General features: G+C 43.2%; 2 protein-coding genes across 8 annotated transcripts in view; one reads left to right on the forward strand and one right to left on the reverse strand.

Moving 5' to 3' along the window:
- Window positions 1-2,610: 2,610 nt before the first annotated feature.
- Window positions 2,611-47,287, reverse strand: LOC100025187 (tyrosine-protein kinase ZAP-70). 2 transcript variants are annotated; one of them, XM_007489452.3, is made up of 14 exons: window positions 46,963-47,287; window positions 44,988-45,065; window positions 19,288-19,712; window positions 18,905-19,065; window positions 15,532-15,670; window positions 15,209-15,296; window positions 14,981-15,021; window positions 14,627-14,672; window positions 13,331-13,529; window positions 12,221-12,427; window positions 10,123-10,315; window positions 9,532-9,672; window positions 8,548-8,660; window positions 2,611-3,181 (listed from the first exon to the last, which is right to left on the reverse strand). In XM_007489452.3, the coding sequence occupies exons 3-14, from the start codon at window positions 19,687-19,689 to the stop codon at window positions 3,058-3,060; spliced, it is 1,854 nt and encodes a 617-aa protein (XP_007489514.1). In that variant the 5' UTR covers window positions 19,690-19,712; window positions 44,988-45,065; window positions 46,963-47,287; the 3' UTR covers window positions 2,611-3,057. The 2 variants fall into 2 exon arrangements, with proteins under 2 accessions (XP_007489514.1, XP_007489513.1); XM_007489451.3 differs by lacking the exon at window positions 46,963-47,287 and adding an exon at window positions 45,981-46,253.
- Window positions 47,288-62,884: 15,597 nt separating this feature from the next.
- Window positions 62,885-71,804, forward strand: part of ADAMTS10 (ADAM metallopeptidase with thrombospondin type 1 motif 10) — a 38,625-nt gene continuing 29,705 nt past the window's right edge. For 2 of the 6 annotated variants that reach the window (XM_056822036.1, XM_056822038.1), the window contains exon 1: window positions 62,889-63,179. The gene's annotated coding sequence lies outside the window, so the exon portion shown is untranslated. Of the gene's footprint in view, window positions 63,180-71,804 lie in introns of all 6 variants that reach the window. The other 4 variants (XM_056822035.1, XM_056822037.1, XM_056822039.1 and 1 more) reach the window with 3 other exon arrangements.

Below are 71,804 nucleotides of genomic sequence, written 5' to 3' on the forward strand. Positions count from 1 at the left end.
TATTACACTCACTTACAACCTCCAGGTTCTTATTTTCTATAGAGTTTATTAATATTACTTGAATAAAGAAAGCAAATAGAGATTAAAGCCTATTTTTCTAATTTAAGTCTCTGACCATGTATTGCTTCTCCCTCATGGCTCTCAGCCAGCCTCCCACATAGATGCCATCCAGGGAATAGAGAACATGTGAGCCCTGTACCCCTTCCTTCATCCTTCCTTCATGCCTGCACATATCACCTGTGCATTCATGTAAGGTCCATCACGCAGCACCAGCATCCAGGATGCGGGATGCAGACTGTGGGATGCAGGAGTAAGTCAATGGCTGGGGGTGGGGGGGATCTCTTTACACACTCAGAAGACAACACCTCCCAATTTTCTATATGTATATGTGGAACACCACATATACTGGCTAATGGTCAGTTTTCTGAATTGCTTCTCTCTTTTTTCTTTATTCTTAGGTATATGAGATGGCTCTCAGGGGATGCTCTTGGAGGGAAGGGCTATCTTTGTAGAAGATGTCATAACAAAAAGGTATTGATACAATTTCTTTACGAGCTTCCTACCCTTCCCATTGTGCCATGTTGGGAGAGAATAATTTCATTTTGCTGGGTCATTTGGCACCTTCTTTCTCAGGAAGGGTCCAGAAGCTTTTTTCTGGTAGAGTATGCTGTGTCCTGCCCTACAAGTAGCTATGTGTTCCATTCTTTGCACAGGAAGGTTCCTGAAGAGTCTAGGGTAAAGACCTGGTCTAGTCTCAAAATCATAGTTAAGGAGACTATATCACTGCTTGCCTTTGATCCATTGAGTAGTGGTTATAGAAATCAGTAGCTAATGTGGGTTGGGGAAGGGGACTTTCTGTGTGGAAAACCTTTGGCCTTTTTTAATAGCATCTGCAATGGTCTACTCTTTATATAGTTGGGATCTACAGACCATTCTTTTTGAAATATAGCAAGCATATATATATATAGGACTACATTTCCCATGAGGTCTTGGCCCCAGAGAATGATCATTCATTGGAAAAGCTCTAAGATTCCATTTTCTATAATGGTGCACCTGAGGGTAATAGTGCCAGGGTTAGTGCTCATGTGGAAAGAGAAGGGAGGGAACATTTGACACTGTAAGGGGTAGCATTCGGATATAAAGAATCTTAAAAGTAACTTGGAATTCCATGGAACAAGGAAGAAGACATCCAAACTGAAACAGGGTTGTAGAAATTAACTGATGATTACAGAATAGACGTGAGCTTTACCAGGAGAGAAGTTTCCCATCTCTTGCTTCTGTAATAAAAAAGACCTCATATCTGTTCTCTCCTTTGGAATAGGAAGTTTGGTGTGACATTTCCCAACCACTCAAAGAGGAAAATGAGATGGGGAATATTCCCGCATTCGGGAATATGATTGTTTCCCTGTTATTTGCTTTCATGTTGGCCCATTGATCCCACCCAATCTATGGACCTCTCAGACTTGGATTAAAATCATCAGGATGGAATCATCTGGCTCAGCTTACCCCCACCCAGTTTGAGATTGGAAACTTCTAAAATTAACTCCTGTCTAGATATTCAGTTAGTCATCAAAACAGATTCAAGCAAAGAATAGCATTAAATAAAACATTTAATTAGGACAGGAACAGTAAATAGGGAATCTATATCATGTGCATTCCAGAATGAGTAAAATCTTATTCCTTTACTGTATTGAGTAATTTGGGAAATAAGTCCCTTAAAACACACCACCCTAGTCAGTAAAGTAAATACAAAGTCTTGTGGTGGCTGAATTGAGAAGCTGGGTCCTCCCTTTTGCTATGCATGTGTCTTTGAAGTTGTAATTCTTGGCTTCAATGTCTTCTCTGCTTGCTCTGTGGGACATGAGGAAAATTCCAGGATTCCCAAGTCCCTAGATGCCATCTGTTCTGAAGGCCCCTTAGGTCTCTCCACTTGGCCACTTACCCCATCATTCCAATCCCCATCTATGCAATCAGCCTCATGGGAAAGAGAATCCAAGGCATTCTGAGACTACTCGGTTATAATTCTATTCAGTCATGCCTATCACGTCAGCCAAGAAGTTGTATCCTCGTGATGACTAATTTAAGTGTGCTGGTATTAGTAAGTCTCTAAGGGAAAAGGGGTTAAGAAGAAAAAAAGAGGAATATCCCTAAGACTGTACCCAAGTCCTCAGAAGGTGGCAGTAATGGCCTACGAGTGGTTCATTCCCCCACCAGTTAGATCCCTAGTGATTAATAATCCCCAATGACCATCATACCCTGTGAACAGACCCAGTAATGGATACTCCCTACACTGATTCACCTAATTATTTAAATGCCTGACTTTCAGCATGGTGATGGATGACTCCAATAACTAATGATTCTAATGGCCTACACTCTCAGTGACAAACATTCCCATTGGCCAACATCTTCAATGACCATTAATAAGTGACCCACATGTCTAATGATTGGTACTTCCATTGATTAATGCCTTCACCTCCAATCTCTCCAATAGGAAGGAGGCTCCCCTCCTTCGTATTCCAGATCCCCTGCAGTAAACAATTCTTTGCTTTCTTCTGTTTAAGCCCTCGACCTCAACTGGTACACAAGGTCTCAGAGAAATTCAAAACAGAGAACAGAGAAACAGCTGATTTTATTTCACTGACATGAAGCTTCTGCCTGACTCTCCTTGGACCTTCAGCCTGGGTTTGGCTGGCCCCTCACAGACCACCGCACCCTACCAAGTCCCATGCTTCCAGTAGGGAGGAGCCCAAGTCCTTCAAGGAAGAAGGCAGAGATAGAGAGCCAGTTCTTCCTTCTAAGATCCTGCAAGCCCTGTGCACCCAGGGAAGGGACAGGGAAAAATGCCTAGCTTCCCTGCACAACATTCACCCCAGGGTCTGGAGTTCTCAGTCCCCAGGTTGTAGGGAGGAGGTGAGAATGGGAAAGAGTTTCAGGCATCTGGGGAGAAGACAGTGGTCTTGCTGGTAAGGGAGAAGCAGGGGATCAAATTTCCCAGAGAAGAATCAAGGGGCAAAGACAGGATCTGAGAAGGACTGGTAAGATGCAGAGAAGGGATCCTCAGGCACTGGCCACCTCTTGTGTTTGAGGGGCTTCTGGGACATCTTCAGCCTTACTGGCCAGACTATAATAGTAGGTTCTAATACGCTGTTCCACATCTGAGAAGCCTGGACGATTCTCCCACCTGTAGGCAGGAGGGACATAATCATTAAGCCAGTTCCGGGAATGAACTTTTCCTCTCCCACCTCCCCCAACCTCCACCCCAGTTGTCATGTTCTTTGAACACACATCTTGCTCTACCCCCCCCCCCCCCACTCAAAGAAAGCACTCAAGTGTTTAAGAGAGACCAATTCTGGATCCAAATAAGGAAAATCTTCTCAGTAATAATGCTGGCACCAAAGCAGAAAGGGCTTCTCTTCACTGACCACTTCAAATGGAACTAGTTTCAAATGGAACCAATTTGAATTGGTTTCCTTTGAAATCATGTGTATTTTGTTTTATGCACTAAACAAAGCAACCAAGCAGAGATCCACAGAAAGACTTCATCAGATCAACAGCCAAAGGACACAAATTAAGGAGAAGATAGATTTTGCATGACCACTTGTTGGGTGCCAATCATGCAGAGTGACTTCATGCTCCAGGTGGGGATTGGATTTGGCATGTTTTAGACTCACAGATTCAGAGGTGAAATGGCCCCTACAACCCATTTTATAGACAGGAAAAGCAGGCAGGTTAAAAGTGACTTGCCCAAGGTCACGCAACTAGTGGCAGAGCTGGGGACTCCAAATACAACCCCCATCCTACAGTACAATGCTGTTTCCCTTCTAAGATCCGTTCCACTGCTAAAGATATATATAATTACTTAAGACCCCACCACCAACACACACCTTCTTTCTCTCAGTCCCCTCCACCAAGGCTTTGAGAAAAGAATTTTCTTTGTTTTTTTTTATTATTAAAACCCTTACCTTCTGTCTTGGAGGCAATACTATGTATTGGCTCCAAGGCAGAAGACTGGTAAGGGCTAGGCAATGGGGGTCAAGTGACTTGCCCAGGGTCACACAGCTGGGAAGTGTCTGAGGCCAGATTTGAACCTAGGACCTCCCATCTCTAGGCCTAGCCCTCAGTCCACTGAGCTACCCAGCTGCCTCCTCTTTGGGGTTTTTTTAAACCTTACCTTCTATCTTAGAATCAATTCTAAGTATTGGTTCCAAAACAGAAGAGTAATACTGGCTAGTGTAAAAATTAAAATTAATAGATTATAACTTCAAATATTAATATTTTATAGGATTTATTAATAATCACTCGAAGTAACAAAATAAAACCAGGTGCCCATGGCTAATCAACCTGTTCAAACAGCCCACTCCACCAAAGTCTCCAATAGTAAGCAAAGGGGACTAGCCATGGAAGACCATTCAATTTATCTCCTGTCTATATCAGCACATAACGACAGGAAGTCAGTGGGCTAATGGGAAATGTAGTTCAAAGATTTCCAATTACACACTAGACAATTGTGTTAAATGACTTGCCCAGGGTCACATAGCTAAGAAATATCTGAGGCAGGGAAGGATTTTCTAAAGAATGAGGACAGAAGGTGGCCTTGCAGTCCCAGATCTCAAACTATACTATAAAGCAGTGGTCATCAAAACAATGTGGTACTGGCTAAGAGAAAGGAGGATCGGTGGAATAGACTTGGAGTAAGTGACCTCAGCAAGATAGTGTATGATAAACCCAAAGACCCCAGTTTTGGGGACAAAATTCTACTATTTGACAAAAACTGCTGGGAAAATTGGAAGACAGTATGAGAGAGACTGGGTTTGGATCAACATCTCATACCCTACACAAGATAAACTCAGAATGGGTGAATAACTTGAATATAAAGAAGGAAACTATAAGTAAATTAGGTGAATACAGAATAGTATATTTATCAGATCTTTGGGAAAGGAAAAATTTTAAGACCAAGCAAGAGTTAGAAAAAATTACAAAATGTAAAATAAATAATTTTGATTACATTAAATTAAAAATGTTTTGTACAAATAGAACCAATGCAACCAAAATTAGAAGGGAAGTAACAAATTGGGAAAAAATCTTCATAACAAAAACCTCTGATAAAGGTCTAATTACTCAAATTTATAAAGAGTTAAATCAATTGTACAAAAAAATCAAGTCATCCCCCAACTGATAAATAGGCAAGGGACATGAATAGGTAATATTCAAATAAAGAAATCAAAACTATTAATAAGCACATGAAAAAGTGTTCTAAATCTCTTACATTCAGAGAAATGCAAATCAAAACAACTCTGAGATACCACCTCACACCTACCAGATTGGCTAACATGGCAGCAAAGGAAAGTAGTGAATGTTGGAGGGGATGTGGCAAAGTTAGGACATTAATTCATTGCTGGTAGAGTTGTGAATTGATTCAACCATTCTGGAGGGCAATTTGGAACTATGTCCAAGGGGCACTAAAAGACTGCATGCCCTTTGATCCAGCCATAGCACTGCTGGGTTTGTACCCCAAAGAGATAATAAGGAAAAAGACTTGTACAAGAATATTCATAGCTGTGCTCTTTGTGGTGGCCAAAAATTGGAAAATGAGGGCATGTCCTTTAATTGGGGAATGGCTGAACAAATTGTGGTATATGTTGGTGATGGAATACTATTGCACCCAAAGGAATAATGAACTGGAGGAATTCCATGTGAACTGGAAGAACCTCCAGGAATTGATGCAAAGTGAGAGGAGCAGAACCAGGAGAACTTTGTACACAGAGTGATATACTGTGGTACTAGCGAATGTAATGGTCTTCTCTATTAGTAGCAATGCAATGATCCAGAACAATTCAGAGGGATTTATGAGAAAAAAACAGTATCTGCATTCAGAAGAAAAACTGTGGGAGCAGAAACACAGAAGAAAAACAACTGCTTGATCACATGGGTCGATGGGGATATGATTGGGGATGAAGACTCTAAACAATCACCCTGGTGCAAACATCAATAATATGGAAATAGGTTTTGATCAAGGACACATGTAAAACCCAGTGGAATTGCACGTCAGCTATGGGAGGGGGTGGGGGGAGAGTTAGGGAAAGAATACAATTCTTGTAACCATGGAAAAATATTCTAAATTGACTAATGAAATAAAATAAATAAATAAACAAAAAAATAAAGAATGAGGACATCATCATTATCAAAATAATAATCACTTGCATTCCATAGTACTCAGAGGTAGTGATCACAAATGCCTTAATAAGTCACACAATGCACATCATCTTACAGATGGGGAAACTGAGGCTCACAGAGACAAGTGAATGAGTACCTAGAACATTATGAACCTGGATCAGGCTTTGACACTATCACTCTCCCTTTTCTCCTAGATATTCTCACCTCTTCAAGCTTTCATGACACTGCTCTCTCTGGGTCCTCCTATTGGACACTATTTTTCAGTCTCCTTTGCTGATTATTCATTCAGGTCAAGACCACTAAAGCATTGGTGTCCTTTTATGCTCTAACCTGGGCTCTTTCTATTCTCCCTCTATATTATGATAATAAAAAAGTTAGCATTTATATAATGTTTTAAAGTTTGCAGTGGGCTTTACAAATACCATTTCATGTGGTCTGTATGACAGTTTTGAGAGAAAGGTGCTGTTATCATCTTGATTTTGTATGAGAGAACTAAGGTAAACAGAGGTTAAGGATCGCAAAGCTAAATGTCTGAGGCAGGACTTGAACTCTGGTCTTACTGATTCCAGGTTCGGCTCTCTATCCACTCTATCCACCTAGCATTGCTTCTACCCTTTCAGAGCTAAATTAGTGATCTTAGTAGCTCCTATGGGTTTAGTTATCATCTCTATGCAAATGATTCCCAGATCTATTGTATCCAGCCAGAAACTCATCTTCACGAGTTCAAATCTGGCCTCAGACATTTACTTGCCGTGTGATTCTAGAAGAGGCATTTAACCCTGTTTGCCTCAGTTCCTCATATACAGCTGGAGAAAGAAATAGCAAACCATTCCAGTATCTTTGCCAAGAAAACCCCAAAAGGGGTGACAAGTCAGACACAACTGAAAATGACTGAACAACAAAAAAACCTTTTGTCTAAATTCCAATCCTATATTGCCATCTGCCCTTTGGGCATCTCAAAATCAAAGTATCCAAAACAAAATTCATTATCTTTCCTCTAAACCCTCCTTTCTTCCCAACTTTCCTATTGCTGTTAAAAGAACCACCATCTTTCCAGTCACCCAGGCCCATAAATTCAGTCTTCTTCAATTTCTCATCCCTACCTATATCTACAATCTCTTGGCACATCTTCTTATCTCTCCCTTTAGAATATTTCCCAACCACTACTCTGGTATAATCTATCATCAACTCAGTCCTTGTCCAAGTTTTTCCCTAGTCCAAACCATCTTTTAAAAAAAAATCCTTACTTTCTGTTCTAGTAAAAACTCTAGGACAAAAAGGCAAGGGCTAAGGTAAATGAGGTTAACTGACTTGCCCAAGGTCACACAATTAGGAAGTATCTGAGGGCAGATTTGAACCCAAGTCTTCCCAACTCCTGGCCTGCCTCTCTATCCACTCTGTCAGCCAACTGCCCCTCCAATCTACCTTTGACTTAATTGCCCAAATGATTTCCCAAAATTAAAGGTCTGGCCACATCATCCCACCTCCCTTCTCCCATAAACCCAGTGGCTCCCTATCCCTTCAAAATCAAATATAAAACCCTCTTTTAAAGTCCTTCACAACCTGGCCACTTCCTACCAACCATTCCAATCTTCTTATATCTCACTTATTCTACTATCAGTGACGCACACCTTCTTGCTGTTCCTCATCTAGAGCCCGCCATCTTCCACTCTGAATCTTTTGGTCTGACTGTCCCCCATGCATGCAATGATTCCCTGCTTCATCTCTGACTCCTCCATTTCCTGGCTTTCTCCAAGTTCAAATCCCACTTTCTACAGGAGGTTCCCCCAATACCTTCCCTCGATGATTACCTTTTACAGGTATCCCTTCCCTATTGCAGTTTCAATATATTGCAGAAATTAAATGGGAATTGGGGGGGGGGGCTTTGCAAAAGCCACAGATGATATGCAAAAGGCAGCAGACAAAACGGAAAAGGTATAGAAACTATATAGCCTGTGACGAATACTTAATCCAAATTTACCCTAAGGAACTGTAGACACACTATAAAAGAAAAAGAAAAAATCCAGAGTTCTTTTCTTTTCTGGTACAAAGAAAGGGCCAAACACCGATTTTTTACAGATTTTCCTGATCACAGGGACATCATACCCCTAACCCCCATGATGTGGAAGGGATGCCTATATTTATTTCATACATATATATATATGCATCTATTTGCACGTATATATTATTATATAATCATTGGCATATTGTCTCCCTCCTGAGAACGTGAGATCCTTGAGAACTGAAGGCAGGAATAGGTAGTCTTTTTGCCTTTCTCTGTATCCCCAGCACATTGTAACCAATGAATAAATGCAAGATGACTGCCAGTTGGTCAGAGAAGGACTGAGTCGGGGCAGTGAGGTGGGCACTCACTTGTATATCCAGCAGTCTTTCATGAGTATATACATGTCTGATGGGCACTCAGGAGGGCAGTCCATCCGATTACCTTCTTCGATGAATTTAATGACCTCAGGACCTTTCATTTTCTGTTCCAGGACCAGAGGAAGTCAAGAATGAAGCAGAGGAGGAGATTAATGGTGGGGTTGGATGGGGATGAGCAGAGGAGTCTTGGCTGCCCAGAACCTGCCTCCTCCTCTATCACTCTCCTTAGCTTCCTCATGGTTTTCTCTCTTCCCTTCATCCCTGTTTTCTACCCCAACCCATAGTTCCCTTGTTGCACTGTGCCTTTCCTGACCATCCTCCTCCCAGCTCCATTGCTCCATGGAATCACAGGTTTAGCTTTTAGCATCATCTAATCTAATCCTTACGAGAAAAGAGAGGGGGAGATTGAGAGTCATAAATCTAGAGCATAAATCTAGAGAAAGGAGGTCCTGGGTTCAAACCTGACCCCAGATACTTCCTGGCTGTATGACCCTGGGCAAGTCACTAAACTATTGATTCTAAGATGGGAAGTAAGAATTTAAAATAATTAAATCTAGAGTTGGAAGGGATTTTGATGGTCATTTAGCCCCCTCCTCATTTTTTTAAACCTCCACCTTCTGTCTTAGAATGAACACTAAGTATTGGTTCCAAGGCACAAGAGTGGTAAGGGCTAGGCAATGGAGGTTAAGGGACTTGCCCAGGGTCACACAGCTAGGAAATGTCTATGGCTACATTTGAACCCAGGACCTTCCATCTCTAGAACTGGCTCTCTATCCCCTAAGTTATCTAGCTGAACCCACCCCCGTTTTATAGGCAAGGACACCGAGGCCCAAGTAGAAGTGACAAGATCACAAAGAACTAGGTCCTCTAATTTCTAATGCAGTGCTCCTTTGAATACATCTTGGTTTCACTTGCTGCAAGTTTCACTTGCTGGTTTCACCTGGCTCCTCTGAGAGCCCCCTGCCCTGACCCTACCTTGTAGGGCTTCTGGCCATAGGTAAAGGCTTCCCACATGGTGACTCCATAGCTCCACACATCACTTCGGCTGGAGAATTTTCGGAAGTTGATGCACTCTGGGGCATACCATTTAAGCGGCCATTTTCCTGCAGAACGAGCCTTGGGACATAGGAGATACCATGATGTACTTCTCCCTTCCCTGTCCCCTGGGGCTGGGAGCTAAGCCTAGGCATCGCTAGTCACTGGATTTGACCTACCCAGACCAGTCTCCAGGTTAGAGATTCTTTGGGAAGCTGTCGGGGACCTTGATGTGACACAATACCCAGCCTAGCCCAAGAGGTCCCCTCCCCCCAGAATTTCTTGCCCCAGCCCAAATCTTCTTTCTCTGAACCTCCTGCCAATCTCTACCCATTTCTTATGCCCACCCCCACCCTCCCAAGTTTATCACCCTGATCCTTTCCTAGCTCCTCCTCCTCTACTCTATGCCTCCCCCTAGGCTTGCCCAGTTCCTATCCCCTCAGACCTCTTACCCTGGGCCTCTCCTATTCCCCCTGGGTACTCCCCCATTCATTCCCCAAGCTCTGCCCCTGGGACAAGTATAGCACTTACTGTGTAGTAGCTGTCATCAGCTCCCAGGGCTTTGGATAAACCAAAGTCACTGATCTTAGCATAGTGCTGGTTGACCAGAAGGACATTTCGGGCAGCCAGGTCACGATGCACAAAATTTTTTTCTTCTAGGTACTTCATACCCATGGCCACTTGGTGCAGCAGCTCTACTACGTTGCTCACAGGGATCTCCCCCCTGGAGGACAAGAGTTGGGGGGATGATAGGGAGACAGGCATAGCCACCAGCCACCTCTCCTCCCCTGGAGAACAAGGGTTAGGGGGATGATAGGGAGACAGGAATAGCCACTAGCTCACAGGGATCTCCCCCTGGAGGACAAGAGTTGGGGGATGATAGGGAGACAGGCATAGCCACCAGCCACCTCTCCTCCCCTGGAGAACAAGGGTTAGGGGGATGATAGGGAGACAGGCATAGCCACCAGCCACCTCTCCTCCCCTGGAGAACAAGGGTTAGGGGGATGATAGGGAGACAGGAATAGCCACTAGCTCACAGGGACCTCCCCCTGGAGGACAAGAGTTGGGGGATGATAGGGAAACAGGCCTAGGCACCAGCTGCCTCTCCTCCCCTGGCCCTTTGTTCTCCTAGGCTCTGGGCACTGAGCAGGAGCAGAAGGGAACAGTCTAAATGTATATAACTTAGATCGTATGTGTGAAATTATTGGGGATGGAGAGGTGGGGGGGGGGAGAAATGCTGGCCACATCTAAAGGGAGGAGCTCAATAAGAAACTAGTTATCCACTATAATGATGGACTCTGCACCAGCATGAGCCCCAGCGCTTGACCTGTCATTGAGCTGCCCCATAAAACTGTGTGGCTGATCAGAGTTAACAACATTAGGCTACTAGGAGGAGGAACGTGCCAGTGTATGGAATGCAAGCGGAAGGGTAGGGGTGTCCAAGGTAGCAAGGGCATGCATATGACTCTGGGTGTGTGTTTGCATATGAGCATAATATGTACATATACACATGCTTATATGTAGGTCTCTTCATGCCAACATTTGTACTGATGCATGGAAGCAAGCAAATGTGAGTGGTGTTGTGCTGTTCTATTCTCGTTCAATTTGTTCCAAGGAATATTTAGTAAATACCTGCTCCACCCAAGGCAGAAGCATATCTGGAAAATGCTACAATATATCCATACCAGTGGTCCTGTGTGGGTTATGACTCTGGTGTAAACTATGTGTATATGTATATGTAATGGGAGATCATTCCATCTTCTCAAAGAACTAGGCACCTATTGGCCAGTCCCCTGCATGTATATATGTACATGTTTATATACAGACATATTATACACACTTAGAAATGTGTACGTGAGTGTAAGAGGCAGTGTTTTGGAGTAGATAGAACAACTGGGTTCAAATCCCTCATAAGATCTGTATGACCCAGGCAAATGTCTTCATTTCTCAAGACCTCAGTTTCCTTATCCGTCAAATGGGAAGTCAAACTAAGACTAGCTACTCTCTATTTTTTTTTCTCAAATGATGCCTTCTCTAGTGCAGGGAAGGAAGGGAGATACATGGGAACTTTAATGTAACAAATAATCAAATAAAAAAGGAAGGAAGAGAAAAAGAAAGAAAGAAGGAAAGAAAGAAAGAAAGAAGGAAAAAAGAAAGAAAGAAAGAAAGAAAGAAAGAAAGAAAGAAAAGAAAGAAAGAAAGAAAGAAAGAAAGAAAGAAAGAAAGAAAGAAAGAAAGAAAGAAAGAAAGAAAGAAAGAAGAAGAAAGAAAGAAAGAAAGAAAGAAAGAAAGAAAGAAAGAAAGAAAGAAAGAAAGAAAGAAAGAAGGAAGGAAGGAAGGAAGGAAGGAAGGAAGGAAGGAAGGAAGGAAGGAAGGAAGGAAGGAAGGAAGGAAGGAAGGAAGGAAGGAAGGAAGGAAGGAAGGTGAGAGAGGGAGAAAGGGAGGGAGGCAAGAACGAACAAATGAATGAACGAACAAAAGAAGGAAGGAATGAAAGAATAGTTTGCTAGGGAAATGGGAATGATTTTTATTACAAGTGTGAGCACCAGAAGTATATTCATAGGAGAGAGTTTGGTATGTATGTGTACTATACACACACTCCTAACCCCACTTCCCTATCCCTGTTTACCTCTTAGAGGACAGGAACTTGTTTAAGGGTCCTCCAGTGGCCATCTCCATGACCAGCATAAGAGCCTCAGCCTTGCACACGCCAATGATCCGTACAATGTAAGGGTTGTCCAGCTGGTGCATGATATGGGCCTCCTTCATCATCTCTTCTTTCTCTGCCTTCTCATTGGTGCTCTTAAGTACCTTAATGGCCACATCAATCTGCTTCCTGCCAAGGACACATAGAGAATGCTCTGGTCCTGTCACTTGCCAGACTTCCATCAGACTCCATCCTCCCTCTCCAGCCTCTACCAGTTAGGGCCCTCAAATAGAACAAATTCTAGTTCAATCTTCTCATTGTATAAATAAGGGAACTGAAACCCAGAAAAGGGGAAGAGATTTTCCCAAGGTCACATCAATCAAGGGCAGAACCAGCAGACTTCAAGTCTCTTGGTTCTCATGCACTCATCACATATTTGGATTGCCTACCCTTCATGACCCAACATGGTGTAATGGAAAGAAGAGAATGGGAGGGAAGGAAATGAGCATTTATTAAGCATCTACTATGTGCTAGACACTGTAGTAAGTACTTAAATATTATTTCATTACTTCCTCACAACAACCCTAGCAGGTTGGTGCTATCTATTATTATCCCCATTTTAGAGCTGAGAAAACTGAGGTAGAGACTTCAGGTCCAGTGCTTTATCCACTGCACCACCTAAAAGCCCCTCAAGAGTGCTGGCTCTGGCATTGGAAGATCTAAGTTCAAATACTAGCTTTTTTACTTACTGCCAATGTGATCTTGGATAAGTCACTTGAGTTACATGGGCCTCAGTTTTCTACAAAACTGTATCATGAGAAGACTGGCCTATCAAATGGCCTTCGAGGTTCCTTCTAGCTCTTGATTTATAACCCTATAGAGGCAGCTAGGTGATACAGTGGATAAAGAGCCAAGCCTCATCTTCCTGAGTTCTTGGACACTTACAAGCTGTGTGACCCTAGGCAAGCCACTTAGACCTGTTTGCCTCAGTTTCCTCATCTGTAAAATGAGCTGGAGAAGGGAGTTTATAATCAACAACAACAAAAATTTTAACCCCATGATCCAACAACCCTACCCTGGGCCTCTTCTTACTTTCTCATCTTGTAGACTCCCTTGCGGACACAGCCAAAGTTGCCTGAGCCCAGCTCCACTTCATCTATTATCAGATTCTCTCTCTTCAGGAAGAGTTTCTTATCCTTGAGCTCTTCAGGGTCACTATAGGGGCTCTCATACACACTGGTGTCCATGGGAAGGACTCGAGACTTTTCACCTTGATTGTTGACCAGGCGCGCTGCCCACACAAGGAAGAGAAGAGAAGGGATGCTCCTCAGTGCCCCGGGCTCAGGAGGCCAACCCCCTTACCCATCCAATGTTGCCATGACATGCATAGATTTGGCATGTACCAATCAGTTGTTGCTGGGATGACCAGTACTGTGCCTCTGGCCCCTCTGGGGGATTCTGACAACTCAGCTACTCTCTTGGGACACTTTAAGACCTGTGCCTCTGGCCTCAGACACTTCCTGGCTGTGTGACCCTGGACAAGTTACTTAACTACAATTACCTAGCCCTTACCACTCTTCTGACTTAGAATTGATTTGAAGGGGGCAGCTAGGTGATTCTGTGGATTGAGAGCCAGATCTAGAGATAAAAGGTCCTGGGTTCAAATGTGACCCCCAAAACTTCCTATCTGGGTGACCCTGGGCAAGTCACCCCCATTATCCACTCTTCTGCCTTGGAAGCAATAATTAGTATTGTTTTCTAAGATAGAAGTTAGTTAGTTTTTTAATTGATACTAAGACAAGATACTTTCCAAACTGGAAGGGACCTCCAAAGGTTCTAGAGGTTTGGGGTTCTTCACCTGAGCTCTATAAACTTGCTCTATTAATATTCTGGTAAATGCATTTCAATACAATTGGTTTCCTTTGTAATTTTAGGTATTTTGGTCTTTGCGTTTAAAAATATGATTCATTGGCTCCACCAGACTGATGACCTAAGAGGTCCAGAATACACATTCATTAAAGAACCCCTGACCTAATCCACAATGAAATTGAGCAGGAATTCCACACTCCCACCTACAACATCTGTAACAAGGGCTCAACTAGCCTTGGCTTGGAGACCAATAGGGATGATGAACTCACCACCTGACATGGCAGCCTTTTCCACTTTGGGTATGATTGTTTGGACACTTTTCCTTTTAAGGAGGCTAAACTTGATGCTCTGTAACTTCCCCATGCTCCAGCCCCCTCCCATGCCTGTCAGGACAATTCTAGCCTCTCTTCCAGAGGGCAACCCTTCATTCTGCTTCTGGAAGACGGTTCCCCAAAGCTCTCTTCCAAGGGGTCTGCAGACAGTACAAATTCCTTGCTTTTCTCTGGGCCCACCACTCACCTGGCTCAGGGGTGTATCCATCAGAGTTGAAGGTATCATTTCTTCTCTGAGAACCAAAGGGACATAAGGTTGGCCACCCAGGGAGTATCATCCAACAAGTAACTTCCTATTGCCTCGGGAGATCCCCAGTTCTTCCTGGGGAGCTTGAACTTGGCGTCCTATACCTATGAATGCCCTTCCCCAGGCCCACCCACCCATCCCAGTTCCCTAAAGGACCCAGACCCTGGACAGTTCAGGAGCAGCAGGATGCTGGGAGGACAGACTGGGGTTCTGGCTCGAGTCCGAGGACACCCATCCCCAAATAAATGTCAGGGACCAAATCCCTGCCTCCCCAACCCCAGGGTCCAGACTCACAGGCATGGAGGGATGAACAGGAAGTGTGGGAGCTGCAGTCACTGGAAAAAGAGTTGGGTTGGGACAAAGAGGGCCAATGAAGTGCCTTGGAGAGACCAAAGAGATGTCCTGCCTCCTCTGATCCAGCCCTCAGCTCATAATGGGTGCCGTACCCCACACCCTAGCCCAGCTCTGAGCCCTCACCCCACTCCTAGCTCCAAGGCCAGCCCCAGACCCAAGTCCCCTTACCAGAAGCAGTAGAAGCACTGGCATTAGGACAAATCTCCTTTAGACAGTAGATAAGCCCATCTGACTTCAGCTTCAGGTATTCCACCAGCTGGAGGCGAGAGGGGGAAGACAGAGGCATCAGGCCTAGCAGGGCCCAAACCCCCAGTCGAGCTCCCCCCCCCCCCAGCACCGGTAGGAGGGACAGGACCAGGCCCCCTCCTCAGGGTTTCCTCACTGGGAGAGAAAGGTGAGGAGAGCAGAGTGGGAGGCTAGTTGTCTGGGTAATTCCACGGGCACAGTAGAGAGGAGGAGAGGTGGAATAGGAACGGGCTTGGGCTGCTTACCTGCCACAGGGTGTCAAACTTGGTGCCCTCAGGAATACAGTACTTGCCAGACTTGTCCTGGTTGATGAGGTAGTGGTAGACGGTCTTGCCATAGATGAGGGACAAAGCATAGCTCCCGTGTTCCTTCCTGGGCCTAAGCCTACAGCAGGTGATGGAGAGGGAAAACAAGAAGTCTCCTAGTCCCCGGGCTTATCAGGACGTCCCCAAAGCACACCTAGCCTGCCTATGCCAAGATCACAGGCAGAATTGGGAGGGACCACACACTCCCACACACACTTACACACACATACTCACACTCACTCACACTCAAATACTCACACACACAGACACTCATGCTCACACACACACTCACACTCACACACACATACACACACAATTTTATAATTGAAGGAAATTGAGGCTCAGCCAGGCTGTTTGCCCAAGTTCACAGAGGAAGAATAATGAAAAGAGGCAGAATTTGAATCCCAGCCCTCCAATTCTTTTTTCCCCAAAAACCCATCCCTTCTGTTTTAGTATCAATTCTAAGACAGAAGAACAGCAAGGGAAGGAGGACCAGGCAAATGGAATTAAGTGACTTGCCCAGAGTCACACAGCTAGGAAGTGACTGAGGCCAGATTTGAGCTCAGGTCCTTCTGACTCCAAGCCTGATGCTCTCCACTGTGGTACCCAAATGCTCCCAACTCCTCTCATTCTCAATCCAATATCTTTACCACTATGGCCTGGGATGTCTCCCTGGAGGAGGGAGAAATCGCTGTGGCCAGTGGATGCCCAGTGCCTCAGTGGGAATAGGAGCCCCCGACCCAACCTACTGGTCCTGGTAGAAGCAGGCAAGGGGAGAAGGTGGGGAGCCCCATAGTTTTGCCTCTGTTCTCTCAATGGATCACAGCATCACACATTTAGAACTAGAAGGGACCTCAGAGGTCCTCAAAATCCTGAGGGGGAAACTGAGGCCCCTGAAGAGAAAGTGACTAGCCCAAGGATACAAAGATGGGATTTGAGCCCAGGTCCTCTGACTCCAGTACCACTTCCAGTCTCCAGAGGATCTCCCAAATAGCAGGCAAATACAGCCCGGGGCAACCCCACACTTCCAGGCAAACACAAGGACAGGCCAATATACTTCCCATACTCTTAGCAGAAGCAAACATACAGATGAGCACATGGGCCAAACTAGTACTCAACACCTCCGTTCAAAGAAAACCATTCCTTCCTGCCCACAGGCAAGCACAAACACACACCACAGAACGCAGGCACTCTCTCACAAGCCAACGTACGATCACATAAGCAATCGCAAAATTGGTGATTTCATGGTCACCTACAACAGCACCCTTCACAACATAAAACCTTGCCAGAAGGACCAGAATTTAGGAATACTCTGAAATGGGGGTGGGGAGGAGCAGCCAGGTGACTCAGTGGATACAGAACCAGGCCTAGAGACAGACCTGGGTTAAAATCTAGCAAATATATAATACTTAGCAGATTATATTCATTATTTTTTATTTAAAAGTTCATTTATAACTTGGTATTTTAATATAAATATTATTATAAAATTATTAGATGAATTATAATATGAATACTCTAATGAATACTATTAACTAGTAATTGATTAAAATAATAAATATAATGATAAATAAAAAATAAAATTTGTGAAAATAAAAGATATTTCTTAGCTGTGTGATCCTAGGCAAGTCACTTAGCCCCCACTGGCTAGCCCAGTGATGGGCAACCTTTTGAGCTTGGTGTGTCAAAATTCACCAAAAAACTGAGCATAACTCGGGTGGTGTGTCACTAGAGGAAAAAATACGTCCTCAGCCTGTGGCCCCATATTTCTCTGTATGCGGCCTCGTGTCACCAAAAATGGCTACATGTGTCAGTGCTGACACACCTGTCATAGGTTCGCCATCACAAGGCTAGCCCTTACTGCTCTAAGACAGAAGGTATGGGTTTAAAAAAAAAAAAGACTACCTTGAAGGACTAAGCCACGTCGATTGATGCTGTCTTTTTTTTTTATTCATAAGGCAAAGAAAATAGATATAGAGTGAACATTTATATTTTAAAGTAAATAAATAAATATTTTTTGCATCAACTGGCACAATTAGGTCTTTGGTTCTTTAAAAGGACCCATCCTTTTAACATAAAGTTTAGGATTAGCTTTTGGCCCCAGTAGGGTTTTCAGGGACCATGAAGGTGGTCAGGAATGGTGAGGCAAGAGTGATGGATGCCCTTGTATGAGCCAGGGGCAAAACATCTAATGCACTTAAAACACTTTTAAGAAGCATGTTTGATGTCTCTGTCTCTCTGTCTGTCTCTGTCTCTCCCTCTCTTTGTCTCTCTCTCCCTCTCTCTGTCTCTCTCTTTCTCTCTCTGTCTCTCTCTCTCTCCCTCTGTCTCTCTCTCTCCCTCTCTCTGTCTCTCTCTGTCTCTCTCTTTCTCCCCCTCCCTCCCTCTCTCTCTCTCTCTCTCTCTCTCTCTCTCTCTCTCCCCCTTTCTCTCTGTCTCTGTCTCTGTCTGTCTCTGTGTCTCTGTCTCTGTGTCTCTGTCTCTGTCTGTCTCTCTCTGTCTGTCTCTCTCTGTCTGTCTCTCTCTGTCTCTGTCTCTCTCTGTCTCTGTCTCTGTCTGTCTCTCTCTGTCTCTGTCTGTCTCTGTCTTTCCCTCCCTCTCTCTCTGTCTCTCTCTGTGTCTCTGTCTCTTTCTCTCTGTCTCTGTCTCTCTCTGTCTCTGTCTCTGTCTCTCTCTGTGTCTCTCTCTGTGTCTCTGACTCTCTCTCTCTGTGTCTCTGTCTCTCTCTCTCTGTCTCTCTCTGTCTCTTTCTGTCTCTCTCTCTCTCTGTCTCTGTCTCTGTCTCTCTCTGTCTCTGTCTCTCTCTCTGTCTCTCTCTCTCTGTCTCTGTCTCTCTGTCTGTTTCTGTCTCTCAGTTGAAGATAGCTTTTTAATTCTCCCTTAGGAAGAGGAGGGCGCCTCCTGCCAGACAGCCTTGGAGATGGATGAGAGCTTTAGCCAAAGGTCCTGTGACTTACAATGTGCATACAGCAGTCCCCTTAGCATGTAGCACATAGTAGGTGCTTAATACATGTTTACTGACTTAGCCACTGTACATGTCAGTTCCAACTCCCAAAGCCAATGCGTAGCAGTGCCCAGGAAGCACTCCAAGAGAGCTAGGATGCCGGGGTTCCTTCGACATTCCAGCCAGAAAACCAGCCAGGCTTTTTAATGTGGTCTCTCCCTATTGACAAAGCACATCTGTTTGCTCAAACAGCCCCTGTCCCATGGAGACACTAATGTGTCATCTACGAGCAACATGCATTCACAGACATAGAACTCGACACACATGCACGCTCGCACACACACACACTCAGCTCGCTGCTGTCCCACTTACAAGAACTTGCCATCGTGCTGAGTGCCCGAGTACAGCTTCCTCTCCGCTTCCTCTCTGGAGATGGAGCTGTGGTACCAAGGCATCCGCTCGTGGGCTGTCGTGGCAATGAGCTTCTCCACCTGGGGGGCCTGGCTGATGATGGCCTGCTCCAAGGCTTCACCCTGGGGAGGGAAAGGGCCAGGGTGCTCTCAGGAGGAGGAAGAACAGCCCCCACTTGTGCAAGGTTTCCAAAGGCACCCTGAGAGGGAGCTAGGGCAGGGAGACCAGGGAGGGAAAAGCTGAAGCTCAGAGGGCTAGCTTCCTCAGGGGCACCCACCACCCTGCTCTGGGCCAGTCCCCTGAGGCACCCCCTGCCCCGCCAGGGTCCCCCGCCTGGGCCACACCTCTAGTTTCCAGGTCTGGCGCACATAGTCTCGAACCATACTGTCCCGAAGACTGTCAAAGACACCTGGCTGGGGCTCCAGGCCACTGGGCCTGTTGCAGGGCTTGCGCAGAGGACAGGGGAGGCCATCAGCATCCTTGGAGTAGAATTCACAGAGCTCAGCTGGGCCGCAGTGGGGCTTGCCTCCTGCGATGGCGTACGTGCCATTCAGCTGACGTTCGATGGGGTAATGGTGGAAGGTCAGGTTATACACCAGGGAGAGCACATAGCCGCCCAGGCTGCGCAGGCACTGGCGCAGCAGGAAGAGCCCATCGGCCATGCCTGCCAGTTTGAGGTGGTCCTCCGCCTCAGCCCTGGAGATGCTCCCATAGAAGAAGGGCAGGTGGGCGGCTGCATCGGGCATCGTGGACTCCCCGAGGGCACCACCTAGCATGGAGGTAGTCCAGGCAAGTTTCATCAGCCTCAGAACCCATCCTGGCCTCCCAGCCTCGCCCGTCTATGCCCCAGCTCGCGTTCAATCCTTCCTTAGCTCCTTTGGGCCCTCTTCCCTAGCTATGCCAGTACCCAGCCCTCTCCAGTCTCAGCATTCCAGAGCTGGAAGAGAAGGACCTCACGGGCCATCAACACTAGAACAGCATCTCCGGGTGCCCATTCTTCCCCAGATAGAAAACTTCCTAAGAAAAAACGCAGTGCTGGCCTCCCTAGGCAGACCATTCCACTTTTAGACTTAGGCTCTTTTTCTTGTTGTCCAATCAGTCGTGTCCCACTCCTCAAGGCCCCTTTTGGGGGTTTTCTTGGCAAAGATACTGGAGTGGTTTGCCATTCCTTCTCCGGCTCATTGGACAGGTGAGGAAACTGAGGCAAACAGAGTAATGTGACTTGCCCAGGGTCACACAGCTAGTGTCTTGAGTTCAGATTTGAACTCAAGGAGATAAGCCTTTTCCTGACTTCAGGCTGGCACTTTACCCACTGTGCCACTTAGCTGCCCTTTCTTAGGAAAATTATTTACACTGAGCTTAACTCGGTGGACCTCTCACCTTCCATCTCTTGGTGCTGCACCTCAGATACTTGAAGGAAGCTACCACATTTTTCCCCCACACCCCATTAAAGGCTTCTTTTCTGCAGAGTAAACATCTCCAGTTCTTTCAACTGATTCTTTCATGTGTAGAGCTCAAACTGCCTTCCCTAAATCCCGTTTCCAGACTTGAACCGAATTTCCCAGGTGTGGTGAGGACAAGCCCTCTACACGCTGTTATACTTCATGTAATGCTTTGTAATCACCTTCACATCCTCCATAGCAATGCGGGGGCATGCCAGGCAGAGGGAGGACCTTAGTCACCCCATTTCAGAGGGGAAGAAACTGAGGCCCAGAGTAGAAAGGAACAGCCCAGTGCAACCCAAGGAGTGGGGGGAAAAGTAGGGAATCGGCCCCTGGTGAGCCAAATGGACCCCAGGGGTGCCCCCACTACAGCTCAGTTGCTCCCCAAAGGCCCCCATGGATATGGCCTGACACACAGCCAGAGCTCAGGAAAAGTGTAGAAAGGTTTGATTGATGATGGCAGGGATGAGAGAAGAAAAGAAGGAGAAGAGATGAGAAAGGAATGAGAGGAGGGGTTGAAGGGGAGGAAACTGGGGGAGGCAGGAAGGAGAAAGGAAGCAGTGGGAGGGAAGGGGAGGAGGGAGGCCGGAAGAGGAGGGAGGAGTTGGGGAGTGGAGAGCAGGGGAGGGGGCCCACAGTCTCAGCAGGACTAGTGGCCGGATACTGTGGCAGGAAATTGTCAGCAGTGCTTGTCAAGCCCCTTCCCCAGGAGGCGCCTGGGGCCTCCAATCTGGCCAGGCTGGAGGGACAGGAGTGGGGCTGGAGCCCAGATGGAGAGAGAGAGGGAGGAGTGCCTTGAGGGCAGAGCAAGAAGGATGGAGGAGGAGGGGGGGGGGTTAGGAGGCTGAGGAGGAGGAGGCAAGGAGGGAGGAAGAGAAAGAGAGAACAAAGATGAAAGAAAGAAAAATGGAGAGAAAGAAGCTGAGGGAAGAAAAGAGAAAGGAGATGCATTCAAGGAAAAGGAGGAGGCAAGAAGGAGAGAGACAGAATAGAGACCAGAGTGAGAAGGGAAGAATTAGAGGGACCAAGAGGGACAAGGAGTCCTTAGTAAAAGGGAACTGAAGGCTCTATGGTCCAAGAAAACTCAGCCTAAGCATGGAGGAATTGGACAGAGAGACAAGAGGCTCCCTGAGCCCAACCCTAATGGCTCTTAGTGTTTGAGTCTGTCCCTATAGCCATGAAGGAACCCTGGGGTCCTTTCCAGCTTTCTGTCCTTGTTCTTTGGCTCCCTTGAGGAAGAGGGAGTCAGTGGAGACTAAGAGAAAAATTCCAGATTAGATTCAAACTCCTCCTATTTCCTCTGTACTCAATACCCCCTCATCAAGGATCCTGCCCTCCCCACATCCCTCCTACTCCCCACCCCATCTTTCCAAACAGCCAACCAGTCAATCATTAAGCATTTATCGTTTCCTGTGTGCCAGGTACTGTCCACACTATGTTTATTCCCAACTCTGGGCTTTGGCTCCTAAGATTTTCCACACTGGGTCCATCCCATCAATGATCCCTCTAATCCAGCTCCCAACTCGCCATTTCCAGGCAGCCTTCCATTATACTTCCACATACTGCTGCCTGTAACCGAGGACCCATAGAGGCCTTCATGGGCAACCACCTACCACTCATACATGCTTAATCATGTTCTGAGCTCCCACCTGGCAGATCAGGTCTGCTGGTAAACCTCAAAGGCTTTCCCCATCCACTCTCCAAACCAGTAGGCACCACTATGTCTGCTTCCCACCATTACCCATCCCATTTCACTCAGGCTCCCCCTCAATTATCTCCCACCTCTATTGCCATCACCTCTGCTTCCAGGGAATTAAAATAAGTAGGAGGTTCAACAAGCCCTACAACTCACCTCTTTCTTTCTTCTCTTTTCTTTTATTTTTTTTTAACTCTTATTTTCTTAGTATCATTTCCAAGCCAGAAGAGCAGCAAGGATGAAGTGACTTTCCCAGGGGCACACAGTTAGGATGTGTCTGAGGTCAAATTTGAACCCAGGACCTCCCAATTCTAGGCCTGGTTCTTTATACACTGAACCACCCAACTGCCCCCTCTAGCTAACTTTCCTCAGAACAACCCTGGAAGATAGGTAATGCAAGTAGTATCTCTGTTTTACAAATAAGGAAACAGGCCACAAGCATTTATTAAATGCTTACTGTGTGCCTAGCTACAAGGTTTACAGTATCTAACCACTTTGCTCAGGATTAGTCACAGCTAGCAAGTATTCTGAGCTAAGATTATGATCAAAATCTCCTGACTCCAAGTTCCCACTATGCCATGCTGCCAACCCAACATCTCTAGTCTATTGTCCCTAGTGGAAATTAATTATTTAACTAGAATTACCAAATTCCAGAGTTAGTCTTCTGCTTATATTTCTATTACCAAGGTTGATTGTTTTATTATATCTCACTGATCTCAGAACAGAGGGTCCTTGCAGGGACCCTGTCACAATATGATTGTGCATGGGATTTAGAGTCAAGGAAGAACTGAGTTTGAATCCTGCTTCAGATCCTTACTGACTGTGGGCTAATAACCTAAGCTATACCTGCCTCAGTTTCCTTATCTGTAAAATGGGGGAGAGGTAATAACAGTACCTACATCCTAGTGCTTTTATGAGGATAAAATGAAATATATGAAAATCACTTTGAAAACCTTAAAGCACTATGCAAATACTAGCTATTATTATCATTAATTTTTAATTTAAATTTGTTGCATTAAAATAACCAGCTAACTCTCTCCCTACCACCCTCCCCCCATTAGAGAAGGCATCATTCAACAAAAAGATATATGCATATATAAAACAATGTCTTGCTTATTTCTATTTATCAGTTCTTTCTCTGAAAGTAGACATGCACAAGTCACTCTTCAAACAACATTTTTGTTGCCATATATAATGTTCTCTTGGTTCTGTTTTTTTATTCTTCATACTTTCATGTGGATCTTTCCCTATTTTCCCTAAATGAATCTGCTCATCACTTCTTACAGTCCAGTGGTATTACATCACAATGATATGCCACAACTTGTTTAGCCATTCCCTAATTGCTGGGTATCCCTTCAATTTGAAGTTCTTCGTCACAATTAATTTAAAGTTTGCACATAGTTTCCCTCAAAGCTCTGTGATCTATGCAAGAATTTAGTGAAAAGGGGATCAGGTTTGCAGTTTCTTTGGTTTAGAGAGCTCTCCGAGTTTAGAATTTCCTTTACTAATGCTGATCAACAACTTGACTTTCTATCTATCAGTGACTGGCAAAGATTAAGTGCTCAAGGAATATGTTTTCATTCATTCTTTTATTCATTCGTGTTAGGCTGGACTCTTAGTGGTCGGAAGATCTTGAGCAAATACTTTATTCTCTCTGGACTCAGTTTCCTCCTTTGTAAGATAATGGAATTGAATCAGAAGTACTTTAGGGGGTCCATGAACTTGGATGGAGAGAAATTACGTCTTTATTTTTATATAATTGGATTTCTTTAAAATCCTGTATAATAAAAATATTTATAGCGATTCTTTTTGTGAAAGCAAAGAATTGGAAACTAAAAGGATATCCCTCAGTTGGGGAATGGCTGAACAAATTGTGGTATATGATAGTGATGGAAGACTATTGTGCTATAAGGAATAATGAATAGGATGATTTCAGAAAGAGCTGGAGAGATTTCCATGAACTGATGCAGAGTGAAATAAGCAGAACCAGGGAAATACTGTACACAGTAACGGCAATATTGTGGAACTATCAAATGTAATGGACTTTGCTACTAACAGCAAAACAATGATCCAGGACAATTCTAAAGTATTTATGACAAAGAATGCTCTCCACCTCCAGAGAAAGAAATGTTGGAGTAGGAATGCAGATGAAAAATATGATTTATCACTTGTTTATTTGGGTATATGTTTGGGGAGGTTATCTATAAGATTATTCACTTACAAAAATGAATAATATGGACGTGTGTTTTGCATGATAATATATGTTTAAGCCAGATTGAATTGCTTGCTAGCTCCAAGAGAAGGAAAGGAAGAAGGGAGGGAGACAATGTGGATCATATAACTTCAGAAAACTTATGTGGAAATTTGTCATTAAAATTTTTAAATGAAATAAAATAAAATCCTGTGCATTTTATGCATTTAAAAAGATAATTCTGATTGAGTCCCTAGTCTTCACCAGACTGACTGCCCAAGGAGTCCATAGCACAAAATGGGTAAGAAATCCCTTATATTCCTTTGGTGCTCTCAACTCCAATTCTAAATTCCAAAAAGTTTCCTGGAAACTGGAGAGGTTTAGTGGCTTTCCCAGGGCTATATAACCAGAACATGGTAGAGACTGGACCTAAATTCTTCTGACTCCCAAATCAGCCTCTTTATATGACACAACATTCCCTTACTGTAATCTCCTCATTTTACAGATGAAGAAACTGAGGACCAAAGAAGTACAGTGACTTGGTGATGATATTGTCATCCACCAATATCTTCATCATCATTATCTCTATCGCCACCATCATCACCATAATCACCTTGCACTTTAACATTGGCAAAGCTCTTGGCATATGTTTTCATATTTGATCATTTTCCTGGTATAAGAAGTGAGATCTGAACCCCAACCTCCTGATTCCAAATGCAACACTATTTCAGTGACTCAATAAGTCCCCTATTTCTTCAAACCTCTTTGTCCCTCATCTCCTTTATGTTGCTCAGCCCCAGCACCAGAAGCCTCAGCTCCGCCTATACATAACAACTTTTAAAAAAGAAACTGTTCTCTTGGATAAGCATATTTATTATAGCTAATTACATATTTACAGCAAACCATATATATTACATATTGTTATATATTTTTAAAAATAACTAAAAACCACTAGTTGATTGAATAACTGCTTCATTTGAGAGGTTCTCAACCTGAGGTCTATAAACTTTTAAAAAATATTCTTATAACTACATTTCAACATAACCGATTTCCATTATAATTCTGGACATTCTATGTATTTAAAACTTCTGAGAAGGGATCCATGGATGTTAGTAGAATGACAAAGGATTCCAGGACACAAAGGAGGTTCCAGGCTTTGTGGCCATGGAGGCTCAAGCTCTTGCGTTCCTATTTCATTTCACATATCTGCCAACTCTGAGCACCAAAATATTTTGAAGGATGGGAGGTCACTAGCAGTGAGTGTCACCAGCAGTGACAGGATGTGACAGGAGTAACTGACTCCCTTCAATCTATTTTGGAAATGAAGAGCTATAGACTGAGAAGGAACATGGTCAACTGGAAATAGTGTCAGAGCACCTAGATTCTAATCCCAGTTCTGCACCGTAAGTAACTATGTAACCTCAGAGAAGCCATTTTACCTCTCTAAGTCTCAGTCTCCCTTTCTGTAAAAGGAAAAGGTTGGGCTAGAAGACCTCTGTGGCTCCTTCAAGCTCTAGATCTGGAATTTCATGACTGATTGTGTTTGGGAGCTCAAGGCTAGGCACTAGCCTTGGACATGTAACCTGTTGGGTAATGCCATCTTTATCTTCCTCACTACTACCTCTGATCCTGAGGAATTCCTTGGTCCCAGGATTCAGTATCACAGTTGAGTAGACAAAAGTTATATGTGGGGAGTAGAGGGTATGAGAGTGGAGAAGGGGCCAGTAAGTATGGCAAGTTCACCCCAGGAAGGGAAGGAGCTAGCCCAGGAGAGGATCATGGGAATATTGCCCACAACTTGGAAATTAACCATTGTTTAAACCAAATTAGCTCAAGAGTCAGAAGTTAGACAGGGGAGGGTGAGCTCTGCTCAGTTAGGGAGACCATCCTTAGGAACTGAACAAAGTCATCAGAGCAAGGAAAAAATCAAATTCAAATTGTAATTCTGCATCCGACCTCTAGATCTGAATATCTCCATGGACTTTACTTCATGGAGTTACTATATGGAACTTTAGAGTTCAATTACAGATAAGAAGACCAAGACACCAAGGAGTTAAGTGGTTTGCTCAGTTACATAGTTAGGTGGTGCAGTGGATAGAGTGCCAGGCCTAGGATCAGGAAGACTCATCTTCCCTAGTTCAAATCTAGCCTCAGACACTTCCTAGTTGTGTGGCCCTGGGCAGGTCACGTAACCCTGTCTGCCTTGGTTTCTTCATCTGTAAAATGAGCTGAAGAAGGAAATGGCCAACCACTCTAGTGACTTTGCCAAGAAAACCCAAAATGGGGTTATGAAGAGTCAGACATAATTGAAATGACTGAACAACAACATAGAGTCAGGTCATCCTGATTCCAAATCCATTGCCCTCCCACTATACCATATTGTCACTCATAGTTAGGTAATCGGGACTTCTCTTGGCATGCCAAGTTCCAACATGGAGATGGCTTTAAGAGACTAATGAGCATGCCAATTTGTTTATCATGGAGCTGGTTGTTGCCCTGCAAATACATTGTCCTCATTTACAATGCAAATTAAAGTGCCCCCCAGCTAGAGGAGGCTGGTAGGTAGAAATCCTGGGGCTGCTGGACTTTTGCCCTAAGAAGAAACTCTAAGCCATCAGTGGATCCCAAACCAAGAAGACTAAGTGGAATTCATTCTCTTGATCATTCCAGAACCTGATTATCCAGGACTAACATAGCCTCCCTCCACTGGGCAGTGCCCCAGGGGCTTTTCCCCTATGCCCACTAAGCCAAGACCTCAGGCTACCATCAGGCCAGCTGTTGGGGACCCCTGTGTTAACCTGGCAAAGAGACTTTCTCCATTGGCAAGGACTGGCCAAAACCAACAAATATACATCTTCCCCTTTCCCTGATACCCTCCAAAGTTCCACAAACAGAATGCCCAGGGGGCAGTGAGGTGGCTCAGTGGATTAAGGGCCAGACCTAGAGACAAGAGGTCTCCATTTCTTCCTAACCTAACCTCACTGTGACCCTGGGTAAGCTATTTAACCCCCATTGCCTAACCCTGACCACTCTTCTGCCTTCTACATAGTATTGATTCTAAGACAGAAGGTAAGGATTAAAAATAATAATAATAATGGCCAGGAACTGTCACTTATTTCTTGTATGTGGTCCTTCTTGGGCCTCAGTTTCCTCATATATAAAATGAGAAAATTGAGCTCAATTACCTCTAAGGTGCCTTCCAACTCCAACTTATCTGATCAGTTCCCTAAGTCTTGCTGATTCAGCCTCCTACCCAATATTTCCATCTCTCTCCTCTATTTATATAGCCACCACCCTAGTTCAAGGTCTCACCACCCCTCACCTCAATCATTGACATCAGGATCGCTATCTCTGCTCTGTTTCCATAACTATTAAAAGCATATTACTAAAATACTTGATTTGATCTCATCACTTCCTAACTTTAAAATCTTCAGTAGAGGGGCAGCTAGGTGGATAGAGAATCAGGCCTGGAGATGGGAGGTTCTGGGTTCAAATATGACCTCAGACACTTCCTAGCTGTGTGACCCTGGGCAAGTCACTTAACCCCCATTGCCTAGTCCTTACCACTCTTCTGCCTTGTAATTCTGAAACAGAAGGTAAGGTATGTTTGTTTGTTTTTTAATGTTCAGTCATTCCCTACTACTTTTAGGATAAAATATAAAATCTTTAGTTTACCATTTAAAATTTCCTACAACTATGCCCTCTCCACTCTAAGTTACTTAACTGGCATAGCCTGACAGCAATACCATTACTTGGTCTATACCCCAAAGAGGTCAAAGAAAGAAGAAAAGATCCCATATGTACAAAAATATTTATAGCTGCTCTCTTTGTGGTCCCATCAATTGGGAAATGGATAAATAAATTGTGGGTGATGAATGTAATGCATTACACCATAGGAAATGACCTAATGGACAACTTCCAAAGGAACTGAGATTTCTAAAAACCAATTCAGGGTGAAGCGAGCAGGGCTAGGAGAACAATGTATCCAAGGACAGTAACATAAAGAAAAACAACTTTGAAAGACTTGAGAACTCTAGTTTAATGCCATGTTTCTAGGTGATGGAGGATAAAGTGAACAACCCACCAGGGAAGAGGTAGAGTTAAGGATTCAGAGGAAGACATTCACTTGTACGTGACCAGAATGAGATTCTTGTGTTGCCAGACTATGTATATTTATTATGGGGGTCTTCACTTTCTTTTATATTGTTCATGGGGTAGGGGATAGAAGGGAGGGATAATAATATGTAAGATTACATCTTATATATTATTATGCAGAACAATATATAATATCATTATGTAAAATAACATATTAAGTGTTGTTATATATTATTATGTATAATATTTTATTTTCTATTATCTTTTAAATTATTATATGATATTGTTGGTTCTATATTATATAACATATCATATATTCTATAATTATGTATAATAATATATACCACATAATATTATAAATATATAATGTTATATCATATATATTATATATAACAGTGATGGCGAACCTTTTAGAGATTGAGTACCCAAACTGTAACCCTCACACCACGTGTGAGTCCCCTGCTTTACCCTAGACAGGGGAGGGAGGAAACACTCCCATTGGGATTCTGGGCAGAGGGGATAGGTGATGGGAGAAATGTCCTCAGGTGCATGTGGAGAGGGGGAGGGGAGCAGCCCCCCTCTGGCACATGTGACATAGGTTTGCCAAAATGAATATATAATGCTATACAATATTATATAATAATTATTATATTTAAAATATTTTAAGGAAATGGGGGAGGACCAACCCCTTTACAATCTGGCTCCCATCTACCTTTCCAGCATAATTTTATATGACTCCCTTGATGAACTCTTTGTCCTAGTTGAACTGGTCCACTAGTGGTCCAATTTCACTTCAATCTATCTCATGCCTTGCTCAGACCTTTTGCCCAGGGGCTTTCTCAAGTCTTAAATATTCTCCTTCTCCCTCCTCTCCTGTACCTCTTAAAATCTCTAGCCTTCACAGCAAACAAGAGTGTTGGACTCAGTGGTCTTTGAGGCTCCTTCCAACTCTAAATGAATGCCCTCATACCTGTGGACCCTCAAGTGCCACCTCCTATATGCAGCCTTTCCTGACCACCTCCCTCTCCAGGTATTGAAATGACTTTGAATTTCACTGTATCTACGTTTATCACTGAACTTTGCACAGGTTACATCCCTCAAGTAGAACATCAATTCCCTGAAGGCAGGGATTATTCTAGTTTTGCTTCATTTTTTCATTTGTATTTCTGGATTAATACCTTTTCTTCTAATTTACCTTTCTAGTTTATTACATATGACTATCTAACACACATATATAGCACATATCCTGTAACACATATATGCAATATAACATACTATTAACACATGCTGAAATATCTTGTGTGAGAACACAAGTAATACCCAATGAAATTGCCCATTGGCTACCAGAAAGGTGGGTGGAGGGGAGGGAGGGAAATAAAGTGAGTATTGTAATCAAAAAAATTAAATTAAATTAAAAATTAAAAAAAAAAGAAATATCTTGTGTGTACTCAGTTCTCCCTCCCCAATTAGAATGCAAGTTCCTTAAATGCAGGCACTGTACTTTTGCCTTTTTGTTTCCCCAGCTTTTAGCACAGTGCCTGGCTCAAAGAAAGGGCTTATTAACCATTTGTTGAACTAAACTGAGTTGGACTGAAAAGTCAAGCTCTTGTTCCTTCCCTTACTCAGGCACCAGTCCTACCTACCTCTGATCACCCAGATGCTCTCTTGGCCCAGCTTCCCCGTGCTCAGAAACTATGGTGTTCCCGTCTGGGTAGGTCATAGATTCAGAGAGAGAAGGGACCTCAGAGATTGGCTGGTAGGAGCTCCGGCTTTTAGAGATAGTGAGTCCCATTTATATAGTGCTTTAAGCAAATTACTCTCCTTTTCAACCCCTGGGGAGATCATAGAAATAACATTCTAATATCATTATTAATTTATAAGTGAAGAAACAATCCCAGGTTAGGGAAGTGATTTGCACCAAAGTCACAGAGGAATTCTACCCCAGGTAGCACTCATTTTGATTCCAAATCCAAAACTCTTTCCATTGCGGAGCAATGCATCTTAAAATGAGCAAGGAATTAGGGAGTCCCCAACGAGAGGACCCATTCTTCATCCACTCTAGAGTGGCAGTGAAGAGGCAATCCTGTGTAGTGAGAAGAACCCCAGGGCTGATCATCAGGAAGCCTAGGTTCTAGATCAGGTTCTATCATGGTTTTGCTGGATGGCCTTGGGCAAGTCACTGCCCATAGTTGCCCCATCTATTAAAGGAAGAGAGTGAACAAGGTGGTCTCAGAGGCACCTCCTCTCTCTGACATTCAATGCCTATGATCCTCTAGCTCTGATATTCCATCTTCTAAGGTCCCAATGGGACTCAGACATTCCATGTTCTATATTCTTTTTTTTTTTTAACCCATACCTTCTGTCTTGGAGTCAATACTGTGTATTGGTTCTAAGGCAGAAGAGTGGTGAGAGCTAGGCAATGGGGGTTAAGTGACTTGCCCAGGGTCACACAGATAGGAAGTGTCTGAGGTCAGATTTGAACCCAGGACCTCCTGTCTCTAGGCCTGGCTCTCAATCCACTGAGCTACCCAGCTGCCCCCTCACGTTCTATATTCTAAAGGCTATCCTGACTCTGACACTCCGCGTCCTAAAGTCCCTCTACCTTCTGAGTTCCTTTCCATTGCTAACATTCTATATTCCAAGTTCTCCAGCAGCTTGGACATTCCACGTAGTCTCCAAGCCTCTGACAAAGCACCAGACTGGTTCTTGTCCTCCGTTCCTGGCAGCTTCCCCGGGGTGTGGGTGGGAGAAGTCCAGGGGGAAAGGCGCCAGCTGAGGCTGAACTCTGGAGGCAGGAATGCACTAGGGGAATTCCAACAATGCCTTGCTTGCTTGCTTGCTTGCTTGCTTGCTTGCTTGCTTGCTTGCTTGCTAAAGAGCAGCAGGGCTTTGAGAACTGATGTTCTGGTCCCCCAGGCTGGCCTTGAAACAGGGCTGGAAGCAGCTCTGGGCAGACAGCCCGAGAGGCCCTCCAGGTTTCTCCCAAGATCTTTTTTTGGGGAGGCGGAGGGGGGGGGAGAATGTAGCATGTCCCCAAGATGCACTAGGCTGAAAAGCGAAAGTCCTGGGATGGAAGGGAAGGATTTGCCCTGGCTCATTTATCTGTCACGTCATCACCAGGGGCCATGATGCCAGCTGTTGGGCAAGAGAGGCGGACACAGAGAGGGATCAGGGTGGAGGGGGCCTGAGCCAGCACTGAGCCTCCTTCATGGTGCCTTTGCCTGCTGGGAGATGGTTCCAGAGTGAGCTGGGCCTACGGGCCTGCAGTGAGTGTTTAACCAGAAACAGCTGGCTGGGGTAAGTGGGGGTTGGGGTGGGCTGGAAGAGGCGAAGTTCTGAACAACAGGCGGTCCGTGACAGCCGTTTAGAGTGTAAAAACCGACTCTGCTCCATGCAAGGGAACCTCCAAGTCTAAACTGTCTAGTTTATTACCCATCTAAGTCAGAGGTACGCAGCCGAGCTACAGAGCTCAATTCCGCCCAGACAGTTTGGCTCGTCCTCTCCATCCTGCTTCACCTCCAGACCAGCTGGGCTCCATCAAAACAGTGGGGCCGGGGTGGAGACTGAGGACAGCGCGTGGGGAGGCAGAGCCCCCTCCCTGTTCCTCTAGCTGACAGTGGGAAGAAAGTGCTCTAATGGTGGCAGCACTGGGCAGAGAGTTTCCATTTGGAGGGAGCCTAGGGCTAAGTGTGTATGCACACAAACACATACCTCACCCGCAGGGCTGTTTTTTGCTGATCTGTGGTCAGGCTGGGAGGAGGGAGGTGATACTGACCATGGGCAGACAGGAAGGATGTTTGTATGTGAGCTATTATTATGAAATGGTATTCTTGACTTGTATTTCTCTCCATCGACTTTTCACAATTTTTGGCTATTAAGAGGAAAGCGAAGGATGTGTAGCATTTAGGCTTCTCTTCACTATTTACCATCCATTTTAAAAATTTATCAGATTAAGAGGAAACTGAAGGATTTTGTAGTGTCAAAGTTTTTCTTAAATATCGACCCTAAACGAACTCTTCAGGCTAAGGCTTGAAGGAGGCTGCCTCTGAGAACTCTCTGGCCCTCAGTTTCTCCATCTATAACACAAGAGGATTGAGTCACATGATTCTATAATGTCCTGATGATTTCGAACTAGCAGGGATTTGAGAGGTCTAGTCCAACCCATCATTTCACAGATGAAGAAACTGAAGACAACTCAACTCCTCTATTTGTACCCTTGGTCCTATTCCCCCTACCACACCCCTAAATTGTACCCCCTCTTTCTAATTTCATTCTCTGTCTGCTGGCTCCTTCTGACTACCAAAAAAAAAAATGCCCAGTTCCTATCTAATCTTAAAAAAAAACCCTCACTTGACTTAACCACTCACCCCTTAAATTATCATCCTATATATCTCTCCCCCCTTTCACAGCCAAACTCCTAAAAAAATAGCTAGCTACACTTGTGGTCTCTGCTTCCCCTCCTCTCACTCACTTAAAACCCCTTGTGGTCTAGTTTCCACCTTCATCATTCAACTGAAACTGTTCTTTCCAAATTTACCAAACATCTCTTTTCAAAGGTTTTTTATCTTTTGTTTTTACGTCATCATTATTTCCAAATATATTTCCTCCCTTTCCCCTACCTAGCAGGTGATTCCTTGTAATCAAAATTATTTTAAGCAAAGAAAAAGTATTCAGTAAAACTAACCAACACTTCAACTGAGTCTGAGAATATGTTTAATAATCCACACACCCAAAGTCTACCACTCTTCAATGCATTGAGTTTTCTAACCACTCATCTGGTCTTTGGAACAAACTTGGCCTACCAATGATCTCGTAATTTTAAAAACAAAGACCATTTTTTCAATCTTCATTCTTCTTGGTTTCTCTGATGCATTTGATTCTCTTAAGTATCCTCTCCCTCCTGGAAATAGTCTCCTCTCTGGGTTTTCATGAACCTGTTGACTCTCTCAGTTGACTACAGGGATCATCTATGCCTTACCCCCTAATTTTGTGTGTCCCCCAAGGCTCGGTCTTGAGTCCTCCTCTCTTCTCTCTCTGTAATTTCTTATTTGGTGATCTCATCAGCTCCCATGAATTTAATTATCAGCTCAAGACTCCCAGATCTATATATCCAGCCCTAGACATTCTCCATAATTCTCATTAGCTGGACATTTCCAAGTCAACATTACTCATAATCTTTGTTCAAAATTCACTTCTTTCTGAACTTTCCTATTTCTATTGAAAGCACCATTGTCCTTCCAGTTACTCGAGGTCAATATCTCCAAGTCATCCTGGATTCTCCTCTCTCCCTCACTCCCCACATCCAATCAATTGCCAAGTCTTGCTGCTTCTATCTTCATAATATTTCTCTTCATTCTTCCCTTTTCACAGAAGGGGGGGAGAAAGAGAGAGGGAGAGAGAGACAGAGAGATGGACAGACAGACAGACAGACAGAGAGACAGAGACAGAGACAGAGAGCTACCACCATAGTTTAGACTCCCATCAGCTTTTGCCTACACTATTATAATAGGCTGCTCTCCCTATGTCAACTCTTCATTTCAATTCGCACTCCTTATAGTAGCCACAGTTATATTCCTAAAATGTAAACCTGACCATATCACTCCTTTGCTCAAGAAGCTCCAGTGGCTTCCTATTGTCTCTAGGATCAAAATCTTCTGCTTGGCATTTAAAGTCCTTCAACAACCCGAATAAGTATCTGAAGTGGAATTTGGACTCAGATCTTCCTGTCATCAAGTCTAAGCATTATCTCTACTGTACCACCTAACTGCAGGAAATAATGATTAATGCTTGTTGATTGACTTTCCTTCATGTGCTCTATGGGTCACCCAGACTAGTTTACTTCCTATCCTTCACCCATGATGCTCCATTTGCCATCTTTATACCTTTGCACTGGCTGTCTTCTATGCCTAGAATGCCCTCCCTCCCTACTTCTACCTTTTAGAATCCCTAAGTTATTTCAAGCTTAGTTCAGATACCGCTTCTTGCCTTAGATTTTCCTGATCCTCTCAGCAACTGGTACTTGCATCAGTCAATCAATGGGAAAAAATTGGCTTTGTTTTGTTTTGTTTTTATTTTTTAAACCCTTACCTCCTGAATTAGCATCAATTCTAAGACAGAAGAGCAGCAAGGGCTGGTTAATTGGGGTTAAGTGACTTGCTCAGGGTCACTTAAAAATTAGGTTTTAATGTGTAAATAAGTTGTCCCTAAAACCATAGATATCCAGACCATCTACGATTATATTAATTGAAGTAGAAGTTAAACCCCTCTCTTAGGCTGACAGAGGTGCTTTGACTTGCCCAAGGGTACACAGGTAATAAATAACAAGTGAAGAATTCAAACCCAGGTACCTTGATTCACAGACTTGGAACTAGAGAATTAAAAGGGACCTCAGAAACTATCTAGTCCAACTCCTGCCCAGAGGAATCTCCACTCTGATATGCCCAACAAGTGATTGTTCCATCTCTGCTAGAAGATGTACAATAAGGGGAAACCCACTGACTCTCAGAGCAGATCACTCCACTTCTAGAATTGTTGGGAAGTTTTCCTGTCATTGGGCCTAAATTGATCTCATTGCTACTTCCACATATTGGTCCAAATTCAATGTTCCTTTCACCTCACCGTGAGCAACTACTCCATCCTACCTCTGTGCTTATTTTAGGAAGGTATTTGTTTCCTCCAGCTGGCTTAGTGATCTATAGTATACAGAAATATAATATTCCTTACTTCATACCTTTCCACACTTCCCTATTCTGGTTCATAGATTTCTATAAAAGCATATAGGGCTCTCCCAATACCCTAAGGCAAGAGGGTACAAAGTGATACTATCTGATGAGGTAAAAACTCTCATCCCCTGCTCTCTCAACCCCATCTAACCCTGCCTTTCTCTCTGTTAGTCAATTGCTCAAGGCATCATCCTCCATCATTAGCCAACTGCCCTTTGTTCTAGATTTCTTCCTCTTACATTTTTTTCATGTTCTATCACTCTTTGAAACACATAGAAACTCTCTCCTGAAGACACTGATTCCCTAACTACATCCCCAGTCCTGGCTGATCCTTCTCTTATGCTCCTTAACAAATTATGCCAAGAACAGGAAAAGACATGCTCTCTCCTCCTCACTACCTCTTCTGGACCCTTTCTACCTCTATCACTATCTCAATCGCTGAATCCAGTAGTCCTTTCTCAGTCATTATGTCTGCATCTTATGATGCTGTTGATCATATCATCCTCCCTTCACTGCTCTCTGTCTCTGTCTCTCTCTGTCTCTCTGTCTCTGTCTGTCTGTCTGTCTGTCTCTCTCTCCCTCCCTCATTTAGTTCTGTTCCTACCTCTCTAACTGCTTCTCAGTCTTCTTTGTTGAATTGTTATCCACCTTCTTCTGTCCTTTGAGTATGGGTATTCTCCATGACTCCATTCTGGTCTCTCTTCTCTCTGAGGGCTCTTTGATCTCACTTGCTCATGCTCCTGGGGATTAATTAATTCAATACAGATAATTCCCCAAATTGCATAACCAGCCATCACTTTGCTCCTGAACTCTAGCCCCATATCACCAACTGTCATTTGGCCATCTTCACCTGAATGATATTCCATCAGAATTTCAAACTCAGTAGACCAGATCTAAAATGGAACTCAATTTATTTTTTCTATAAACTTCTCCTACCCCAAACTTTCCAGTTTCTGTTCAGAACATCAGCAAACTTCCAGTTACTCAGGTAGGTAAACTTAAGAGTCAAATCACATTAATTCTGTCTATGTAACATCTCTCCCACCCATCCTCATCTCTCCCCCTAGTGTATGTGTAGTTCAGGCCTTCATTAACTTTCATGGCCTTCATTAACTTTCATGGCTAGAGTCTTCGTGGACTTTAAGCCAGGGAGACCTGCATTCAAATCTCACCTCTGACATTTGCTAGTTATATAACCCTGAGCAAGTCTCTTAGCCTGAGACTCAGTTTCCTCAATTTCTCAATATCCCAAAATAGGGATAAAAATAGTACCTACCTCATTGGTTGGCTGTTAAGATCAAAGGAGAACATGTCTTTAAAGTGCTTTGCAAATCCTCATGAGTCATGTATAATATGGGTAGTTATTATAGGCAGCTAGGTGGCATAATAGATAGAGTACCAGACCCGAAGACAGGAAGGCCTGAGTTCAAATCTAGCCTGAGGTACTTTTTGCCATAATTTCCTAATCTATCAAATGAGCTAGAGAAGGAAATGACAGCCACTCTAGTATCTTTGCCAAGAAAATCCCAAATGGGATCACAACGAGTCAGGTATGATTGAACAACAAAAAAATATATGCTGGGGGCAGTTGGGTAGCTTAGTGGATTGAGAGCCAGGCCTAGAGACACAGAGGTCCTAGGTTCAAATCTGGTCTCAGACATGTGTGACCCTGGGCAAGTCACTTAACCCCCATTGTCTAGCCCTTACCACTCTTCTGCCTTGGAACCAATACACAGTATTGATTCCAAGATGAAAGGTAAGGGTTTAAAAAAATTTTTGCTGACATTTATTACTGTTGCTATTATCATTGCTAATTTGTCATCCTGTTTCCAGTCTCTCCCCCTAATAATTCATCCTATACATAGCTGCCAAAATAACCCAACAATTCTAATCACATCACACTCCTGTTGGAAAATCTTCAGTGGCTCTCCATTCTTATTCTCTGTAGAATAAGATACAAACACATCCTGGCATTCAATGTCCTTTACAATCTGGCTCCAGCCTGTGTTTCCAGCCTCATTTCAAATTAATCTCCTTCACATATTTTATATTATAGTCAAATTGGGCTACATCTAGCACAAGTCTACATAGTAGACCCCTAATAAATGCTTGGTTGTTTTATCTTCCTGTATCTGGAATCCAGTCCCTGATTGCTTCTCTGACTCTCAGAATCCTTATTTTCCATCTAGGATATAGTAGGTGCAAAATAAATATTGAATGATTGGTTTGTTGAGTCCTTCAATGTTCAGCTTGAATACCACCTTTTCCAGGAAACCTCTTCCTTTCCCCACAGTTATTAGTGACCTCTTATTCCTCAAATTACCTTCTATTTATTTATCTGTTTTCCTGATGTAGTCCCCTGGTACAGTGATGGTGAACCTTTTAGAAACCACATGCCATGCCATGACCTCTCCCCTCCCCCATCTAATGCCATTCCCCCAGAAAGTGCTCCCATTGACCTGCTGGGCAGAGGGGCCAGTGAATGTCCTCATGTGTGTGGAGAGGGGAAAGGAAACAGCTCAGCCCCAAGTTCCACTGTGTTTCTCCATAGTTTAGTGTTCAGAGAAAAGTAGAGATATTAGCCAAAGAGGAATAAACAACAGCTCTAGAACAAAAAAGAAGGAAAAGCCCCACATGTCCCAGTTAATGAGAGAGGGAGAGAAAGGAGTCAGGCAGCTCTGATAACTGGAACAGGACAGACCTATTGCTGAGATAATCAGCATCAGGAGCTTAGTGAGTGGGTCCAGAGAGGGGAGAGAGGGTTGCTGGTAAATGTGTAACATTCAACTCTTCAAAAATGCAACACACAGAAAGGAGCAGAACCAGGAGAACATTGTACACAGAAACTGATACATTATGGCACAATCAAATGTAAAGGACTTCTATGTAAAGGACTTCTCTACTAGCAGCAATGCAATGATCCAGAACAATTCTGAGGAACTTATGAGAAAGAACACTATCCACATCCAGTAGAAATGCAGAAGAAAAACATATGATCAATCATGTAGTTCAATACAGATATGATTAGGGTTTTGAAGTTAAAGGATCGCTCTGCTGCAAATATGAATAACATGGAAATAGGTTTTGAACAATGATACATGTGTAACCCAGTGGAACTGCTTATCAGCTTCAGGAGGGAGGAGGAAAGAGGGTGTGTGTGTGTGTGGGGGGGGAATCATGAATCATGTAACCATGGAAAAATATTCTAAATTAAAAAAAAATTTTAATGCAACACAAACTTTTAAGTTTAGTCTTCATTTTTATCACCCCCCCCAACACTTTATAAAGTCTACAAGATCAACAAGACACTAAATCAAACCTTGACTTGTAGAATCTATAGCTTTCAGAGGTATAAATACTCATGCTAAAATTTTAATAACTGGCTCTCTCAAGACTCCAGCTCACCCCCGATCTAATAATCCCTCAGTGTCTGGAAACCAAATTAATTGAAGAATTGGGTTTTTTTAATTTATTGAAATCAAAAATATTGTCCTTTTTCCCTTTGTACCCAAAATCACACATGAAACTTTTCCTAGTCTCCCCAGCTGCTAGTGCTCCCTTGCTTGCACACTTCTCAAAACTCCAAATATACCGAAATTGCCTTATATTATTTTGGATAGTGAGGGAGGAAGATATACTGAATAGAAAGCCAGCATTAAAGCCATGAAGACCTGAGTTCAAATCCTGCCAGTGGCACAAGCTATATAAGCCTGAGTAAGTCATTTAACATCTCCATGTTTTAGATCCTTGTGTTTAAGTCAATGAGCATTTATTAAGTGCCTACTATGTGTCAAGCACCGGAAACACAAAAAAAAGTAAAAGACAATCTCTACTCTGCAGTAATGAGGGAGACAACAAGCAAACAATTGTATACAACTAGGATCTAGACTGGGAAAATTGGAGAAAATCAACAAAGGAAGCAGCAAAAGCTTTTGTAAGGAAAGTAGAATTTTCATTGGAATTTGAAGGAAGCCAGAGATGCCAGGAAGTAGATATAAGGAAGGAGAATGTTCTAGGCATGGCCAGACAGTCAGAAAATGCCCAGAGGCTAGAGAGGAACTATCTTGTTTGAGCAATGTAGGTAGACTGGTGAAGAGCAAAGTATAAAAAGATTTGAATGGCAGGAAGAGACTAGATTAAGAAAGGCTTGGAATATCACCCAGAGAATTTTATCAAGAGTTAATAAGGAGCCACTGGACTTTAATGAATAAGAGTGTGACACGGTCAGACCTGTACTATAGAAAATCACTTAGGCATCTGGGTGAAGGTTGCACTGGAGGGGAGAGAGGCTTGAGACAGTGAGATTGGTCTTTGTAATACTCTAAACATGAGGTAATAGTAGTTACCATTTCTATACCATTTTAATCCTTGCAAAGCACTTTATTAACAACCCTAGGAAGTCAATGCTGTTATTATCTCCATTTTACAGTTGAAGAAACTGAGGTTGTGACTCACCCAAAGTTACACAGTTCATAAGTATCTGAGGCTGAATTTGAACTCAGGTTTTCTGACTTCAGACCTGGGCTTCTATCCACTGAGATACCTAGCTGCCTCTGAGGTGACAGGCTGTACCAGAGTGGTGACAATGTCAGAGGAGAAAGGAGGGCATATAAGGCAGATGTCAGGAAGGACTTGGAACTTGGATATGGAGAAAGCATGAGAGAGAACCAGGAGTCAAGAACTGTAGGTTTTGAGCCTCAGGGAGGAGAAAGTTGCTGGTACCCTTGGTAATAATAAGGAAGTTTGGAATAAAAGATGGCTTGGGGAAAAGAGAATGAGTTTAACTTTGACCCATGTCAAGAATTAAGAATTGAGAATCCAGGTCAAGATGTCCAGTAGGCATTTGGAGATACAAGACTAGAAGACAGGAGAAAGGTGAAGGGCTGGGAAAGAAGATCTAGGAATCTTCAGTATCAGTCCATGGGAACTTATAAAATCACTGAGCATTACGCAGCACATAGTAGGTACTTAATAAATGTTTGTAACTCTAGGTCACTCTCTAAGACTATAAATTTCATAGAAGAAACTGACTTACATTTGATAGAAGCCAGGAATTCCCTATACCAATAAAATCATAGTCCCTATCCCCTCTAGGTCTCATATATACTTAGAGGAATGCAATGGGGATCTAACACAGGGGCAGACCTTAATAGCTAATAGGGCTGATAATGCACCTTCTCCTTATGGCAGACACCAGGGAATCAGGGGCCTCCAGGAAAACCTTGATGATGATGATACTCACATAAGGGAAATGCCTTGAAAAATAAAATACCTTGGCTGGATTGTCTCCATCACTGGAATATAAGCTCTTTGAGGATAAGGATTATTTCACATTTTTGTCTTTGTATCCAGGACCCTACATGAGACTTTTTCTAGTCTCCTAAACTACTAATGCCTCTCTCTGACTTTGAAATTACTTTGTATTTGAGGCAGCTGGGTGGCTCAGTGGATAGAATACTAGACCCAGAGATGGGAAGTCCTGGGTTCAGATCTGGTCTCAAACACTTCTTACCTGTATAAATCTGGCCAAATTACTTAACTCCAATTGCCTAGCCCTTACAACTCTTCTGCCTTGGAGCTGATAGTATCAATTCTAAGACAAAAGGGAAGGTTTTTAAAAAGAAAGAAATTACCTTATATTATTGTTCACCTACTTATATGTATCCGTGCTGTCTCCCTCCAATAGAATATAAGCTCTCTGAGGGCAGGGACTATTTTACTTTTTGGTCTTTGTATCCCCAGAAGCCTGAGGCCAAGCCCACAGTAGATGTTTAATTGGGACAGCCAGGTGGCACAGTGAATAGAGAGGCAGACCCGGAGTCAGGAAGACTCCTCTTCCTGATTTCAAATCTGGCCTTGGATACTTACTAGCTGTGTGACCCTGGGCAAGTCACTAAACCCTGTTTGCCTCCATTTCTCATCTGTAAAACGAGCTGGAAAAGGAAATGGCAAACCATGCCACAATCTCTGCCAAGAAAACACCCAAATGGACTCACAGAAAATCTGACAAGACTCAGCAACAAAAGGCGTTTAATTAGTGGTAGGTGCTTAACTAATACTTTTTAATCAACTGAGATATAGGATTATAGAATTAGAACTAGAAGGAATCTTTTTTTTAAACCCTTACCTTCCATCTTAGAATCAATACTGTGTATTGGCTCCAAGGCAGAAGCGTGGTCAGGGCTACGCAATGGGGGTTAAGTGACTTGCCCAGGGTCACACAGCTAGGATGTGTCTGAATCCAAATTTGAACCCAAGACCTCCTGTCTCTAGGCCTGGCTCTCCATCCACTGAGCCACCCAGCTGCCCCCTAGAAGGAATCTTAAGAGATCAACTAAGCTAACCTCCTCATTTTATAGATGAGAAAACAAATTCCCAGAGAGGTTCAATGTCACAAAATTAGTAAAATTGTGGATCTGGGATTCTGAGCCAGCTCTTCTGATTCTAAAGCCAGCATTCTTTCCATTGTACCATGTTCCCTAGCTCAGTGCCCAGCACTTAGTAGGCACTTAATAATGCCAATTGAACTAAATTAGATTGATACAGCTGGGGCAGAATCCCCAGGCAGGGAAGGAAGGAGCCATGGTCAGACCTCAGGCTGAACTCAAGCTGTTAATGCCTCAAATAAGGAAAGGACAACCAGAAAAAGGGGGGGGACCTCCAGGCTGGGAGGGGGATGAGTTGCAAAGGCTTTGTTTATGGAGCTGGGATGTTGATGATATATTTGGGTTGTCCCAGGCCCAGGCTTGTGGGGAGACTAACTCTAGAGAATGAGGGTTTGGGAGAGCAGAACCTAGCAATTTTTAAAATGTGGCTGAAAGGGAAAGGGAATGGAAGGAGGGAGCTGTGAGTCTTCCAGACTATCGATCTGGGGGAAGAATCAGCCTTTCCCTGAAACTCCAATATCTATGTGGCTTTGTTTCATTTAATGATTGGACTATTTCCTACATCTAAGCCTTGATCAGAGACTTGGAAAAAGACCAGGGTGGGGAAGTGGGGGGCAGCTGGGTGGTTCAGTGGATTGAGAGTCAGTCCTAGAGACAGAGGTCCTGGGCTCACATCTGGCTTCACACACTTCCCAGCTGTGTGACCCTAGGCAAGTCACTTGACCCCCATTGCCTAGCCCTTACCACTCTTCTGCCTTGAAACCAATACACAGTATTGACTCCAAGATGGAAGGTAGAAAAAGAAAAGAACCCAAGGTAGGCAAGTTGGGGGTGGGGAGGAGTGGGGAGGGAGTTCACATGCCCAAGGATGATATGGGGAAAACCAGGGACAATTTGTGACTTGGAGATCCCCTGGCCCTACAAAAGGGCAAAGAATAGCCCAGTGAGTGGGCAGAATCTAGACCTATGGTCTAAATTGGTTGCTGAGAATGAATGGGATTTAATAGACTATATATTGGGGAGCAGCTAGGTAAATGAACAGACAGACAGCCAGGCCTGGAGAAGAGAGGTCCTGGGTTCAAATGTGACCTCAGACACTTCCTAGCTCTGTGACTCTGGGCAAGTCACTTAACCCCCATTGCCTAGCCCTTATTGTTCAGTACTTAGTATCGACTCAAAGATAGAAGGTAAGGGTTCAAAAATAACAAGATATATTAAGGTTGGGGTCCTGGGAAGAGTCACAAGAGAGAAATCCCTGGAACACAGATTTCGAGATGAAAGGGACCTTAGAGATCATCTACTCTAACTCTCCTGTTTTAAAGATGAGGAAACTCAAGCCCAGAGATGTTCAATTCAAAGAGACTTGCCTAAGGTCAAACAGGTAGTAGCCAAACCAGCCCCCTGGTTCCAAATCCTACATATTTTCCATTATATTACACTCCTTCTATCCAGAGCTGAGAAACCCTATAGAAGAACCATTGGGCCTGAAGAGGGTAGCATTGTATCCTGGAAAGTAACGCCAAACATGGAGGCAAAAGAAACCTGGGTTTAAATATGGCCTCTGAAGTGAATAGAGACTATTTTGTCTGCCTCGGTTTTCTCAAACTGTAAAATGGGGCTTATACTAGTACCTAGGAGGAAATTAGATGGCTCATTGGATAGAATGCTAGGCCTGAGTTCAAATTCAACCTCAGACACTTACTAGCTATGTGACCTTGGACAAGTCATTAAACCTCTATTTGCCTTAATCTATTGGAGAAGGAAATGTCAGATCACTCCAGTATCTTTGCCAAGAAATGCCCAAGGACCATACTGGTGTGCTAGAGTCCACAATGAAGAGTCAGACACAATTGAATGATTGACAATAGCTATGTGACAATGGTCATATTAACTTGTCTGAGCCTCAGTTTCCTCATGTGTAAAGCAGGAATGATAAGACTCAAATAAGATATTACATTAAAAATTCTATATAAATATCAACTCTTATTATAGCTGTTATTAATTTGTTCTCATCTTTTTTTTTCCCTTTCTTGTTAAACCCTTACCTTCTGCCTTATAATCAAGACTAAGACACCAAGACAGAAGAGGGGTAAGAATAAGACAATGGGGTTGTGACTTGCCTAGGGGTCATGTAGCTAGGAAATGAGGTCAAATTTGAACACAGGACCTCCTGTCTCCAGCCCTAGCTCTCTATCTACTGAGCCACTTAGCTGCCCCCTGATCTTTTTCAAGAATTCCACCATCATACATTGTGGTACAATCAAATATAATGAACTTCTCCATTAGTGGTGATTCAGTAATCCTGAACAACTTAGAGGAATCTATGAGAAAATGACATTATCTATATCCAGAGAAAGAACTGTGGGAGTAGAAACACAGAAGAAAAACAACTGCTTAATCACATGGGTCAAAGGGATATGGTTGGGCCTGTAGACTCTAAATGAACATCCTAATGAAAACACCGACAACATGGAAATAGGTTCTGATCAAGGACACATGTAATACCCAGTGGAATTGCGTGTTGGCTACGGGAATGGTGGGTGGAGGGGAGGGGGGAAATAATGCGATTATTGTAACCAAGGAATAATGTTCTAAAAAGAAGAAATCTGCCAACACCCACAAATGCTCCACTTCCTTGATCAAGAATTCTGAAATTTTGCTCTTAAACCTATTCTTCATCCTGGTCCACATCAAGGTATCTCATCACTCCATAACCCCTTCTATTTCATAAAGCAAATCCGCCCAACTCAGTCATTAGTTCAAAGCACATTTGTCAACATAAGTTCATGTGGACGTTACCCAAAAAGGGCCCTTTGATTCCCCTCTTGATCTTAGCCCTTTCATTGGTTCCATCCAGTCAATACCAGCCATATTTGATAAGTCCAGTGGTGTGTACCTATTGTCTGTTCTGTGAAACGATATCTGTCTGTATCAATTGATGATCATTTATTAAGCATTCCTATGTACCAGACATCATGCTAAGCTCTAAGGATACAAAAAGAAGTAAAAGATAGTTCTTGTCTTCAAGAAGCTTACAATCTATGTTCCAGAAATATTTCTACACATTTTTAACTTGACTATCATGTTCTCTACTAATCATTTCCTCCATTGTTATTATTATTGTGTTGTTGTTATTATTATAAGGAAGAGAAAGAAGAGGAGAAGGGGAAAGCTAAAAAGTTCAAAGGCCCATTCCAGAAGTGAAGAACAGCCCTAGGACCCAGGAAAAAGTACCACTTTCCTCCATATGAAAAGGAGTAGAGAGTGAGAGGGAATTTGTCTCTGATCTGGGCTCATCTCCCTCTAGACATCACCCAAGGCCTTCCTCAATTCCAAGTCCCTTTTGGGAACTGTTATTGTCATCATTCGCACCCCTGGGTGTTAATGTGAGATCACCATTAGATACCCATGTCCCCATGATCTGTACTCATCTTCATTATCACTACCAAATGGACCAGCCTATGCCCTGAAGACTCCTAAAGAGGGACAGCTTGACACAGGGAATGACTTACTTGATGGCGTCTAGGCTGGAGCAGAACTGACAGGGGGAGGAGTAGAGTTCCAGTTCTTTCCCCCAATGAGAAATGGTCCTAAATGCAGAGTTGAAAAGTGAGAAACTCACTGATGTGGATCCTTCTCTTGATTCAAGTGTCCCCATCCTGCCCCCCAGTTCTACTGTCTTTTAAAACCCCTGTTTAAATAGAGTATCTGTTTTCTATCTGATCATCCCCCTGACCCATCCCATTCAATTACTCCAGACTCTCCAATCTGACCTTATCCTGACTTCCCCATACAGTCTATTTCCTATCTTCCCAATATGAATCGCTCCAGCCAGAGCATTCCCTAAACTGACTAGTTTGAATATGCCCCAACCTCCAGTTTAACTATCCTTTGAACTCCATGGCCAGACCATCCTCTGATCTCCAAAGACCCAGTCTGACCATTCCAAGAATTTCCACGCCATGGAAATTCCCAAACATCAACCCTCTAGCCTGGCCATCCTTGAAATGCTCAATCTGATAATCCTATGATCCCTTAGCTTGACTATCCTTCCAACATATCCAGCCTAGCCATGTTCTGACTGCCTCTTAAATCTATCCTTTAAATTCACCGGTTCCTAACCCGCCATTTTACTGCTCTTGGACACTCTTCTGACTATTCCTTGACCTCTCCGGTCCCGGTAAAAGGCTATAAACCATTGTTTGTACAAACTATTACCCCACACAAAGAGCTAGAGTAATGCCTCTGGCCTGCCACTCTGGCACCTTAGGTTGGGAAATTCTGGGCTCTGGGAAAGATAATCCCCCTTCTCTAAAATGGCCAATGTACCCAACATTTCTTCTCTTTCTTGCCTGGAGACCATAAAGACGGATTTCTCAAAGCTGAGCATGAACCCTGAGCTGTGGGAAGAGGAAGTCACCACCATGACTCATGGTGAGGATGGGACTCCTCTCTCCTAACTCAGAGCATCTTCTCTGGCCAGGGGCCAGAAATAAAAGGCTCACCTATGGAAGTTCCGGAGGCTCAGGGCCCAGGAAACCAGGCTTCCCTGCCTCCTTCACTCTTCTTCAGTCCCTTGGAGGGCCGAGTTCCATGGAAGGAAAGGCTACCGTGGATGCTATGGCCTTGGGGTGAGGAGTCAGGGAGGGCCAAAGTCTAGGCCCAGTCACCACTGCCCTGGCTGCCACCCTCTGTTGACGAATCTGCTCGTTGACTGGTTTCTCTGAAATGTGACCTATTTCCTTGAAACAAAGACAGGAAAGAAAAGACGACAGAAGAGAACCACCCACCCAGACGTAGAAGGGGCAACTAGACCTTTGAAGGTTACGTCAGAGCCACAAACTGCTGTGTATGGAGGAAAAGCTCCAAACTGAAGTCGAGCAGGAGCTTCTGGGCCCCAGGCTGAAGTTGTCTCCCTACCTCTCAGGGAAGGTTGCTTATCACATGGATCCTAGCATCCTACACTGAGAGCTGGAAAGAACACTAGAGGCCATGGGGCCATCTTTTATAAGAGAGGAGGAGGAAATGACTGACCCAAGATCATTCAGGGAGTGGCAGAGGTCAGGCTTGAGAACCTAGCTCTTCTGACCCCAGAACAATGGTTTGTAGCCTTTTTATGTGCCCCGGTTCCCTTTGGCAATCAGTCTGAAGCCCACAGACCCCTTCTCAGAATCATGTTTTTAAATGCATAGAATAATGAAGCAACCAATTATATTGAAGTCCAGATGGAAAAATATTTTTTAAAAGTCAAATTCACAGAGCCCAGATTAAGAACCCTAGCTTAGAACTAGGGTTATTTACTCTATATCATTACACCATGCTGCCTCCTTTAAGAAGGGCAAGAATTTGATCTCCCTGGGCCTCAAGTCCTCACCCTTCCCCAAGGCACTGATAACTAAAAGATGGAGCACCCAGAACTTGTAGCAGGACTAAAGTCTACTAGCAACTGAAGACTCCAGCCTTCTCACAAGGGAGGCATGTCTATACCTCTCAAAGGGCACTGCCTTCAGCCAGTTGGCACCTAGCTGGGGGAAAATCTTTTGCAAATTTTAGGCTTAAATCCATAGCTGATTCACAGTAACCAGCCCCAGGCTGAGCCCCCTTTTAGAGCAGAATGTTACTGATGGAATTTTCCATCACTCCCTGGAGACCTACTAAAGACCAGGTTCTGAAAGGACCTTACCACTGGGACCCAACTTGCCCTAGAATCCCAGAATGTCAGAGCTGGAAAGTACTTTAGAGATCATCCAGTACAACCTCTGATCCTTCCTTTTTACAGAAGAGAAAGCTGAAAAAGGTCAGAGAAAGAGAGAGAGGTCTTGGGGAAGAGCAGAACTTGAATGTGATCCCCTGGCTGATAGACCTGACTCAAGTCTAGGTCTCTCTCCACTATAGATCGCTGCCCAAAGGCCTTCTTCTTCTTTTTTTAATTTAATTGATTAATTAAGAAAATTTTCCCATGGTTATGATTCATGTTCTTTCCCTCCCCTCCTCCCACCTCCCTCCCATAGACAACAAGCAATTCCACTGGGTTTTACATGTGTCATTGACCAAGACCTATTTTCATATTGTTGATATTTGCACCAGGCTGATCGTTTAGTCTACAGCCCCAATCATATCCCCATCAACCCATGTGATCAAGCAATTGTTGTTTTTTTTTCTGTGTTTCTGCTCCCACAGTTCTTTCTCTGGATGTGATTTAGAACATAGACTCTAAAAGATCTAAATGATCACCTTGGTGCAAATATTAATAATATAGAAATAGGTCTTGATCAATGACACATGTAAAACCCAGTGGAGTTGCATATCAGCTACAGGAGGGGCTTGGGGGAAGAGGATAGAAGAAACCTGAATCTTGTAACCATGAAAAAATATTCTAAATTAATTAATTAAATAAAAATTTCCAATTAAAAAATAAAATAAACATCTCTTGGATATAAAAAAGAAGTTTTTGTTATAAAGATTTTTTCCCCAATTTGTTGCTTCCCCTTTAATTTTGATTGCATTGGTTTTATTTGTACAAAAATGTTTTAATTTAATGTAATCAAAATTTTTTTTTATATTTTGTAATTTTTTCTAACTCTTTCTTGGTCTTAAAATCATCCGAGGGCCTTCTTCTTCAATCCCTCTGAAAGAGGTGTTCTTAACCTGGGGTCCTGAATATGTTTCATAGGGTCTCTGACTTGTTTTGTTTTTTTATGACATCTTGATTTTAATTAACCTCTAACTGAAATTTAGTGTTTCCTTCAATTATTTGAAAACCTCATTCTGAAAAGGGGCCCATACACTTGGGATTCAGGGCACAAAAACATTTAAGAATCCCTGCTTTGAACAGCAGGGACCTTAGAAATCATCTACTCCAAAACTCTCGTTTTTTTTTAAAGAAAGAAACTGAGTCTCTGAGAGGTTGTGACAATAAGCAGAGGACAGATTAAAATAATGTACTAGGACTCCAAATCCCATAATCCCTCCAGTGAATCCATAGTGCATGTAGGATACCATTCCTTTCCTTGTCCTAGCTATCAGCCCACACCATTCCAGATTCCTCAGATTCTGATAGCCCAATATGAACAGGTCTCACCTTTCCTTGTTTCCCCTAATGTTGTTCAGTCTTTTTTCAGCCATGTCCAACTCTTCATGACCACATTTCCCAAAGATCCTGAAGTAGTTTGTCCCACTCATTTTATAGATAAGGAAACTGAGGCAAAAAGTGTTAAGTGACTTTCCCAGGATTATGCAGCTAGTAAGTGTGTGTCTAGTAAGAGGCTAGATCTGAACTCATGAATATGAGTCTTCCTGACTCCAGGTCCAAACCACTTCGCCATTTAGCTGCCCTTTATATCTCCATTCAGGTCCCTTCTTTTTTTTTTTCAATTCATTGCATTTGTCCCATCACCAAATAGATCAAAGCACAAATGCCCAGCTCTATGGTAGGCAGTCTAGTTCCGCAAATCATGGGATTCCCTTGATCACCCTTGTTTGTTACAGAATAAATATCTTCTTCTTCCCTTGGTTCATCATTGACACAACCTAACTGAATTATTTATTAAGCAACTCAGTTTATTCGGCAATTGCTATATGCCAAGCACATAGCTTATACTGGGTGCTGGGGATAAAAAAATAAATATCATTCCCTGCCCTCTAAGAGCATATGGTAGAGAGGGGAATTGAAAGAAGGGGACATTGTGATGTGTACAATATAATAAAAGTTTAATTTCAGTTCAAGAAAGTTCTTACTATTTATGAGATGAGAGACCATAAAGCATAGTAGAAAGAGAGCTGGCCTTGGAGTCAGTAAGATCTGGGTTCTAGCCTTGTCTCTGACACATACTATGTGAATGAGAATATGTCTCCAAACCTCTGTGCCTCAATTTCCAAGTCTGTAAAACTGGTACCTCTCATGAATCTAGATATTCATGCTTCTACCCATTTGCAGATGGAACACATCCAGTGAAGAACTGAATTGAATGGAGACATTAGGGGCAGATAGGTGGTAAAATGGGCTGGACCTGGAGTTAAGAAGGCTCATCTTCCTGGCCTCAGACTCTTAATAACTGTGTGTTCCTGGGTGAGTCACTTTACTGTGTTTCAGTTTCCTTATCTGAAGTGATGGGACTCAAACCTCTCTAAGATTCCTTCTAGCTCTAAATCTGTGTAAGAAGGAAATTTAATTAAGCAGCCTCTTGTTTTGTATCGAGTGTCTGTAGACCTCCAATCTTTTTCTTTCATCTATGATCCTATTATCCCATGACACAGACCTCATGTGGGACTCTGCCCCAGTCATATAACAGTCATATAACTTCTCAATGCTCTAAACAACTCTGAAGTTTCACCTCACTCCCAGAAAATTGACAGAGATGATAAAATATGGGGAAAGTCAAGTTCAGAAAGATGGCAGACAAGTAGGCATGCTAATGCCTTCTTGGTGAAACTGTGAATTATAGATCCAGCTTAGAAAGAAATTAAGAATTATGCAAATAAACTACAGAAATGTCCATATCCTTTGACCTAGAAATTTCCAATGCTAGGCATATACAGCTCATTGATTAAAAAAAAGAATCCCTTAATACACCAAAATATTTCTAGCAGCACTTTTTGTTAAAGTAATGAAATGGAAACAAAGTAGGTATCAGTTGGGAAATGGCTAAACAAACTGTGGTACATGGATGTCACAGGACACTATTGATGTTATTAGACACTAGTTCTCTATGATCTTGGATGAGTCACTTTAGCACTGTCTGCCTCAGTTTCCTTATCTGAAAAGTTGAGATAACGATAGTTCCTACTGCCTAGAGTTGTTCTGACAATCACATGAAATGATATTTGTAAAGCCCTTCGCACAGTGTCTGGCACGTAGTAGGTTCTACAGGTATCCCTTTCACATCACAAGTTTCCCCATCACAGTTTTGGTATAGCACAGGTTAACACAAGAAATTGAATGGGAATTTTTGTGAGTTTTGTGGAATCTGCAGACAATACATGAGACCAGTATATTATCCAGAAAAAGCTTAGAAACTTAGACTCTATCTATCTATCTATCTATCTATCTATATGTGTGTATAGTATTGTATAACAACAACATATTTTATCTTTTAATGCCATAAATATACACAATTTCTTTTTAAAGTTAAAATAAGTAAAAAGTTTGTGAAAAGAACAGGAAAACCAGCAGATGACACCCAAAGGCTGGAAATGTTAACATTGACCTACATATAGCCTACAACCAAATATTTAACACAAATTTTACAATAAGGTAGTAGAAACATCCCATAAAAGAAAAAGAAAGAATTCCAACTTTTTCTCTGGTACAAAAGGAGGGCCAAAAAAAAGTTATGCCAAATTTCCAGATTGTGTGGGCACTGTACCCCTAACCTCCATGATATTAAAGGGATCACTGTATATAAATGTTTTTTGATATCATGATGGTGATGATGAGGTAACGGAATGTGACTATGCATTGAGAAAAGACAAATATGATGAATATGGAGAAACCTGGAAAGACTTGCAAGAACTGATGCAAAGTGGAGGAAGCAGGGTCCCAAAAGAAAGCTATGAGAAGACAACTTCCCTTCATTCCTTTGCAAAGGTGAGAGGTCCATGGCTGTGGAACATTGCAAATGTTTTCAGAAATTTTCAACATATTGATTGATTGATTGATTGATTATGCCGAATTTTTTTTCTTCTTTTCTCTTTAAAAAATTCTTTGTTATATGAGATGACTCTCTGGGAAGATGAGGGCAGAGATAGAAGGGGAATTTCAGTTTATGTAAAAATGAAAAAAACAACAAACTGTTTTTTAAGTGTTACAGATCATCACTGGGAGAGGAAGTTTTGAGGTTCTACACTGTGAATTCCCCACTGACAAAGTTGCTGGTAGAAGGGGAAATTGCCCAAGAAGAGATTCCATTAGGTGTTAGGGAAACAAAAGGCATAAATCTAAGTCCTGTCCTCAAAGAGCTGTCTTTCTATTGGTAGGGGTGGGTGGGTGGAGGTATGTAACATATACATAAACAAGTACAACATTATTTGAGAAAAGAGAAAGCAATAACAATTTAGGGAGCACAGAAGACTTCCAACAAGAACCAGCACCTAGCCTGAGTCTTGAAGGAACAAAAGGAGTCTCAGAGATGGGAGAAGAAGGAGTGCATTCCAGGCATCGAAGGCAGACTGTGTCAAGTCACAGGGATGGAATTTTGAGTTTAAGGTGCTTACACTGAGAAGTCATGTGAAATAAGAATAGGGTGGTAGGTTAGAGTAAGATTAGGAGGAGCTTTAAACGTCAGGTTGAGAAACTTGAATTTTTAACTTATTTGTTTACTTTAGAGATAACTGGGAGCCACTGAAGAAATTTGAGCAGAGGAATGGTCCAACAAATGGTTAGAGGGAGAGATCAAGGATGCAAGAGAGTTTCTGATGAAGAATGTATGAGAGGGATATTTAACAGAATCATGAAAACTAAATGACTATAAATGAAAAGATTAATAAAAGAAGTTTATCTTTGAGTAACAAATCCCACGAAGGTCCCACAGAAAATATAATAAATACCTCCTCCCTCATGGCAGAGAGATAGGAGGACTACTTGTATATGTTGTCAGAAAAGGATATTTCTGCATAGGATATTCTCTCTTTGATGGTTTTTCTTTGTCACAAGGGAGCTCTGTCTGGGGGAGAGGGGTAAGAGATCCACATGAAGACAAAATACATCAATTATTTTTTCTAAAAAGACACAAAGGGCAGCTAGATGGCACAATGGTAGAGTACATGGCCTCAAATCAAGAAGACTTATCTTCTTGGGTTCAAATCCAGCTTCAGACACTTAGTAGTTGTGTGACCCTGAGCAAGTCACTTAACTCTGCTTCAGTTCCCTCAACTGTAAAATGAGCTGGAGAAGTAAATGGTAAATCATTTCAGCATCTTTGCCAAGAAAACTCAAATTGGGGTCACAGAGAGTTGAATACAACTGAAATAACTGAATAACAACAAAAATACGCAATACAGCAAGGTACCAGAGAGCATTATGGGGGGCAGGAAGGAGCAGAAGATAAGGAATGAAAAGAATGATGAAGCTGAACTGAGTGAGAATGGGAAGGAAGGCAGAGTTAAGTAGTTTTCCAATGACAGTGGCAGTCTGGAAACTCCTGAGAAGAAAGAACATTGGAGTTAGCAGTTAAAAGAGTATGGGGCAGCTAGGTGGCTCAGTTGATAGAGTTCCAGGCCTGGAGTGGGAAGATTTGGGCTCAAATGTAGCCTCAGACATTTCCTAGCTATGTGACCCTGGGCAAGTCACTTAACTCTAATTGCCAAATCTTTACCATTCTTCTGCCTTGGAACTGATACTTGTATTGATTCTAAGACAGAAGATAAGGATTGAAAGAAAGGCAGAGACAGGGAGACAGACAGAAAGAAAGAGGGAGAGAAGAGTGGAAGAGAAAGAGAAAGAGAAAGATTATGAGTAATCTTGGAGAAAGCACTTCTAGTGAATGGTAGGAAACTGGCAAGTACAGAAATCGATGCATCAAGTAGAGGCAGCTTTCTAGGTGTTTGTCAGTGAAAAAGCAAAGATGTAGTACTTCAGCTTGAGAAGGCAGGGTCAAGTGGAGTGAGATGGAGAGAGAGCAAGAGGTGACTAATAGGAAGAAATTGAGGAGAGGGGGACATTTAAAATGACAAGCTCCCAGCTGAGACTTGGGATCAAGGGTATAAATAGAGGAACTGGTCTTGACTGCCTCTTCCTCATATATAAAGATAAAGGGTGAGAAAATAGGGGGTCACATAGAAGGATTTGTGGCTATAGAGTAGGGGAAAAAGAGGAGCTTGTGATAGATATCCAACTTTATCAGTAAAGTAAGAGATTTGTTCTACTGTGAGGGAAAGCTGTGAGGCTTTAGGAAAGAAGAGAAATTATGAAATGGACACTGACGGGTTGTGTGTGAGTGATAAGGAATCAAACAGGAATGAATAAAAGGATTGGTATCGCAGTAGTGAGTGCCCAGTTAAAATCTGATAACATGGATTTGTAGTGGACCCATTTGGCACAGGGACATGACTTCCTCCATCTTTTAACTGTATGGGCACAGGATAGAAGGAAGATGGTGGTGGTCAACTATGTCAAGATGTGTCAAGACATTAACAATGACAGGATGAAGGTTTTAGTTGGAGATGCCATATTGTAAGGGCATTGACCTTCTAAACAGAGTACAAAGGAAGGACAGGAAAGTGAAAGACCTTCAAGTATTGGTGAAGGGACCTCTCTGTAGCCTTTGACATATCCTTCTTGATATTCTCTGCTCCCCAGGTTTTCAGGACACCACTCTCCTGGTTTTGTTCCTCCCTATATGACTACTCCTTCTCTGTCTCTTTTGCTGGATCATCCTCTAGATCATGCCTTCTAATCATAGATGTCAATCAGGGTTCTATCCTACTCCCCCTTATTTACTCCTTCCATACTACTTCACTTGGTGATCTCATCAGCTTCCATGGATATTTTAAAAATAATATTTTATTTTTCCCCTATTACATGTAAAAACATTTTTTAAGTTTTGAATTCCAAATTCTCTCCCATCTTCTCTAGATTTTACATGTGCAGTCATGAAAAACATTTTCCCATATCAAGTCACTTTGTGTAAGAGTTCTCAAATGGAAAAAAGAAGAATAAAAAAAATGAAATATATTATGTTTCAGTCTGCATTCAGACTTCAGTTCCTTCTCAGAGGGCAGTGGACATTCTTCATCATGAGTCTCTGGAATTATCTTGGATCACAGTATTGCTAAGAATAACTAGGTAATTCATAGTTATTCATCAAGACATATTGCTCTTGAATTAAAATTTAAAAATACTGCTCTCACTGGCAGTTCTTCTGGTTCTGTTACTCCACTTTGCATCAGTTCATGTAAATCTTTCCAGATTTTTCCGAAATCATTCTGCTTGTCATTTATTATAACACAATAATATTCCATAAATACTCCAACTTGTTCAGCCATTTCCCATTTGATGGGCAAACCCTCGATTTCCAATTTGCTACCACAAAAAGAGCTGCAATAAATATTTTGTTACAAATAGCTCCTTTTCCCTTTTTTTGAAATTTGGGATGCAAACCTAAGTTATGTTATTGATGGATCTAAGGGTATGTACATGCTTTTCCCAACCCCTCTTAATTCTAGTATTCTCCCTCTGGTAATTATTTCCTTTATAATCTGGCAAGTCATCACACCAGATGGGCAAATCCAGGCTGAGGGTAAACAACAGGTCTGAAATGGGTCATTGGTGATTTACGTGGGGTATCTACCCAAAGCATGTGAAGACTTCTTTCAGCAGAAGGGGCAGATGAGAGCAATTTGTTCTAACAGTAAGAAAGGTGGATGAAACAACTTAGAGCTTGGTTAGAAAAAGAAGAAGCCACTGTATCCTGACATGTTGACTTTTGTCTTGTTTCTACATTTCCATGGCTCTGAAAGAAAGAGTGGGGACAAGGACTTTGTGCAACTCTGCCTCACTTAAATCCAATTTATGATGAGTCAAAAAACATCACCAGTATTGTTACGTAGGTCTTCTTTGAGTATAAAAAACAATAAACAACCAACCGTTTATCCTATATATAGTTTGCTTTGTATATGTTTGTTTGCATGTTGTTTCTCCCATAAGACTATAAGCTCTTTGAGGGCAGGGACTGTCTTTTGCTTCTTTTTGTATCCTCAATGGGTAGCAGAGTACCTGACACATAGTAGGTACTTAATAAATGTTTATTGATTGAAGAAACTGAAAATATTTAGCCTGGAGAAGAAAAGACTTAGGTCAGATGGATCAGAAAGATAAGCTATATTCAAGGAATTGAAAGCTTATATCATGGAAAATATTTTACATTTTTTCTTCTGAGCCACAGAAGACAAAACAAGGGATGGTGAATAGAAGTTACAGAGAGGCAGATGTAGGCTGGAGGTAGGGAAAAACAACCTAACAATCAGAGCTGTTCAAAAGTGGAATAGATTAAAATCTAGGCTCAGATACATCCTAATGTAAGATAGATCCAGCATGCAAAAACAGCAAGTCAAGTGGGAGAAGGGCAAGGAGGACAGAAGATTCCAAAAAAGGAACGGAGAAAGGCTGAGGAGAAATTGCCAGATCAACTCATTTCTCTTTGGGAATTCCTCTAGAGTGGTTAATCTAAAAGAAACCTCTGAGACAGAAGACCTTCTGAGCAGTGACCATCTCTCAGTGAACCCAAACCCCTTGGATCCAGTTGAAGATAAAAGTAGTGGATGGGACTTTATGATAAAGCCATCCACCCAAAGACTTTTCTCTCTATCCCCTAAAGTTGTCTGTGAACTTCATGCTACATCTAGGGTAGATAGAAGTCGGGACAGAGATCACAACTGACCAAGGAAGGTCAAGAAAACAGCCTGAACCCTCAGGATTTGTGGAGGGGGCAGTTGTTAGTCTTAGGGATCTCCCACTTCCCACTTCCCTTACTTAACAACCCTATTGTCCCTGTCTTATGTGTCCCTTTAGAATAAAAGAATTATTCCATTTAGATTAAGTTGCCTGCCTCATAATATCCAAGTAGAGAACTGAAGCTTGGGGAAGAAAGCCGTCAACTGAAGTCTCTGAAGGGACATATTCTGTCCCTCCAAAAGGCAACATGTGCTGACTTCACTAAGGGAAAAGAGGGAAGGATCAATCTATCCTCTCTCTCTGTCTCCTGGCTCCATGCCACCTCTCTCACTCTTTAGTCTCAAAGTAAATGTAGTGGGTGACTGATTTTCTCAACCATTACATTAGCTATGTGACCCTGGGCTAGACATTTAACCTCAGTTGCCTAGCCCTTACTACTCTTCTGCCTTAGAACTTATACTTATTATCAAGTCTAAGACAGAAGGTAAGGATTTAAAAAAAAAAAAGGTGGAATGGACCACTTTGGGAAGTAGTAGGTTCCCTCTCAAAAGAGGCCTTCAATACAAAGCTGGATAATCATATTTTTAATTATTAATTTAAATATTCCCCAATTACATGTAAAAAGTTTCTAACATTTTTCAAAGAATATTGACTCTCAAATTCTGTCCCTTTGTCCCTCCCACCTCAAAATGGTAAGCAATCTCTTTTATTCATTCTTTTGACTTTGATTATTTCTTGCTGTCTCATGGAATCATTAGCTTTCACTTGCCCAGTTCTAATTTTTAAAGCATGATTTTCTTGAGTAAGCTTTTTGACCTTTTCCATTTGGCCAATTCTACTTTTAAAAGAATTATTTTTCTCAATGAATTTGTGTAACTCTTTTTCCATATGGCCAATTCTGCCTTTTAAGAAGCTGGGAGGTTCAGTGGATTGAGAGTCAGGCCCAGAGATGGGAAATCCTGGGTTCAAATGTGACCTCAGACACTTCCTAGCTGTGTGACTCTGGGCAAGTCATTTAACCCCCATTGCCTAGCCCTAACTGCTCTTCTGCCTTTGAACCAATACCCAGTCTTGATTCTAAGACAGAAGGTAAGGGTTTTTAAAAAAAGTTCTTCTCGTCAGTGCATTTTGTATATATATTTTTTTCTATTTTGCCAATTCTATTTTTTAAAGAGTCCTCTTCAGTGATTTTTGTCCCTCTTTTTTCAATTGTCCTATTCTGTTTTTTTAAGATATTAATTTCTTCAGTATTTTTTTGTGCCTCCTTTACCAAGCTGTTGACTTTTTCATGATTTTTCTGTATCACTCTCATTTCTTTTCCCAATTTTTCTTCCACCTCTCTTATTTGATTTTTAAAATCCTTTCTGAGATCCTCTATTAATTCTTTTTTGGACTTGAGTGCAATTCATAGTCTTCTTGGAAACTTTGAATGCAGCAATATTGACTTTGTTGTCTTCTCAGTTTGTGTTTTGGTCTTCCCTGTCACCAAAATAACTTTCTATGTTAAAAACTTTCTCTTTTTTTGTTGTTTGCTCATTTTCCAGGGTTCTTTACTTTTAACTTTAAAAAACTATTAAAGTTGGGATCTATAAATGTGGCGAAGAGAGTACTATTCTAAGATTTATGATCTTTGTGCAGCTGTCTTCAGAGCTGGCTCTAGGAATCTATCTGCTTTCAATTCTTCCAAGGTGGTATGATGTAAGGAGAGGTGTGTTTAATACTCTCCTGCTTATGCTTTTGTCTATGAGTAACCACAAGCACTCTTTACCCCCTTGGAACAGTGACCAGGATCCCCTGTTCCCTTCTGGCCATAAATGCTGTTGTGTGCTAGTGTTCCTCTTTACCTTGAGATCACACCCCAGGACTGCTCCCTGGATCTGTGTGAGGGCAATGCAACAAGAGTCTTGCAAGTAGAGCCAACAAAGGGACTCCAGTAATCTCTTTCTGAGCAATTGTCCAATCTCCCTTACCATCTATGGCTGAGAGCTCCAGAAGCCCTTGCTGCTGATTCAGCCACCCCTAAAGTCCACTGCCATGGTGGAATCTGCCTTGGCCTGCTGCTTTGAGTTCCACTTCTACTTGGGTGCACTAGATTTTTTGTGCCAGATTTCTAAATTGTTTGGGGATAAAAAATTATTCTACCCCATCTTTTTGCAGCTTGTGTTGCTCCAAAATTCATTTTGAGACATTATATCATAGTTTTTGGTGAGTAATTTGGTAGAAATCAGGTGGGTCTTTATACCTTCTCTGCCATCTTGATTCTGCCCCAACATATTTTTAAACCCTTGCCTTCTGTTTTAGAATCAATAAAAGTATTGGCTCCAATACAGAAGAGCAATAAGGGTTAGACAATTGGGATTAAGTGACTTGCCCTGGTCACACAGCTAGGAAGTATCTGAAGCCAAATTTGAATCTAGATCCTCCTGTTCACTGAGCCACCTACATGATCCTGGATGATCGATCACATATTAGGACATTGTAGAAGAGTTCTTGTTTAAGCATGGTAGGGCCAAATGGCCTCTAAGGTATCTTCCAACTCTGAGATCCAGACAACTAACCAAGATGAAAGGACCTATTACAATAACTTCTCTTCTGATCCTCAATAGTTGGGCAGTGATGAGTAGATTAGATATAAAAGGGAGAATAGTGGTACCTTGGCAGCAGCAGTTGGAAAACATTGAACTTGGCAGTGAAGCCTTGCTTGCAGGCAACAACTGATAACTAAAGGAAACAATAGAAAGGACAGTGGTACCCTAGTTTTGAGTCTTAGCCAGCTGCAGGGACAGTAGGGAGAGACTCAGTTGGCAGCATGCAAGCCTCAATATTAGCCAGGGAGATAATGGACTAAGTTGTTGTTGGAGTAGAAGATATGGCCATTCTTATAAGTGGCTGAGGCATGGAGTGAAGAGTCCGGTTACATACTGGGAAAGTTGCTGAATGGGGAAATCAGCCCACTGGAAGTGTGATGGAAGGGGTTAGAACAAGGAAGGTTGTGATACAGAGACTGAACTCCTTGAGAAGAGGGAGAATATTCTTCCTCCTCACCTCTGCCTCTTGGATCCCACTAGATGTTTTCAAGGGTTAGACAAATTGCTACCTCCTTCAAAAGACCTATTGTGACTCCCTGTCTTTATTCATCACTTCCCCCTTATCCTTCCTTGATCAGTCCCATCTGCCCAGGTACAATCATCTCCCCAGTGCCTTTGCTATTCTCTCATTTAGCTAATCAATGATGATCTGGTTGCTGAGAGATAACTACCAAGAGGATTTGGACTAGGTGATACAAATGTATGGAGGATGAAGCTCAGAGGTGATGGCAGCAGAGGAAGGTTTGGGAAGTGGCAGGTAAGATTAACCAATCACTCAGCTCTTCCTCCTTCCCAGTGGGCAAGGGGGCATGAGAGGAGAGTCACCTACTTGATGCTGGAAAGGAACGTCAAAGAAAGGTCTTCTAGAGGGAGGTGAGTTTCAATGAGAAAAGAATATGGAAACATCAGAGGATTCTAGCCCTAGAGCTGGAAGGAGCCTCAGAAATCATCTGGGACAACCGCCTCATTTTATAGGTGATGAATCTGAGGCCCAAAGAAGCTATTGATTCAAGATAAATCAGGTGGTAAGTGGGACAAAGGCAAAAGAAGCAAAAGGAAATTGGTTTGCTAGGGTGGATTCCAGAGGATGCAATGGAAGGGAAGGGCAGAGATTCTTGAAGGCTTATGTGGTTCCATTTTGGTCTTTGTATTCTCCATCCTTAACACAGTTTACAGCCTGATTGACTAATTGACAGAGTCAATAGGTTGATTGACAGAGGAGCATAGAGTCAGAGAAGGAAACTGGGTTCAGGTAGGTGATGGAGTCAAGCGGGAAAGGCTGTTTGCCTTAGCAACAGCAACTCCATAATAAGTAGGAGTAGAGTATGGAGTCACCTATTGTGATGTTGTGGAAGTGAGAAAATGGAAAAGTCTGCAACAGAGATGCAATAGCTGAGACTGCTGAGTTGTCACTCAAAAGAGAATGATGGAATGATGTCAAGAAAAGACTGTTGAGAAAGGATCAGAACAAACTGAAAGCTGGGTCTTGTTGCTTTTGAGACAGGAGGAAAAAGGAGTCTCTTGGCTTGGGGACAGAAAGAAAGAAGGACAAAGTCCAGCTCTCTCTGATTTCTCTGCTATGTTACAGTGACTGAATTTCCAAACCTGTTAACCCATTTTCCCAATCTGAACTATATTCCACCATCCTCCAACCTAGGAAATATTCTAGTACTGGGAAACCCCAAACCTTCTTTCCTTCCATTTCCCTATCTTTCTCTTTCTCCCCAATAAACCCATTACTTAATCTTAAAGAAGAGAAAGGAGTGATTTAATTGATACATCATAATACTTACTCTGAGTTAATTTAGAGAGACCAACAGAAGAAGCAACGGGAAAGGGAGGGGAATGGAGGAGAAGAAACAAGGAGGAAGATGAAACAGGGAGAGTAAAGGGAGGAAGGGAAGAAGGGAGAAGATTGACAGATCTGATCTTTAGTTATCATTTATCATTCAAATAATCCCTTATTATACTATCCATTGAATGAAGAAAATTCCAATTACCTGGGACACTTTCCCTTCTATGATCTGGACCTGGAGCAACAGCATCTGTCTATTCTGTCTCCAAACATGGGGTAGGGGGCAGGAGGAGAGACAGGGATATGAAATGAGCAGAAGGCACCCTACCACCCACCTCACATGTGAAAAAGGCCTCAGCCTCTAGTCAGACCTGCTCTATGAGACCCTAGTGATGAAGGAAATCTGCCAGCTCCCCCACGTGTCCCTGGCTCCTGATCTCTCCAATTAATCTACTAGTGCCAAGAACTATGCAAGGGGCTGAGGAATACAGCAACAACAACAACAATATCTACCAAGGTGTTCACGTTTTACTGGAGCCATTTGAATACATACAAAATGAAAACGAAAGTATTTCAAAGTTAAGGAACAGACAACATGGGGTTCAGTGTCATAGAATAACAGAATGCTGGGGATGTGAGATGTAAGAAGCATGGGAAGGTGGAGAGGGCCAGGGTAGCCCTAGTGAGCTTTGAACACTACATGAAGGATTTTGTGTTTGATCCTGGGGCACAGTGGATAGAATGCATGGCCTGGAGTCAGGAAGACTCTTCCTTATTTCAAATCTTGTCTTAGACATTTACCAGCTGTGTGATCCTGGGTAAATCACTGAACCCAGTTTGTCAAATGAACTGGAGAAGGAAATGGCAAATCATTCCAGTATCTTTGCCAAGAAAACCCCAAATGGGAACACAAAGAGATAGACATGACTAAAATGACTGAACCACAAAATATTTGATCCTGGGGGTAATGGGGAGCCACTGGAATTTACTGATCATGACATGTTCAGAAAGATTTAGGGATCCTGACGATGACGATACTGTGATCTCATTGGTATAAAGAAATCCAGGGTAAGGAAACTCCCTCTTGAAATGCAGGTTGCCATCTTCCTTGAAATTTAGAGTTGGTTAGAGTAGAGTGTCAAATTCAAGACCCTCAGAGCATCATAAACCAGTTTAATGTAATTGGGAAATATTTAAGAAAATAAAAATATGATATAACATAGGTAATGTTAACATGTGGCTTTGTAAAACAACATACAGCCAGCAGTTCTGTTTGATGGCTATTTGGGTTTGACACCATGAGTCTAAAGCACTGGGATGTTAAGTGATTACTTTGTCCTGGGTCACATCACCAGTAAATATCAGAGGCAGAATCGAACCCAGGTCCAGCAGACTTTGAGATCCAACTCTCTCTGCTTCACAATGCAGACTCTCCTATACAAAGTCATTTGAGGAGAGAGAGAGCCTTAATAACTAGTGGTGGAGGAGCAGCTAGGTAGCACAGTGAACAAAGAGCCAAATCTGGAGTTAGGGGGACCTGGGTTCAAATTTGATCCCAGATACTTCCTAGCTGTGTGATTCTGGGCAAGTCATTTAACCTTAATTGTTTAGTCTGTCTTAGAATTGATACCAAGAAGGTAGGGTTTTAAAAATAATCACTGGTGGGATTGAGAGTCAGAGAAGCTCTCAGGTAGGAAAGAGGTGGCTTTGAAGGAAATTTCCGAATTTTAAGAAGCAGAAGTGAGGAGGGAGAGCATTTCAGACAGGGCATACAGACCACCAACACAGAAAGGCAAGAGATGGAATGTTTCAGGGAACCCGTGTCCAGGCCAAAAGCCCGAAGCCCTCTGTTGGAGCTGGAAGGTAGAATTGGCCTTGGGTTTGGGTTGAAGATTAGCCATGAAGCTGGGATTAATATTAGCATTAGGGTGGAGCCTGGAATTAGGTTTTGATTTAGATTTGTGGCTGGGATTAGGACTGGAGACTAGAGTTGAGGCTCCAATTAGTCCCCAGGCTGTTAGGATAAGACCTTTTGGGGGTCTCCCTCCACCCCAAGAGTTAGCACTTCTCCAGGCTCCAAATAACTTTTGTATGTAATTCGTATCTGTGTACTGTGTACTGCTCCCCAGAACAGTAAACTCCTTGGACAAGGGAAAATCGGAGAAGAGAGGAACCTCCTGCAGTGGGTCTTTGATAAAAGCTCTGTGGAACTGAAATTCCAGGATTAGATGTGGGACTGAGCCTAGATCCCTTCCGAGTCAGAATTTGGGGGTCTTTCTGCCCTGGCCTAGGAGCAGCTCCCTGAACATCTGGCGGGTCTGAGAGGCTCTGGCAGCTGGAGCTGGGGCTCAGACTGGACAAAAGCAAACAGGCTGTTTCAATGGTTAGGCAGAGGGGAGAGAGAGGGAAAAATGGAGGGAAGGCTGCACCAGGGGGAGGTCAGGAGGGAGCTGAGCAGGCGGGGTTTCTGGCTGTGTGGGGTTTGGATTTTTTGTTTTGTTTTGTTTTAAATAATGCTGGCGAAATTTTTCAGGAAGTCTCTCTCTCTCTCTCTCTCTCTCTCTCTCTCTCTCTCTCTCTCTCTCTCTCTCTCTCTCTCTCTCTCTCTCTCTCTCTCGATCTCTCTCTCTCTCTTGCTCCCCCCCACCCCCACATCCCCATCCAGCCTCTGCTGCAGCTTCTCAGGCCTCTGTGATTACAGCTCCCTTCCTGCCGCCACAGCTGGCCGGGAGGAGGGGGGAAGAGTCAGCTGGGGCTAGGGCTGGTGCAGCAGGCGCCGGGCCGGGAGCCCGGAGTCCGGAGTCGGGAGCCTACAGTCGCGCAGCCTGCCCACTTCCCCGTGCCCCCTTGGGTCTCACAGTGGGATCGGCAGCCCCCCAGCACCGAGCACCGCGGAAGGGGCCACCTCAGGCAGCTAGGGACCAGAGACCAGGTAAAGGCATCCGTCTATCCCGTCCCGCCCCCTTCTCTTCCCCCCACTCCCCCCCACTAACAGAAGTAGAGGCTTTGTGGCTCCGGCGGGGTCCTCTCAGAGGAGGAAAAAGGGGCGGGCGGGGGAAGCTCACTCACTCACGAGTGGCTTTAGTTTGTTAGAGATCTCCAAGGGGGGAGATGGGAAGGCGTGGGGGCCTAACCACCCCCAGCTCCTCATCATTCAGAGTTTCCATAAGAATTACAAGTTGGGTTACCACTCCGAGCTCAGGAAACCCTGTCTGTGTGTGTGTCTGTATGGGGAGGGGGAGGGGAGAGAGGAGGAGGCGGCGAGGCGGGAGGTGAGAGAGACCCACACAGAGACCCAGAGACAAAGAGAGACAAAAGGCAGAGACCCCAGAGACAGACAGCCCTCCGGCTCTCTGGAGTCCCACTGAAGGGGCATATTGGAGGCTTTCCGTGCTGCCGGGTGTCTGGCCCGGGTTGGCTCTAATTTTCCAGACTCGGGAGGCTGAAAGTCTCTGGGGAGTGAGTGTGAGTGCGGCCTGTCTGTCTCTCCACAGCTATCCCCAGGGGAACTGGGCCCTTTAATTACACGGCCACATCCTTTGGCTCTTACCCAGCCCTTTCTGTTCCCTGCTGCGGCGCGGCGGCGCGCGGACTCCCCTACCTCCCCTGAGGCCCCGATAGGCTGCCAAGAGCTCTGTGTGCCCCATCCTTTCTGGCTCAGGCCCCGAATGCCCTTTGCTCATTCCTGTGGCCTTCCTGGGTCCCTGACTGGGCTGGGAGGTGGCGGTAGGGGGTGGGGGTGAGGGTAAAAGCCCAGGATCCAGTCAGCCCAGGCAACCTGAGCAGGTTCAATGAATGAGACTAGACAAGAGACCAGAATCCAGTACCAGGCCTAAAGGCTAAGTTTGGGTTTCTGGGCTGCGTTGGGGTAGGGGCCCTACTGAGTGACTCTGTAGAGTCTCTGGGCATCCCCTGCTCACTGCCACCCACCCAGGAGGCCACTGGAAGCTGGAGGCAGGCCAGGGAAAGGATGGAAGCCCAGGACTGACCAGGGGGGCAGGGTGGAGACTAAACAGCAGCTCAGGAAGGGCCTGACCAGGAATCCAGGCCCAGGAGGTGGGAGAAGGGCACCTTCCTCAGCTTTAGTTCGATTCAGCAAACATGGAGAAGGCACTTAAACCCCAGGGCTTTGTGTGAGGACTCAGCCCCCTTCCCCAGACTCCAGCTCTAAAGGTCAGCAGAAACAGCCCCAGTCTTCCCTCTCCTCTCCATTTAGAGAACCACAGTCCCCCCTGAGACTTAGAACAATGCCCAAACCCCCTCCCCGTGTCCTGAACCTGGGACGCCCCCCCCAGACCCCTAGAGTAGAAGCACCTGAAAGGAGATTTCATCACTGAAATGAATGTTCACCTGGAGGCCACCCAGGGCTCTACGGTCCTGTGGGGGAGCCAGAGATAAATCACCTGGGGAGCTTATGGTCCGTCTGGAGAGATAGGAGACAGCTAAAAAATAAATAGCAGCAGATGGCATGTGAAGGAAGCACTGTGCCCAATGGAAAGAGCCCCGGCTTCAGAATCAAAGGACTTGGGTTTGAATCCTGGCACTTCCACTTAATACCTATGAGACTCTAGGCAAGTCTCTCTAAGCCTCAGTTTCTCCATTACAAATGGGAAGTTGGACTACATGATCTCTTAGGTCCCTGTCGCCAAATCCTAGGGGCATATGAATTAGAACTATATTATAGGCGCAGTGAGGTAGCTCAGTGGCCTAGAGACAGGAAGTCCAGAGTTTAAATACAACCTCAGGTACTTTTTCTGCTGTGTGACTCTGAGCAAGTCACTCAACCCTAGTTGGCTCACTCTTGTCATTCTTCTGGAACCAATACTTAGTATTGATTCTAGGACAGAAGGTAAAGGTTTTCCAAACAAAAGAACTATATTGTAGAATTGGAGCAATCCAGGCTGCAAGAAGCCAGAAGAGGCCTAGCTATTGTTACCCCAAAGTGGATGGTCTGCCTCATTGGGTCATAATCTCCCTGTCAACAGAGGACTTCAAACAAAAGCTAGATGACCACTCCTTTTGGATATTATTGAGGGTGCTTCTTGGTCATGTAAATACAATGTTAACATGTAATAAGAAATAAGTATAAATATAATGTTACATGATGAAGTTATTAAAGAGAATAACAAATTGTTTTGAGAGATAAGAGGGGAGTCATTCCCAAATTTGGGGTGGGAAAGCTTCATGGGAGAAGAATAAAGAAGGTACCCAGGTCAGGTGACTGAGACAGGGAAAACAGAAAAAAGAAAGGAGCTGACCCCAGTTTGTGTTTTAACTTTTATTTTCTGTCTTAGTGAGAACTCTTAAGACAGAAGGGAAAGGTCTTGGCAAACAGAGATAAGTGCCTTGCCCGGGATTACATAGCTAGGAAGTGCCCAGGTCCTCCTGACTCCAGACCTAGCACTCTATCCATTGTGCCATCTAAGTGCCCATAGACCCAGTTTTTGAGGGAAGGTGACCCACATGAAGCAGATGGAGATGAAGAACAGGAGTTTCTGAAAGAGGTAACTAGTTTTGAGGAGTCATCCATCCATAGACAGGATATGAAAGGCAACATGACATTGGATAGAACACTCAGTTCAGAATTGGAGTTTAGAATAACATGGTTCAAGTCCTTCCTCAGACATTTGCTAGCTGAGAGACCTTAGGTCAGCCAATCACTTAACTTCATCGGGATTCTCATCTAATGACAATTAGGAATGACAGGGTTGGACTGGATGATCTCTGTGGTCCTTTCCATCTGTTTCTTCAATACTAGGACCCCAAAATCATGGATAGGAATAGAACCGCTTAGGAAGGGAGAGGGAGAGGAGCTGGAAGGACAGAAATTTAAGGTCTACCCAGTAAAAAGACAGAAGGAATCCTAGAACAATCCTGATGGAAGAGATATTAGAATGAAAACTGAGCTCAACCCCCTCATTTTATAGATGTGGAAACTGAAGCTGGTCAAAGGGGAAAAGACTTACCCCAAGTCCATATATTAAGCAAATGACAGAGCTGAGACTTGAAGCCCTGTACCTCTCTGGTTTGTTCCTTCTGTGACCTTCCTGTCCCCTTTTCAGAGTGTGATGGTGGTGGTTGGTTAGTTGTCCTTCGTACTCAGAGAGAGGACCAAAATGACATCACTATGTCCAGGTCAATGTATGGTATGTCCAACTGTGGCTGATCAGACCAATACGAGCTCAGAAGGCTCTACCACAGGTGGAGCACAAATAGCTCAGATGAATACTTGGGATGGAGACGTTTCTAAATTTGCACAGCTCACATATCCTTTGATTCTGCTTTGCTCACAGAGCACAATGCCTTCTCTGACATACTAGTCTCCCATGTTTCACAATGAACATTAAAGTTCTTCAGAGAGACCCTGAGAGTGTCTTCATCATGCTTCTTCTGAGCTCCATGTGAGCCCTTGCCTTGTGTGAGTTCTCTGAAAAATACTCTTTTAGGCAAACATTACTCTAGTATCTTCCTCCCAGGATTGTCAGTGAGACCTGAATGAAAATTCATTTGTAAGGAACTAGAAAACTAGAGAGGGGAAGATGGATGAAGAGAGAAGCAGACAGACAGAGACAGAGAGAGAAGGAAAAAAGGAAGGCAAGGGGGGAGAGAGGGAGAGAGAGAGAGAGAGAGAGAGAGAGAGAGAGAGAGAGAGAGAGAGAGAGAGAGAGAGAGAGAGAGAGAGAGAGAGAGAGGGAGAGAGGAAGGAAAGGAAGGAAAGGAAGGAAGGAAGGAAGGAAGGAAGGAAGGAAGGAAGGAAGGAAGGAAGGAAGGAAGGAAGGAAGGAAGGAAGGAAGGAAGGAAGGAAGGAAGGAAGGAAGGAAGGAGAGATCAAAGATGAGAGGATCTGCTCAAAAAATCAAAGTCCCAAAGGAGAAGAAACTGTAAGTTCCATGAAGGTAGGAAATATGAAAGAAGAGTGGGGTAGGGTAAACAATTCAATTCCCTGAACAAACAAAAGAGTCAGCCTTGGCTTTAAGAAGGCCATCTCTTTCTTTCATTGTTTGAAGAAGGATCAATCAGTCATTTGTTGCAATCTGACTTTTCCAGTCTTTCCACCTTTCACCACTTAGTGCTTTCCCCTCTGAGATTTCCTATAATCATCTGTCTATACTTTGTATGTGCCCAGTTATTATGTGTTGTGAGCTTCTCAAGGACAGAGATTGACTTTTGCTTTTCTTGGTATCCTCAGTGCTTAGCACAGTGTCTGGCACATAGTAGGTGCTTAATAACTGTTTGGTGACTGGTTGACTAAATGACATACTTCTTTCCCACCATAAGATCACCTAAGATCACAAAAGCTCTCTTTATTGCTAAATCTAAAAGTCTCTCCTCAATCCTCATCCTTCTCAAACTTTCTGCAATGTTTGACCCTGTCGACTTCCTGTCCTGGATATTTTCTCATTTGAGTTTTTCTAAAGTTGCTTTGTTGAGGTTCCCCTCCTATATATCTGACCACTCTTTCTCTATCTCCTGTGCTGAATTATTATCCATCACATGTCTTCTATGCATGGGTATACCCCAGGGCTCTGACCTGACTGCTCTCCTATTTTCCCTCTATTCTTTCTCTTGGCATTTCATTAACTCCCCTCTCTAAGCAGAAGACTCCAACTCTCCATAACCAGCCCTCATCTCTCTTTTGACCTCTAGTCCTAGCAATCTCCTATTCCTTGCCAGATATTGCCATTTGGATGTCCTAGAGATATCCTAATCTCAACATCCCCCAAACCAAACTCAGTCTCTTTCTCCTAGCCCTACTCCTCCATGCTAACTTTCCTATTTCTGTTGAGGACACTACCATCCTTCTAAGTCACCTAGGTTCATCTTTGACTCTTCCTCTCACTCACTCCCCCTGACTTGCCTTTCTGCCAAATCTCATTGGTAACACATCTTCAAATTTCCTCATACTCAGAAAATGTGCTGGTAAAATATTTAACAGTCAGCTCTCTGGGAAAAAAAATGTACATGATGCAATTGTAAATTTCATTTGCATGATTAATATTTTTCCATTACTTAAGTCTAGACAATCAACAGAACAACCACTTAAGCTCTGATTTGTAGCTTTTACCAGTTTCCAAAATGAAAATGCCCACAGTGAAAGCTGAATAATTAATTTTCCCAATAACCAATTTGAACTGGCTCCATCGCCACTGTATCTATCATATCTATCCCCTTTTCTTTTCTTATACCTATACCTGCTGTAGTTCATGGCATTATCACTTCTCACTTGGACTCTTTTCATAACCTCCTAACTGATCTCCCTTGCCTCCAACCAAGCCCTTCTCTAGTGCATCCTCCACACAGTCTAACCTTCCAGTTGATTGTCCTCCATGTTCCATTCTTGCTGCACTTGTTTATGGTTCTTGCTATTTTAGTACATGATATCTCATCTCCAGCTTCTATACCTTTGTACAGGCTCTCTTTTTTTTTAGAATGTTCTTTCTTCTTACCCCTGACTCTTGGAACCACAGAGCCTTTAAGGGGTCAGCTTAGCTGCCACCTCCTTCAAGAGGTCTTTCCTGATTCCTCTGAAAATACTAGGTATTAATTTTGCATATTTACTTGTTTCTGAATTTGTCTTGTCTTTCTCCCATCCCAGTAGAATATAAGCTCTTTGAGGGCAGGAGGTGTCTCAGTTTTATTTTTCTATCCCCAATGCCTAAAGCACTTAGTAAATGCTTAATAAATGCCTGTCAATCAACGAGGTACCTACTATGTGTCCAGTTCTGTGCTAGACACTATGAGATGATTCAGAAGAATTCACAAATGAAAATCCAATCCTGTACCAGTCACTAACAGTCTTGTTAGAAAGATGAAAAGAAAGCCTTGGAAGCCATAGCCAACAGCAAGTAGTGGTGGTCTAGTGGTTAGATGGGCATTGACCAAGAAGTGAGTTCCCCATTGCTAGAAGTTCTCAAGTCCAGGCTCGGTGACTTTGGGGCAGGAATATTCTAGAAGAAGAAGTCCATGCTTCCCTTTGAGGTTGGACTTGCTGAACACTGAGATCTCTCTCAAATCGGAGATTCTATATGTCTATGAAAAGAATTATTCTATATAGTCCTCAGAGGGCAGAACAATGGAAGGAAATTATAGAGAAGCAGACTTCAGACCTGCATTGAGGACAGACTTATGAACAAACACGGCTACCCAATGCTTCCATAGAGAGTGAGTTTTCTTGTCACCGGAGATATTGGGGATAGGAAGGTAAAGCCCTGGGCTTTATCCCTTTAGTCAGGAAGATCTGGGTTCAGAACCAGCTTCACACATACACTTAGGTGTATGACCCTGAGCAAAGCACTTAATGACTGTTTGCTTCAGTTTTCCTATCTATAAAATGGGGATGATAACAACACCTACCTCCCAGGATTGTTGGGAAGGTCAGATAGTAATTATAAAGTGCTTAGCACAGTGCCTGGTACATAGTAAGCACTACAGAAATTTTATCTATTATTCAGGGAGAGACTGGCATGACCTACCTATGACTGTGTCGAGGAGTTAGAACTAGAAGGGCACCTTAGACCAACTCTTTATTTTACAGCTAAAGGAGTTGATTTCCAAAGGTGGGAGATGACTTGCCCAGAGTCACACAGGTAGTAAGTAAGAGAGATACAATTTGAGCCCAAGTCACTGAATATAATGCTGCAGAAGGGGTTTCTATCCCTCGGTATGCATGAATACTAAGGTGGTACGCATGTGCACATGTGAATGCGACCCCTCCAAACTCAGGGATCAATGTGTTCTGATCCTTAGTACAGGGCAGTCCAGTCTCTAAAGTCAGGAGACCAGGGTCCAAATCTCAGCTCTGCCACTCAAAGACTCTGGCCAAGACTTTGACCCCTTTTTGATATTCCTTGGTAGATACTCATCAATCAGTAACCATTTATTAAGCACCTGCTATATGCCAGGCCCTGGGCTACATGTAAAGGATACAAAAAGTGATGAGAAACAGTCCTTGCCCTCAAAAAGCTTATAATCTAATGTAAACAAATATATACAAAGCAAGTTATATACAAGATAAATGGAAAATGGGGACAGGTAGGTGGCTCAGTGGATTGAGAGCCAGGCTTAGAGGATGGGAGGGTTCAAACCTGACCTCAGACACTTCCCAGCTGTGTGACCCTGGGCAAGTCACTTGACCCCCATTGCCTAGCCCTTACCACTCTTCTGCCTTGGAACCAATACCCAGTCTTGATTCTAAGACAGAAGGTAAAGGTTTAAAAAAAAAAAAAAAGAATGAATAGAGGGAGGATGCTGGAACTAAGAAGATTGGGGAAGGCTTCCTATGGAAGGTGGGATTCTAACTGGAACCTAAAGGAAGCCAGGGAGGTCAGTAGTGGCAACAGGGGAAGAGAGAACATTTCAGGCACAGGAGACAGCCAGAGAGAATGCCCAGAACAGAGTCATGAATACACATTCACCTCTGTGACCAAAATGTACGGGAGAAGAAAGACTAAATATAGAATAGAAACAGGAATTGGGGCCACCAACTTTTCTATTTTTACTTCTCTTCACAGAAATTGTATCACTCCTCGGCAAATGTAAGTTTATTGAGCAAAGGAAATCTTTCATTTTTGCCTTTGTGTATCATCACCCCATTTTATAGATAAGGCATCTGAGTCTCTGAGATGTTAATTGATATGTCCAAGGGCACAGGGTAGTATGCATCAGAGGTGGAATTTGAATGAGGGCCTTTTGCTTCAAGTCCAACATTCTATCTACTTTACCACACTCCTTCTTCTTCCACACTGGCTTCTTCCTCTTCCTTCAATATTTATTTATTTGTTGTGTTGTGTTTTTTTAAACCCTTACCTTAGGATCAATGCAATGTGTTGATTCCAAGGCAGAAGATTAGAAAGGGCTAGGCAATGGGAGTTAAGTGACTTGCCCAGGGTCATGAAGCTAGGAAGTGTTGGAAATCAGATTTGAACCCAGGACCTCCCATCTCTGGGCCTGGCTCTCAATCCACTGAACCACCTAGCTGCCCCTATTTCTTCATCTTTGTATCCCTCTGTAGCTTCTAGGCCAATGCATGGCACACAGAAGACACTTAGTAAATGCTTATTGAATTAATTATTAAAGAGAAGAGGATCTTTATATTTTTCCACTGCAGAGAATTGCACTTGGTACACAATAGCTGTTGACTAGATGTTTGTTGAATAAATAAAGGGGATGAATGGATGGATGGATGGATGGATATATATTGAACATTAGTACCACTTGAAATAAAGTTGCCATTTTGCTCTTTAAAATAAAGTCCAGCTGGAACAACCTCCAGGAAGTGATGCAGAGCGAGAGGAGCAGAACCAGGAAAACATTGTACACAGAGACTGATACACTGTGGTACAATCGAATGTAATGGACTTCTCCATTAGTGTCAATGCAATGTCCCAAAACAACTTGGAGGGATCTATGAGAAAGAACACTATCCACAAGTAGAGGACAAACTGTGGGAGTAAAAACATGGAGGAAAAGCAACTGCTTGACTACAGGGGTGGAGGGATATGACTGAAGAGAGACTCTAAATGAACACTCTAATGCAAATACCAAAAACATGGAAATG

The sequence above is a fragment of the Monodelphis domestica genome, chromosome 3, assembly GCF_027887165.1.
Source record: "Monodelphis domestica isolate mMonDom1 chromosome 3, mMonDom1.pri, whole genome shotgun sequence".
In the NCBI taxonomy this organism is placed as follows: domain Eukaryota; kingdom Metazoa; phylum Chordata; class Mammalia; order Didelphimorphia; family Didelphidae; genus Monodelphis; species Monodelphis domestica.

Coding starts and splice junctions, on each gene's coding strand:
- LOC100025187 (XM_007489452.3), bottom strand. CDS start 19,689: ATGCCCGATGCAGCCGCCCACCTGCCCTTCTTCTATGGGAGCATCTCC. Junction 19,066..19,287: donor GCCAGACCTGGAAACTAGAG/GTGTGGCCCAGG, acceptor TTCCCTCCCCAG/GGTGAAGCCTTGGAGCAGGC. Junction 15,022..15,208: donor CAGTGCTTCTACTGCTTCTG/GTAAGGGGACTT, acceptor CTCTTTTTCCAG/TGACTGCAGCTCCCACACTT.